Source organism: Chenopodium quinoa, unplaced genomic scaffold (assembly GCF_001683475.1).
Source record: "Chenopodium quinoa cultivar QQ74 unplaced genomic scaffold, ASM168347v1, whole genome shotgun sequence".
Taxonomy (NCBI): Eukaryota; Viridiplantae; Streptophyta; class Magnoliopsida; order Caryophyllales; family Amaranthaceae; genus Chenopodium; species Chenopodium quinoa.
The window spans coordinates 2571077-2643165 of NW_018745650.1; the positions used below are offsets into that span (position 1 = coordinate 2571077).

The window sequence follows — 72089 nt, forward strand, 5'->3', positions numbered from 1 at the left end:
CCTCAAAATTCAAAACTAATTCTCAAGATTCTCAAAATAATTCTAATACTCAATAATAATTTAAATAATAATTCAATTGATAAAATCAATTTATCTTTTCAAAAACTCAATTCTTCTTTTCAAAAACTCAATTCCTCTCCTAAGTGTGCACACCCCCCAAGCTAATATTTTTATATTGAAAGGCTATCCTTGAGGAAACACTAGGTCATACAAAGTCCATTCTTAAATGAATCCGCATAGTGGGATTAATATAATCATGCTTGTAAAGCTTTAATAATAATTCAATAATTCAATCCTTTATAATAAATCAACTCAAAACTCCTTTTTATTCAATTCAATCATGCTTTCAAAATCAACCCTTTTAAATGATAAATAATTCCATCATTCAAAATATGATATTAAAATCAATCCTTCAAATTATTTATTAAAACATACATCTCTTCCAAACATACTTTATTTCATAATTCAAATCAATTAATTTAATCATCATAAAAATCATACAAAAATTCTATTCAAACCAATCACTTTCAAAGGTATCTAGCCACCTAATACCTTGATCCTCGCTTAGCAAATACACAAAGAACCTCAAGAACTCTTGTCAAAAACACCCTACAATTAAATATAACATTAATCAATATAAGGTCATCAAATAATCACAACAATTAAAATAAAACCCCCAATTATATGTACATGAACCTTTTAAAATTCCTTTTCATAAACTTGAATAGTAAACTGACTTTATTTAATTAAAAACTCTCATAATAATTTTTAAAAAACCCCATAATAATAATAATAATAATAATAATAATAATAATAATAATAAAAATAAAAATAATAAAATTAATTAGGAGAAGAGTTGAAGAAATAAAAAACCGAAGAATAGGAAGAAGGAGAGGAACGACAAGGGGCAGCAGCACGCCGGTAGGTGGCTGCTGCTGGTGGTCGGCGTCAGGGCTGGCCGGAGAAAGGTGGTAGTCGGCGGTGGAGGTGGTGGCTGACGGTGAAGGTGGTGATTTGTGGTGTTGGTTGGCGCAAGAAAGAAAGAAAATGAGAAGAGAATTAGAGAAAAATTAGAGAGAAAGAAGAGAGCTTTGGTGTGAGTTTTTAGTTATGATTCAAGGGGTATATATAGGCTAGCTCATGTAAGAATTAAGGTAATAAAATGTAGGAATAATTATGGCAAATTTGGTTTAAGGAATTACTTGGAAAAGTGAGCTAAAGAATTTAGGAAATTTTAATTTTATGGTGATTAAGCAATCAAGAAGTATGGTAAGTATGTGGATCATGAAACATAATATGGTAAATGGCTTTGCTTGGGGAATAATCAAGAATGGTTTAAGTTAAATAAATAATATGATCAAATATTTGGGATATGGAAAATAAGAATTAAGGAAACAATAGAATTTAAGGAAGATAATTAAAATACAAGAATTACCAAAATAAATTGCTCAAAAATCTTCCAAGGTGGCCGAAAATTTTGAGCTTTCCTAAGCTCTTATTTTCGGCCCTCTTCATTAGATTTTAGGAATTATTTTGCTAGATTTTAAGGATTAAAAATGACTGTGTAAATAATATATTTTATATAAAATAATTAAATAGAAAAATACCAATTATTCACTAATTAATTTAACTAAGAAAATCAGATTTTCTTTACTAAGAAAATCTGAAAATTTCCAGCAAATTAATTAGTTAATTGGGCCCTTTTAATTAAATAAGAAAATATAATTTTTGCTTAATTAAAATATCCTAAATAATATATATATATATATATATATATAATCCGATTTTTAAATAAAATAAATGGATAATAAATCTTATCCAAAATCCAAAAATAATTATTAAGTGTTTAATTGTTTTAGGCGCCAAAATTCAAATATCATTTTGGCTCCAAAATTTAAATAGTAAAGTAAATTACTAGAATACCCTTTTTAGAAAATACAAGTTAATTAATTAATTAGAAAATACGTCTTAAAAATATAGGGTATTAAAAAATAAATTGTGAATGTTAAGAGATGAGGTGGGTGAACCCGATTGGTTGGAGATTCCATACCTAGTTAAAATGTTTAACCAAATAATAAAATAGATGGAATGAAATCTAACTCCATTCCAAAAGCTCCAACCAAACGACCTCTACTGCAATCAGTCAAAGGTTGTCAAATCGGATAACCGATTCGAAAAATTTATACTAAGGAAAACCTGATTAAAAATCATCAAATATTCAATTTGAAATATTTACTATTAAATCTTGAATCAACTATCCTAATTTTCGTATTGGATCAACCAAAACATGGATTGAACTTACTTAGTATGAAGGTAATGGGCCTGGAAAAAAAAGGGTTATTATCATAGGCTGATAGGCATAAGTGCATAACCTGTATGCTTGCTTGGAATGTGGATATATTTTGGGCCCGTGCTTTTTACCCCCTATTTGAAGGTAATATCCGTGCCCCCTCTACGATAACTATTACCCGTTTATATTTCACCTCATTCTATCTCCACTCTCTAGGCCACCACCATCTAAGTACTTCTCTACCACCGTATTTTCTCACCACCATAATCTTTTGCCGCCACCCTAACTCGCATCGTCGTCAATTTTTTTACCGTTGATCTCTTACCATCAGTGTTACAGCCACTTTGGTCGACCAAGGCAAGAGCGTCGACCATCCAGCATAGGTGCGTAAGGCCTTCAGAATCCCGCTTGCCCGCACAAGCAAGTGGATGCTCGGTCCTAGGGAACGAGCCAAGTGAGGCTAAAGCAACTCACACTGATGTCTAAGGCTTGTGAGATTATGTGGAATGACCCCATGTGCTTAAACCTTGGGGCTAGCAAGTGCTTAGTGATAAGTGGTTTATTTGACCACTTATTGTGTAAATTTAAACCCGATTTTGCGATCATTTCCCCCCTTTCTAACCCAATTTTGAATGAAAATGTTTTTTTTCTCGGCTTTCCCCCCCCCCCTCTTGGTTTGTGTTTGTCCATGTTTTGCAGGTCTATGAGCTCAATTAGGCAGGCTTTCGGTGCATGAATCGTGTTTAAGACAAGAGGATTGAAGATTGGAGAGGGCGCTCCAGGGGAGCGGGCGTGCCCCTCTCATGGAGCGGGCGCTCCTCGACTCTAGCTACATTCTGCCCAAGTTCAGGTGCTGTTAGGAGCGGGCGTGCACCTCTCATGGAGCGGGCGCTCCTCCCTTTGAAGATTGAATCTGCCCATGCTGCTGGAACAGGGGAGCGGGCGTGCATCATGTGAGGAGCGGGCGCTCCTCCCTGACACTTTCAAATCTGATCCTTCATTGAAGCATTCTGGAGAGGGCGTGCAGCCGAAAGGAGCGGGCGCTCCCAGCTTAGGAGCGGGCGCTCCTCATTGTGGAGCGGGCGCTCCTCGCTGGGAATCCGTTTTCTTTTGACGGATTTCCCTATGTGTTTCGGGGAGTATAAATACTTCCCCTTTAGCTCATTTAAAAAAGGGGGACAGTAGCCTAGTTTTCAGAAACCTCTCTTAGTTTGAAACATTCCTTAGGATTAATTTAGCTTAATTTCATCAAATCAAATCATTGTATTAGTGAAATTCAAGAATTATTCTCAAAGTTTGGCAATTTGTATTCAACATTTGAAGCTTCAATTAGTAATTTCTCCAACCTTCTTCCTTTTAATTTCAGATTTTATTTGGTATTTGCATGTTATTTAATTCTTCCTAGTTCTTGGTAATTTGTTATTGGATGATAGTTATTTCAATTGTTAACCACTTTTCCCCAAATATTGAAGTATTTAGAACCCTAATTCTTGATTGCATGTTGATAAACATGAGTTGTGAGTAGTCTTCTTGCTAGGGGTTGGGTGAAGCTCGACCTTTTGGGTTAACTATGCAAATGTGGGAGAAGCATTGATGTTTGAATTGCAATTAAATTGATTATATGAGATTGCTTGTTAGTTCCTCATGATAGGTTTAGCTACCCTTGACTAAGGAGCTTGATAGTATGATATGCCTAATTTGACATGGAAGTGTAAATTGAGTACGTCATTACTTATTGTAATTTGATTATGTATCATCTATTGCTAAACTAATGAGGAATCTAAGTTTAGTAGTGTGAGTTGTTTTCTAATTGCATGAGGTTGATTTTACATATAGTCCTTGCTATATCTTGTCTATTTTACTCCCCGTTTGCCTATTTGCCTTGGTTGAGTGGATCTCATTCCCTAGTATCTTTAATTCATTGATTTAGAACCATAGTTTGTTTGTCTTCTTGACGAGCCCCAATTCACCAATTGACTTCGAGTTAGCTTAAGTGTAAAGATCTTTGGCAATCATATCCCGTTCCTTGTGGACCGAACTCTTACTTGTCATTATGCTTGGTTTGTAAGGTGTTTGTTAATAAATGTGTTTGATTGAGTGTGGAATGTACGACCGTTCCTACGCCCATCACTTAGCCAACTAGGTCTTGGGCTTATGACTAGCACGCGCACGCGCACCAAGAGGACCTCGGAGTGTTTGGATGAACAAAACTCTATAACAACCTTTAGATTGATTAAGAGGATTTATTAGGACCCCAATAGATTATACATGACCTAGGGGTCAAGGTTGGGTTCAAGAGTTGGGTCCAGGATCCCATTATGTTACTGTCAGTTGGGTGTTCACTGGTGATTTTTAGCCAGAACGAACTAAAGCTCTATAGGGGGCGACTAGTGCTCACCTAAGGATCGGTGGCCGACCAATGGGTGACCCTATGACTATGGGCGTAATCTTAACATGGAAAGGCCTATGGGGACTATAGCACATGATGATGGCCAAAACGAACATTTAATAGGACAAACTGACTCGATGGTCCTGGCTAAGGAGGATGTTGGTAGGACCGGTCTATCCAATGGCTTAGTATGAAGCATGCCAACCCTACGGAGCGTGGAATGATGAGGGGCGTGTTTGGGCTCATGTAAGGAGGACTCCTTGGTCACTTATGGTGGAGATCACGGGAAACCGACCCATGAATAAACAAGCATGGTTTAGTCAACGCTGATCATGGATCCCACAGTGGTAGGAACCATGGACACACAGGGCCATGGAATGGGGGCTTTGGAACGACCTTGGCAAAATAGGTGGTCTAGCCATGACTACCCTTAGAGGACCATAGTAGTAGGGATTCCTTGTCGGTTAACTTAGTCATTGTGGGAAGCATGCGGTTGCCTTGATTTTAGGATGGTGTAGGGAATTTTTCAAACACAACCTTTTGAGCCCCACTGTATTCATGCTTTTAGGCATGGTGGCGTCCAAAGGGAAGGAAGCTAGAGATAAAAGAGTCGCCAATAAGTAATAGCAACTTGTAAACCGTTCACGGGTAAGAAGGTTACACCCCATTCACAATCACAGAGATTGCTAACTCCATAGTGGTCCTGAACCATGACTGGATATTTAGGGATGATGGTACGAATCCAACCTAAAAGAGATTGAACCCGCCCTATATAGGCCTCTACTTAATTCTTATGATATTCATGTGCGCTTTCCAATCAACATACATACATCAAGTTAGCCTAAACCTATTTAATCTACATTGATTGATTATTAATGCACAATTAAATCTATTATTGGTGATCACTTGGTTAAAATCATATTAGCCTAAATCCAAATTATTAATTATCTTATTAGGCGTGATTTCAAGTAAAATTCCCTTTAAACCTGCAAAAAGGGGCATGATCAAGCAATAACAATCAGTCATGAATAATTAAGCAACATATAATTAATTGACACAACAATCATCATCATAATCAAAATCATCAAAACATCATTAGTAATATCCTAGGCATGATACTAAACAGATTAATAACAAATCCTAGGATGTCACTAATAAAAAAAGCACAATCAAAGCATTATCCTAAACATGATACTAGAAATTAAAATCAACATCCTAACATGATACCAGGAATTATAATAACATCCTAACATGATTTCTACTCCAAAATCAAAGAATAATTAAATGGGTAATTGAATTACTCACTTTGATGCCTCAACCTTCTTGCTATTAAAACAATACACACGTTGTCATTTCAAGAAAGATTAAATCTACAAAATAAATAAATCAAATAATAATTGAAATAGAGATTTGGCACCAAACCCTAAAAACTATCAACCTTTCACGCCGAGGTCGAAGGCAACGTCGAGGATGGTTAGAAGTATTCGAATCTCGTGAAGGAAGTATGGTGTTTGATCGAATAGAGTATCAAGGATGTGTGTGTTGGATGTGTTTAGGATAGGCTAAGAACATGAAGAATTAATAGAGAGAGAGAGAATATTAGAGAGGGTTGATGATGCTTGTTGGTGATTGAAAATGGGTGATACGACCTCTATTTACAGGGGAAAAAGAGAGTCGAAGGTTCAGAAAAGAGTCAGAATTCAAATCAAAATAAAACAAGTCTCATCACGGCGCGACAGGTCCATCGCGGCACGATGAGCCCATCGCGACGCAATGGTGCTGTCGCTAAGCGATGGTTTTGTAAAAGATAGAATCCATACGGAGTTTGATTCCCAATCGGATTAGCTCTTCATATCGTGCCCTTGTCCATTCAACTTTGTCAAGCTTACTCTCCAATGCTTTGCGCAAGGAAGGTATTTCTAGCTCTATAGGTTGTACGGCGTCTTTCCATAGACTAGGGAGAACGGCGTAGTTCTTGTTGATGATCAGATTGATGTGCGATAACCCCAAAGAGCAAAGTGGAGTTTGTCAGGCCAATTCTTGTAGTTTTCCGTCATCTTTTCGATGATTGTTTTTAAATTCTTATTGGCTGCTTCCACTGCACCATTTGTTTGAGGCCTATATGGAGAGGAGTGGTGATGTTGAATTCCATACTTCTTAAGTAGGTCTTCACACTCCGCTTGAAAGCGAGTTCTATTGTCACTTATCATTTCAAGTGGGACTCCGTATCTACATATGATGTTCCTTTCAATAAAGAGTGCCACATGTTTTGCGGTGAGTTTTGCGTAGGATGCTGCTTCAACCCATTTGGTGAAATAATCAATAGCGACGAGAATGTATTCATGACCTCCCGTTCTAGGGGGAGTGATCTTTCCAATGATATCTATTCCCCAAGTTGAGAATGGCCATGGAGATATGTAAGTGTAAAGGAGTGATGGTGGAACATGTTGCAAATTGGAATATATTTGAAATTTTGCACATCTTCTTACATATTGATGGCAATCTTTTTGCATGATAGTCCAGTAATAGCCTTGACGCATGATTTTCTGAACTAGCATTTTACCATTCATGTATGTTCCACATGCTCCTTCGTGGATGATCCTCATCGCTCTTTGAGATTCCTTTTTTCCTACACATAGGAGAGCTCTACCTCTAGATACTCTTTTATGGAGTTCATCGTTTATGAGCACATAATGTGATGCTAAGAGTCTTAAGGCACGCTTTGCTCTTTTGTCATCATTAGGTGGATATTCCCCTTTGGTGACATAATTGAGGATGTCTGTATATCAAGGTTCATCTTCTTCTTCTTCCTGGGTTTCATCTCATCCTCAATAGCTTGAATATAGGCAGGCTTATGCCTTTTCTCTATGGTTAAAGGCATTTGCTCAATTTCCTTAGGAATCCTAACTATTGAAGCTAGTCTTGCCAAGGCATCAACAAATTGATTTTCTTCTCTTGGTAGATATGTGTATTCTACCTTTTTGAGTTGATCAGTGAGAGTTTCCAAATAGGATTGGTATGGAGCTAAACTTTCACTCCTCACCAGCCTTCCATCTTTTAGAAATTTGGTTGATGATAAGGGACAAATCCCCGAATATCCGAAGTTTAATTTCCTGGCTCCCAATGCCAAGGCTGTTTCGAGGCCTACAACACATGCTTCATATTCTGCAGCACTGTTGGTAACGTCGAAGTCAAGCTTGACTGAGATTAGGACATGTTCTTCCTTAAGTGATACTAATAAAACTCCTATGCCACACCCTTTCTGGTTGGACGCACCGTCAAAGTATAATGTCCGGGTATCATCTTCAGTGACCATCAACTCTTCGTCTGGAAAGTCGTTCTCTTGCACTAGGGTTGAATCCTCAATTGGAAAGTCTGCTACAAAATTAGAGACCGCGGATCCATTGATAGCCTTTTGGGGCATGAATCTTAGGTTGAATTGAGCTAAGTTCACTATCCATCTAGATATTCTTCCATTAAGTGTGGATTTCTCAAAGAGATACTTAAGGGGATCCATTCGAGATACCACATAGACTGTATAGACGAGCATGTAATGTCTTAACTCGGTTGTGGCCTACACAAATGCGAGGCACAACTTTTCAAGTGGTGTGTAGCGAACTTCGTACTCAAGCATCTTCTTACTTAAGTAGTAGATGGCATTTTCCTTTCCTTCCACTTCTTTTGTGAGCATAGCCCCCATTGTTTCCTTGGTGACTGTCAAGTATAGGCGAAGAGGAATTCCTGGTAGTGTTGGCGCTAATACAGGAGGGTTTGCAAGGTAGGCTTTGATCTTATTAAAGGCTTCTTGACATTCATCATCCCATATTACTAGTACATTTTTCTTGAGTTACATGAAAATTGGTTCACATATCATGGTGAGTTTTGATATGAACCTATTTATGTACTGCAACCGGTCGATAAATCCTCGAATTTGCTTCTCGGTTTTAGGCGGTGGCATAGACATGATAGCTTTGATCTTAGTGGGATCTATTTCAATTCCTCTAGAGCTAATGACATAGCCTAAAAGCTTTCCTAAAGTAACCCCAAATGCACACTTGGCAGGATTTAGCCTCATGTTGTATTTTCAAAGCCTTTCAAAGAATTTTCTTAAGGCTACTTGGTGTCCAGGGTGATCCTTTGATTTCACAAACATATCGTCCACATACATCTCGGCTTCTTTATGCATCATATCATGGATTAAGGCAATTGTTGCTCTTTGGTACGTGGCACTCATGTTCTTTAATCTGAATGGCATTACCGTGAAGCAATAAGTGCCCCATGGTGTTATGAAAGTTGTTTCCTCCATGTCTTCTTCTGCCATGAGAATCTGGTTATAACCTGCTTACCCATCAATAAATGAGAAAAGTGTGTGATTGGCTATGTTATCTACTAAGATGTCAATGTGTGGTAATGGGAAGTCGTCCTTTGGACTTGCCTTATTGAGATCCATATAGTTGACACACATTCTTACTCTACCATCTTTCTTGGGAACTGGTACCATGTTGGTGACCCATTCTGGATATTTGGATACATTGATAAAACCTGCAGTTATTTGTTGTTGAACTTCTTCTTTTATTTTAAGTGCTACGTCAGGTTTCATTCGACGTAACTTTTGTTTTACAGGTTTCATTCCCAGAATTAGTGGTATAGTGTGTTGAGCAATTTCTCTGTTTATTCCTGGCCTATCTTCATATGACCAAGCAAAGACATCGATAAATTCTTTAAGTAGATTTATTAATTGAGTTCTTTCCTCTTGATTTAGAGTTAAGCCAATTTTAACTTCTCTTTTAATGGTGGGATCCTTTGAGATGTTAACTGTTTCAGTTTCCTCAATTATTGCTGTTTTATTCTTAAGTGTTTCCATTGCTTTAATTATTTCTTTGTCATTTTCATTATTAGCAAAGCAATACTCGTCATCTTGGTTAAGGGAATAACACGAGGAGTATGAGGAAGAAGACATATTATTAAATTCTTGAATCATTACATCAAAAAGAGAAAGGTCTGATGGGACCTGACTACTAACTATTCTAGGGGTAGGTGCTAAGCTAGGTGAGATAGTGGGAGGTGTAACTACAAGGGACTTAGAAGACTCGAACTCAGAATCAGACTCTGACTCAGACGACTCGGACTCATTAAACATAGGGCCTTCTCCCGTGATTTTGAATATCTTCCTTCCATTTGGTGTAGTCACTTTCACGGTCTTGCGCCATCCCCTAAGTAGTCCTTCGGCTGGAGTGATGAGCTTGGAGGGGTCAAAGTTTTCGCTTTGTAGCACAGTTTGTTTAAGCGCAGAGTTGTCGTCAATAAAAAGAATGGTGTCCTTCCAACAAGTGTATTATTCCGATAGAGGGTTTGGAATTATTAGAAAGCTAATTATTTAGTGAGGTCAAGTGATCGGAATGCCTAGGTGGAGGCCGCTTCCGATCAGTAATATTAATGTATAATTAATATTACAGCTTAATCTTGACTCAACCCTTTGGGTTGCACCCCAATCGAATAACCGATCCGAGACGACAAATCAATCCGAAGGTTTAGATGAGTCATAAGAGTATTACGAACAAAGACGTCGGATATCGAGCTTATAGCGTCGAAACCGAGCATCGTAAATCAAGTCGAATTCGGAATTCGACGACGCGTGAAATCAAGCAAGCGACAAGTGCAAGCTAAGCCATAGCATCGCATTGGAATACCCATGCGAGTGCTAGGCTAGCATGGGCCACCAACCGCAACGCATGGCTATGCCGCAAGCCAAGCATGCATGTGCGTGCTAGGCTCACTGGCCGAGCATGCATGCGAGGTTGGTGTGCCTAATCGCACGCATGCTAGCGTGCCAATGTGCTTGTCCTCGCATAGCCGCAGCTAGGCAGCGTATAGCACGAGCATCGCAAGCAGCGTGTTATGCGTGCGTGTGTTGTGGCTGTGCCTGGTTGCTAGCATAGTAGCACCAGCCACGCGCAGCATCGCAGCAGCTAGGCCTCGCTAGCACACACAACGCAGCAGCAGCAGTAGCCAGCATTGCGTGGCTTGCTTGCTGCGCTCTTGCGTATGCGAGCTGGCCTGCTAGCGCAGCCAAGGTGTTAGGCGCCAACTAGGAAACCTTGGCAGCCAAGGCGAGCTGGAAGCCAGCTGTGTGTGGGCAGCTCATGGGCTTTGGAGGGGACCGGTTTATGGGGGATGGCTTGGGGAGCAAGGGGATTTTGGTCCCCCCTTTAAGTGGTCCTCACCTACCCTTGCTCACCATATGCCACTTGGAGCTTGTTGATTCATTTGCATTTTAATTTGTTTTTAGATTAAAATAAATTGAGCAAAATGCAATTCTCCCACATTGAAGGGAGATAGGAAATCAAGACTCCCTTCCCTATAAATACCCATGTTTTGGGTTTGGGAAAAAACACTTGAGTAGATCTCAATAAGGCATCTCCTTATATGTGGGAAAACCTTTAAGTTCGTAATACTCTAGTATTTTGTTGGTCTAGCCTCGACTTACCTTCGAGGTAAAGAACACACGGGTCGGGTCGAGGGTGCGAGCCGTCGGAGGCTTACACACTTGCGTAGCTAGAGCTTTCGAGTAAGAGCTTATAAGCGAGCGAAGCACGCGTCGAGGGTAAGATCGTCTTTTCTCTTTCTCTCTCTTTTGTTGTTTAATTATGTGATTGCATGTTTAGTTACATTAATTAGTGTGCAGGTCTTGGGCGGGTTTAATTCCGCGTAGTGTCGGACACTACGAAACCCAACAGTCGACACGCTTAGGCTCATTCTTTTCGTACCCAAAGAGGAGACCTATGACATTAAAGTGAAAGCATGGAGGTGCTCGTTCCTTGTAAATAGGAGCTAGGATCTCGTCTAGAAAATTGCAATCCAAGAAGATTTCGAACCTAGGCTGGCGTATCCTATTCCTAACAAGTGGTTTTGGGAATTCATAGCATGGATAATATTCTCCCTCTTTTATGAATTGTCCATTTAAAGTGAGAGGATAGATTCCATTGGCATTGCATCTTTTTGGGTGTGAGCTCTTCTTTGTGCATTATACTTTTCCTGGGCTTGCTTAAGGTCCTCTGGAGTTGGTTCGAAACCAAGTCAGAAAGTTGAAAGGAATGGTGTCCTTCCAACAAGTGTATTATTCTGATAAAGGGTTCGAAATTATTAGAAAGCTAATTCTTCAGTGAGGTCAAGTGATCGAAATGCCTAGGTGGAAGCTACTTCCGAACAGTAATATTAATAGGTAATTAATATTACGGCTTAATCTTGACTGAACCCTTCGGGTCGCACCCCAATCGAATAACCGATCCGAGACGACAAATCAATCTGAAGGAGTAGATGAGTCATTAGAGTATTACGAACAAAGACGTCGGATATCGAGCTTAGAGTGTCGAAATCGAGCGTCACAAGTCAAGTCGAATTTAGAATTCGACGAGACGTAGAATCAAGCAAGCGATAAGTACGAGCCAAGCCGTAGCATCGTATTGGCCTAGCCATGCGAGTGCTAGGCTAGGAGAGGTCCCAAACCGCATGCGTGCTAGCATGCCAAGCGTTGCCCAGCACTCGCACATCGCATAGCACGAGCATCGCAAGCTGCGTGCCATGCGTGTGTGTGCTGTGGCTATGCGTGCATGGCTGTCCGAATCAGATAAGGCTACTTTTTCTCCTAAAAGGGAAGGCAACGACGCTGTGCGTGCTTGCTAGCATAGCAACACCAAGTAGCAGCAGCTGGGCCTCGCACATCGCTAGCACACCCGCAACGCATCGTAGCAGCAGCAGCCCGCAATGCATGCGTAGCTTGCTTGATGCGCGCATGCGAAGGCAGGTTGACCAGCAAGGCCAAGCTTGGTGCTAGGCGCTAGCTTGGCAGCCTTGGCAGCCAAGGCAAGATGCTAGCCAGCCAAGCATGGGGGACAACTGTATGGCTTGTAGAGGGGGCCGGTTTTAGGGATTTCTTGGGGAGCAAGGGGATTTTGGTCCTCCCCCTAAATAGTCCTCACCTACTCTTGCTCACCATTTATCACTTGGCGCTTGTTGATTCATTTGGCATTTTAATTTGTTTTTAAATTAAAATAAATTGGGAAAAACGCAATTCTCCCACATTGATGGGGAATGGGAAATCAAGGCTCCCTTCCCTCATTTTTTGGGTTTGGGAAAAAGCACTTGAGTTGAACTCAATAAGGCATTTCCTTGAAAGTGAGAAAACCTTTAAGTTCGTAATACTCTAGGTTTTCTTTGGTCTAGCCCCGACTAACCTTCGGGTAGAGACCGCTCGGGACGGGTCGAGGGTGCGAGCCATCGGAGGCCTATGCACTTGCGAGGCTAGAGCTTTCAAGTAAGAGCTCGTAAGCGAGAGAAGCACGCATCGAGGGTAAGAATGTCTTTTCTCTTTCTCTCTCATTGTTGTTTAAATTATGTGATTGCATGTTTAGTTACCTTTTGTAATTAATAATTAATTGAGGTGACTTAAAATGGATTTAAATTTCTGATTTTGCTTTCTAATTGGATTAGAAGCTCGTTTTTCAATTAGTTTTAATCTCGTATTTATACTAATTTTGGCCAACGAACCCATATTTTGACCCAAAAATAGTGAATTTTGGGTGGAAACGATGTTCTAAATCGTTGTTGACCCCCTAAGAGGACTGTCCAGAAGCCAAAATCCAACCAGAAACATGTTTCGAGGGGTTTCGTTTTTGACATAATTTTTTAAATCTTTAAACCTTGATTAATTATGGCATGTTGAAGGTAGATTAAATATATGGTTACATCACTAATCTACTGCAATAATAAACCTTATTAAGCATGTTTATGAAATAGTAATTGGTGCTTGATTTGGTAAGCTCATTTTTCACATAAACTTGAAATTTCACAATTTTGCAAATTAATTGCTTCAAGTGTGAATGTTTATGGTGAATGTGTAATTTTAAAGTCCCTAATATGTTAAAGATCCAATCTTTAATTGTTTATTTGGTTGGAACTTTCATTTCTAAATTCCATGTTGAACTAATTTTTGGATTTAATCATTTTTGAGTTGATTAAAGTCCTAAAAGTTCAAAACTTGTAAGTGAAATTTAATTAATCTTTATATTGGAAGATGTAATTTTTCAATTATACACAAGTTAGTGTTGGAAATTTTTCATTAGATGAATGGGATTATTTTTCCGACCTCTTTAATTTTGTCAAATCTCATTATTAATTTATGTATGGTTAAATTAATTGTGAGTATAGCCCTTCATTTTTGTAGCATCATGATGAACCGAAAATTGATTTAAAGAATGGTTCTTGAATAATTTTGGTTTTTACACTATAAAACTGAATTTATTTAAGTTAGACTTGTTATATTTTCATTCTTGCTCAATGTTGGTTCTAAAATAAATTTAGAATCAATTTTATGTCACACACATATCGGGATTAAAATCCCAAGACAAGTGCACCCAAATCGAGGCAAGGATTGCTAAAAAACATACCCTTGGGCTAGCCGCGCTGCTCACACAACCCACATGTGGCTGCCAAGGTGCGTGTGTGGGCTGCCTTGCCCCCTTGATGCGCTAATGTGTGGTGTGTGCAAGTAAGTGCACACTTGTTGCTGTGGTATGTGTGCATTTGCTGCGGTTTTGGTGCGGCACAAGGGGCAGCAAGCCAGCAATGCTAGCAGGCCACCCACAAGCTGCCAGCGTCAGCAGGCGTGGGGTGTGTTGCTGGCTAGGCAGGCCAGCACCCTAGGCACGCATAGCCAAAGGCCTTGGTTCCTAGCAAGCCTAGCCCCATGGCTTGGATGCTAGGCACTCGGCCATTTGGTGGGCTATAACTTTGCGTTATTTGGGTCGTTTTAATTATTTATTTAATTATTTTAACGAGGCTAGGCCTCGGTTCCTCCGGCACTTGTAAAATAATTTGGCAAAATATGGGTTAACCGGCTTAATTAATTGGATTAATTAAGTTGGATGCGTAATCCAGTGGGAGCTTCGTTAATTACTTGAGCTAATTTTATTGGATTTTAATCACATAATCGGTTAACAACTTTGACTAGTTTTAATTAGGCGCGTTAATCGGATGAACCACCTAAGTTAGTTACTAGTTTGCGCGTGTTATGCATTGTTACTTGTTTTCGTTGTAAAATGCATGGGCCATTCACACATAGTGAATGGATGAATGGAATGTGATTAGGGGATTTTGCTCCCACCAATCGGAATGCGCCACGTGGGCCAATCAGGTCCTGCCAAGTGTCCCCAAGTTGGACCTCTCAGGGCTTGCCACGTGGCACACGCTTATTCGTCCACCCTGGACTTATTATGTCATGACATGTGGCAAACTCCATGCCTAATGGAGAAGCCGGTCGCCTAGGCCAACTTCCGAGGGAAGCCCAATCAGCCCAAGGTTAACCTAAACCGAGATTGGCACGTTTCCCGAGGTTATAAATACCTCCCTTAATCCTCATTAAGGGAGATTACGCAGAGAACGCAGATTACACAAATTAAACACTCTCACCTAGAGAGACCCAATCACTTTAATTTCCGCATTAATTACTCCTTAATCAAGTACTAACTTGACCGTTGGAGGCGGAGCTCCCACCACAAGGAGTCTCCGTTGTTTTGCAGGTACAGGTGTCCGGTTCCAGTCTCGGAATTGTAACTCTCCCGCAGGACATCAGAAAAACCCCGAAACATTTTGGCGCCGTCTGTGGGGAGAGTAATTCTGAGATGGCATCCACGTCTGTACCGACTCCTGAAGAGAGGCGTCCCCTAGACGACCCTCAAGTTCAGTCGGACCACGATACTGAGAATGAATTTGAAGTTGAAGCTCACACAGCTTCAGACGGGACCCTAAGTGCCCGACGTACCCGTCATACCGAAAGGAGGGAACGGGAACATCTTCAAACTGGAAGCGAGCCAGCAGGCGCACCGCCTGTTCGGCAGCAGCCGACTGATGGGTCTGCTCCCATCACAAGGAACGAACTCATGACCTTCATGAGGGACTTCAAGGGAGAAATTCAAGAGTTGATCAACAAGAAGCTGCCTGCTCTGGACAAGGAGCAGTCGGCTAAGAAACCCTCCACTTCACGGAAGAGGAAGCCAGTTCAAGGGCGAGAGGCGACCCCTCATCCTAAATCTAGGAAGTGGGAGCCACCTGCCCTTGATTTCACAAAATATCGTTTTCCTACTCCAGGAAATAGGAAACCTGTTCGTCATATTCAGGCGGACGGGTCGAGGAAAACATACACAGACGCTCGGCTACTGCTAGAGCAGAAGAAGAGTGACCGATTGTCAGAGTCGGCCTCTACTTCAAACTTCCAAGACAGTCTGCGAAATACCTCGATGAGGCATACTCAGTCGTATCATGAGGGTCAGTCAGGCGACACCTCCCGTCAGTCCGGCTTTCATAGCGACCAGGCGGTACCAAACTTACCGTTTGTACCACAACAACAGTATTTTTTACAGCCACCTCCGTTTGGTGGACATGCAGCAAAAAATGTCCAACCTATGGACTGGCAGCTACGGTTGCTTAGACTTGGCGAACAGTCGTCGGCCTTCTCCAAGGAAATTGCTGAAGCCGCTCAGCCGACCAAAGTGAAAAATGTATTAGTAGGCGCCTATGACGGCACTACTAACCCAGAAGACCATCTGATGGCATTCACCAACCTGATGTACCTTCAAGGGTTGGATGATCCCACTTGGTGCAAGTGTTTCCCAGCGACTCTCAAAGGAATCGCACAACAATGGTTCGGCAACCTGCCGACTGGTTGTGTAAATAACTTCAAGACGCTTGCTTACTTATTCACCTCCAACTTCGCCATGAACATCCCTGCGAAGAAGACGACCCTTGATTTAGGAACAATTCAGCAGGGCGAGAAGGAGGGGCTTCGTTCTTACATCAGGCGGTTTAACCTGATGAGAATACAGATTCAAGGGTTACCGGATGAAGTAGCCTATACTGACTTTTTCAGAGGTCTCAAAGACGGGTCGACCTTCAAATTTGATTTGGTCCGAAAGAGGGTGGCGACTCTTCAAGAGGCCTTGATTGAAGCGGAAGCCTATATACAGGCGACTGATCTTTGTAGTACGGTAAAACAGTCAGATGGGAGAAGGTCCGACAAAAGAGAAGGACGACAGAAACAGTCGTCAAACAAAGACGAGAAGAGAAAAGAGGTCTGGGCGGCTGATTCCTCTAAACAGCCGGCCCAGAAGAAGAAAAAAGAATTCAAACCATACTCCCCAAAGTATGCGTTTAACAAGGATAGCCAATTTATCCTAAAGGAAATCAAGGGACGGATCTCAATTGAGAAGCCGGTCCCCATGAAGGGTTCTGCAAACAACCGGAACCAAGAAAAATTCTGTGATTATCATGAAGATGTTGGTCATCACACCAATGAATGCATCAGTCTCATGCGGTATCTGGACCGCCTGGCTGAGCAAGGTGATCTTGACACTTATGTCAAGAAATCTACGGGGAACACTTCCTCGAAAAAGCAGTCGGCCAAAAAGAATCAACAGACCGACAACTCCAATACAGATGATGCAGTCGTTTACACCATTGCAGGCGGCTTCTCAGGAGGCGGCCCCACTATTAGGGGCAACAAAGACAATATCAGACGGCTAGATGTAAATTCCGTTCACCAAGAACGGCCCTCCAAATATTCATTTCCTGAGATTGTCATCACTGAAGAAGATCTAGGAGGGGTAAGAGGGCCGCATGACGACCCTATCGTTATTGAATGTAAAGTGGCCAACCAGAGAGTTGGCCGAATCCTCATAGATACCGGAAGCTCCTCAGATCTCATCAGTAGCAAATGTCTGTCGAAACTAAAATATCAGACTAATTGCATACATCCGGCATCCCACCCTTTAGTAGGTTTTGGAGGAGGAGTCGTCCACCCAGTGGGACGAGTGGATTTACCCATCCGCCTGGGCGAAAAAGGGGAAGGACGACACATGGTAGTCCGGTTCCTGGTAGTAGAAGAACTCTCGGCCTACAACATGATTCTGGGACGACCAACCCTGAATAATTCCAAGGCTGTTATAATCCCATCTCTTATGTTGCTCAAGTTTGAGAGGGATAATGGAACAGTTGGGTCCCTAAGGGGAGATCAGAGGATGGCCCGAGAGTGCTATCTCTCGGATGTCAAGCCCACTGTTATGGCCACTATGTCGAGCGGTGGAAAAATAGACCTTGACAATGTCAAGGAGAGTGCGCCTGTTCAAGAAGCAGGCAGCAAGAAGAGAAAGAAAATAGCAATCATTGGCAGAGGAGCGGTCGGATGAATTCCGCCCTCAGCCAGCTGGTGAGCATACGGACCTGATCTTAGATGACTCGCGTCCTGACAGAACAATCAAGGTTGGGACGACTGCTCTAAGGGACCTGGGTGACGACTTTCACAAACTATTGAAAGAATACAAGGACATCTTTGCATTCGAAGTCCATGAAATGCCAGGCATTAGTCCTGATCTGGCGGTACATAAACTGGCCGTGGATCCGAAAAAGAAGTCGGTACGGCAGAAGAAGCGAAACCATGGCGAAGAAAGAAGTCAGGCGGCAGCCGCCGAAGTTAAAAAATTACTTGATGCAGGGTTCATTCGGCAATGTTACTTCCCAGACTGGGTTGCAAATGTGGTGCTTGTTAAAAATCCGAATGGCACCTGGCGAATGTGTGTAGACTACACAGACTTAAACAAGGCGTGCCCCAAAGACAGTTACCCTCTGCCTAAAATTGATAACCTGGTCGACTCAACAGCCGGCCATGCTTTGATGAGCTTTATGGACGCCTACTCTGGTTTCCATCAAATTCCTTTATGGAAGAAAGATCAGGAGAAGACGACCTTCGTCACTGATAAGGGGTTATATTGTTACACGGTCATGCCGTTTGGTCTTAAGAATGCCCCGGCCACTTTCCAGCGAATGATAAACACTGTGTTCTTTGATCAGATTGGGAGAAATGTCGAGGCATATATTGATGATATGATTGTCAAGTCTAAACTTCAGAGAGATCATATGTCGGACCTCCGAGAAACTTTCGCCACACTCAGGCGGCACCATGTCATGCTCAATCCCAGGAAATGTTTCTTTGGATTTGAGTCTGGGAAATTTCTAGGATTCCTTATCAATCAGAGAGGAATAAAGGCAAACCCTGAGAAGGTGCAGGCGGTCATCGACATGCAGTCGCCTCGTACCATCCGAGAGGTTCAGAAGTTAACAGGTTGTCTGGCGGCCTTGGGAAGATTTCTAAGCCGATCAGGCGAAAAATTCTTATACTTTTTCCAGGCAATTAAGAAAAAGGCAAGGTTTGAATGGGGGCCGGATGCTGAGGCGGCCTTCCAGAAATTGAAAGTTCACTTGCATTCCTTGCCGAGGCTGGTCATCCCTTTGCCCAAAGAAGTACTCTACATGTACTTGGTCGTCTCTGATCATCCGTTAAGCGCTGTTCTCCTTGCTGAAAGAGACGGCTGTCAGCTCCCGGTCTACTTTGTCAGTCACGTACTGAAAAATGCCGAGTTGAGGTATCCCTTAGTGGAGAAATTTGGTCTTGCACTCTTCATGGCTGTTAAAAAATTGAAGCCCTACTTTTTGGCACATGCAGTCGTCGTGTATACAGACCAACCTATCAAGCGGCCACTGACCATCATGGAGTCGTCAGGCCGAATGATCAAATGGGCCATAGAAATACAGAGCCTCGAAGTTACCTTCGAGCCTAGAAAAGCAGTGAAGGGGCAAGCCTTTGCTGACTTTATTGTTGAGATGACTCGTCCTCCTGACTCTCAAGTTCCAGACCAAGTCTGGAAGGTATATGTGGATGGAAGCTCTACTTCAAATGGTTGTGGAGCAGGCGTCATATGTCAGTCGCCAGAGGGCGACAGGTACGAGTATGCTCTACGCTTCAGTTTTCAGGCCTCAAACAATGAGGCAGAATATGAAGCTTTACTAGCCGGAATCCGCATGTGCAAGGCGGCAGGGGCAAGAAAAATAGGCGCCTGTTCCGATTCACAATTGATAGTGAGTCAGTACAATGGCGAATACGAAGCAACCCATCCGGCCATGATCAAGTATTTACAGGCGGTCCGACAAGCAGTCGGCTCCCTTGAGGATTTCCATCTGACCCAAGTACCGAGATCAGAAAACAACCAGGCGGATGCACTTTCAAAATTAGCATCATCCGCCTCCTGTGATACTCCCTGAACTGTTTTTTGGGAAGTAATGGAGAAGAGAAGCATTGAGGAAGACCCTATTGGAATCTTAGACAGAAGCTGAACCTGGATGGATCCAATCAGGGCATATCTGACAAATGGTACCCTGCCGGATGATCATCAACAGGCGGCAGCACTGAAAAAACGAGCAACCAGTTTTGAAATAATAAAGGGAGAACTTCACAAAAGGGGGTACCTTCAACCCTTCTTAAAGTGTGTTACTCCAGAAAAGGGGCGAGAGATACTAGATGATCTTCACTCTGGTTACTGTGCTTCCCATATAGGCGGTAGGACGCTTGCTCAACGGGCAAGGCGGCATGGCTACTTTTGGCCTACTTTAGAAGCAGATGCGATGGAGATGGTGAAAAAATGTGACAGGTGCCAAAGGTTTGGCAAACTAATTCACCGTCCGGCTACTGACCTCACTACCATTCATAGCCCACTACCATTTGCTAAGTGGGGCATGGATATTCTGGGTCCATATACGTTTGCTACAGGCGGAAGGAGGTACATACTTGTTGCCGTCGACTACTTCACTAAATGGGTAGAGGCGGAGGCTGTAAAGGGAATCAAGACGAAGGATGTAATTTCATTCATTTGGAAAAATGTCATCATTCGGTTCGGGGTTCCCATGTCTATGGTTTTTGATAATGGTCCCCAATTTGAGACGCCTGTTCTCAAAAGCTGGTTGGGTGACCAAGGAATTGCACACTACTTTGCATCTGTCGGTCGTCCACAAGCAAACAGCTAGGTAGAAGCCTTTAATAAAATCATCTCAGACGGTCTCAAGAAAAAGATTGAACGAGCAGGCGGCCTATGGGCGGATGAATTATCACATGTTCTCTGGGCCATTAGGACGACTGAAAAAGGGGCGACTGGAGAAACTCCATTCCTCCTAACTTATGGTGCGGAAGTTGTTCTTCCAATAGAACACTACGAGCCGACTCTTCGAGTAATGCTATATGACGAAGAGGCAAACTGGGAAGCCATGCGCCTGGCATTAGACTCACTTCCTGAAAGGAGGGGCAAGGCTGTCTTGTGCCATGAAATTTACCGCCTGAGAATGACTAGATCATACAACAAAAAAGTACACAGGCGTCCACTCAAAGTGGGGGACTTTGTACTTAGAAAAATGGAAGCAGTTGGAAGGGCTAATGAGTCTGGCAAACTAACTCCCAACTGGGAAGGACCCTACCGAATCTGTGAAGAGGTCAGGGACGGTACCTACCGTCTGGAAACACCAGACGGCCAACCGTTGCCTCGAACTTGGAATGTAGATAATCTTAAGAAATATTTCTTTTGAATGATATAAATAGTCAAGGGCTACTTAATAAAAGTTTGCATACTTAATATTCAATTTTGTACTAAGAGGGGCACGCCTACTAACAAACAGTCGGCTACTCTCCATACTCAGTTTTCATTTTTACTTAAGAGGGGCATGCCTACTGACAAACAGTCGGCTACTCTCCATGTTTAATTTTTATTCTTACTTAAGAGGGGCAGGCCGCCTATACATTTACAGTATCACTAACCAAACCAGTGGTAGCAGTTGACATCTGAGTCAGATGACCGCCTGTATTACTTGGGATAAATGCAGGGGGTACCTCTTGAGTTAATAGCCAACAAACATTGGCGAATCAAAAAGGTTCAGCCGGCCTCTACCGCCTGGTACCTTTACTACTCAAGCAGGAGTGACGGCGACTGAGTAACGCCAAAGTTAACTCATAGTCACTCTCTCAAACTTAGTATGGAGCCTAAAAGGTATGAGTCGTACGCCTGTTTTTAGCAAACAGGGGCTCTCAACCACTACTCCTGCTAGGTTAACAACCTATGAGTTAAAAGCCAACAAACATTGGCGAATAAAGGGGAACAACCGGTACCCACCGCTTGATACCTCTACTACTCAGTTACTTGGCGACTAGGTAACAATCATGTTTACTTGGTCACTCCTTAAAAAAATTAGTATGAAACTAAAAAGGTGTTCATACAGCACCTGTTCACACTAGATTAAATATGGCGGGGAACAGTCGGCCTAGACGGCCTAAAGTCTCTAGCCTAAAAACATGACAAGTAGGAAACCACTTTCCTACTTGGTTAATTTTACAAATGACAGGACCACCTGCCTAAAGGGGGTCCAGTCTTTAAAATGGTTCGAATACCGATTGGATAAATGGCCGACTGATCGTCTTGCCTGGAAACAGACAACCAGTCGTCCAGGGGCATAGGCGGCGTGACTAACTATCCGTACCTGTCTGCAACTATCGGCCATGTAAAACAGTCGGTATAGTGTACAATTGGATATCAGAATATTCAATACTTAAACAAATTTGAAGCAAAACAAAAATATTCATTAAAAGGAAGCCGGTCATTAAAGACCGGCAAAATATTCAGAGCCCCGGCCCCCTGGCCGGGTAAATACAAACAAACGGCACGCAGGCCGGGGAAAGAAGACATAAAGCTTATGAAGGGGGCAGATCTTGAATATTAGCAGCTGCCGCCTGGTCAGCACTCTTTTTGCTGGACTCGGCTTCAGCTGCATCCTTCTTCGATGCATTACCCCCAAGCGGCACAAGCGCCACTACTGGCTGCTCCTCCTCCTCCAACGCCTCTTCCTCAGCAGCCGCCAGGATCTCTTGATTATATCTATCAGAACACTGGCGGTACGTTTTTTCCCAGGAGGCAAAGTCGGCATTGGGGAAGAGGCGGCCCCAAGTCATGCGCTGGATTTGAGTAGAGTCTTCCATCATCTCCCGGACCAGCTCTTTCTTTTCTTGCTCGGCCTTTTCCGAGAGCTCCTGAGTAAGACTCTTCTCCTGGGTCACCAGGCGTTCCTTTACGCTCGCCAAGGATTTCTCCAAGGTTTCGTATGAGGACATCTTTTGGCGAAGAGGTTCAGCTCGGTCTTGAGGGTGTTGATGGTCGCCTCCAGCTCGCTATTCCTCTTCTGGGCCGCCTCTAACTGAGCCTGGATAGCGGCGGTAGCCTGCGCCTGATAATAAATAATATCAACTGTCAGAACTTCATTTTGGGCAATTTGAAACATTGCCTTATCACAGTCAGAGGCGGCCATAGCTTTTTCAGCCTTTACCTCTTTGTTCTTCCGGTCAAGCGGCTTGCGAAGGCCGTTCACTCGGAGCAGGGCCTAAGTAAAAAGGGGAACAGGCGTCAGTTTCCAAACAAAAAAGAAAACAGGCGTCCTGGAATTCAAATACTCAAAAATATGCTAAGTATACCTCAGCAAGGACTCCTGCAATCCCGTCTAGGTCAAGGGTGCCGACACCCCTGACCGCCTCCCTTTCAGCTGGAGGTACGGCCTTGATCATAGACTTGGCCACTTCGACCAAGTCAGGCTCCTGAGGGCCGGCTGCATCAAGCATAAACAAACGGATTAGACCTAGTAAAGAAGGGAGCAAGTCTAAAATTTACAAGGACAATTTCATACTTCTAGGTGGCCCAGCTGGAGTTTTAGAAGAAGTGGCCGGCTGTTTCTCAGCCGCCACATGTTTCCTGGCAGAACCAGGAGAGCTCGCAACAGTCGTCCTCCGGGCCTTGGAGTCCGGCTGTTGAGAAGAAGAAGCTCTTGGAGCGCCCGTCTAAAAAAGAAGAAAAGAGTCAGTATATGCATAAACACAACTCCAAAAAGAGGGTGAAAGGTTCGAAGCCCACCAAGGGTGCCCCCTTGTTGGGGGAGTCGGTTGAAGACTGTTGCATGATGGAGGCCCGCAACATGGCCGCCGCAGTCTTGGAGGCGGTAATTTTGCTCATGGCGTCCGCTGCAATAACAAATAGCAAAGTTAATAAAAGTCATAACAAGAAATGCACGGAACAACCGAGTATTCAACAGGCTGACTACCTCTTGAGCACCGACGGCTGAGGCCACAGGCGGCCAAAAAGTACTCGTCGTAGAGCCATTTGAAGCTCGGGACGCAGTGCAGGGGTACTTGCTCTCGTACCCCTGAAGTAGAGTTCACCTTCGACTCTACTTTGAAGAGTCCTTTATCTAGGATCTCTTTCTTAGCCTTGGGGGGAACAGGCGGCATGCTGCGGCCGCCTGCAAGAAGGGGCGGAATCCTGTTCCATCTGTTGAAGCGCTTGTTCAGCTCTGTGTCTGAACTCTCAATGATAAGGAAGGTGCTCCGCCAGTCCTTCCATTTGTTTGCTTTACCTCTCGTCATGAGGTAGCCTCTGTGGCTCGTCAATTGATACCAGCCGGTACCGCCTGCCTTAGGGGTCCGGCTGAGGTAGTTCATGTGGGCGAAAGCCTCGAAGTTCGGCTCGTGCAGTTCGCACCCGGCCACATAGCCGAGTACGTTGACCCAGGAGTTCGGGGCTAACTGCCATAACCCCAACTCATACCCATCCAAGATCCGCTGAACAGCCGGATGTAGTGGGAAGCGCAGCCCAGCCTTAATGGCCGCCTCGTAGCATCCAAAGCAGGCGCCATCATAACTGGTACCAGCCGGCCAGACGACCGTGTCCTCTAGATCCGGCACGAACACTAAAAAGCCGGGGCCCATTGTGTGGTTTGCGATAAAGCTCTCCACTTTCTCTTGCATGGCCGTGATCCGGCCCCGAGGTACCGTGCAGTAGTAGGGGGTATTTTGCTCTCGGTGAGAGGCGGATGGCTCCGCCCAATCGTCCCCCTTCTCAACTGCGTGAGAAAGCCTCGCCTCTTGTAGGCGACTGTTTTTCTCTTCTGTGTCCAGGGAAGCATGGCCAGAAGAGCTAGACTCGGAATCGTCCTCTGACGAGTCCGAAGAGGACGACTCCTCCCCTCTCCCGGAGGGGCCCGCCTCCTCTCCTTTAAAAGGAGCAGGAGAGAATGAAGAATTGTCAACTGTAAAATGGGAAGGGGTCACTTTGACTCCTCCCTCAGAACTGCCGGCTTTCAAGCCGCTTTGTTTCACTTCCACATCTGGCGCTTGGTCATATGTTTCACTAATCGGCACCCTGTGGGAGGAGCCGTCTGAGTTTGAGATCCTGGCAGTCTTTTTTGTTCTGGCCATCATGCTCTGCATAGACACAGATACAGTCGGACTTTGTATAAAGGGCAAAGATGGGTCCAGAAAAGGGCAGGCGACACTCCTAGTCCTAGATTCAGCCGTCCCCGGTGACCGGCTGATCACTACCCTAGGTCGTGTCGTGTGCTTCCGTGGTGCCATTTCAAAAAAGAATAAAGTAAAGAGAAAATTAAGAGTAAGAGAACCGACGGTTACCTGAACGAGTGACGATTGATGAAGTTCTGAAAATCCTTTGCAGTCGGCTTGTCAGAGCAGGCGGTAGGCAGAAAGGGTCCAAAATGTCAGAGCAAGTTCAGGGGTCCGAATGTTCTCTCACAAAGTTTTCAAGTGTGAAAATGACCGAAGTCAACACTCCTTTATATAGGCGAAGTGAGAAGGCGAAGGGTCACTTACAGAATTCAAAATTTTGGCGGGAGAATCTCTCGGCCTCTCGCCGAGTGACACCTGTAGCAGGCCGCCGCCTGTTACAGGGCGATACCTGTCACAGGTAACACGTGACCAGTCACGTGCCACCTGTGAGGGGGAAATGATTAGGGGATTTTGCTCCCACCAATGGGAATGCGCCACGTGGGCCAATCAGGTCCTGCCAAGTGTCCCCCAGTTGGACCTCTCAGGGCTTGCCACGTGGCACACGCTTATTCGTCCACCCTGGACTTATTATGTCATGACATGTGGCATACTCCATGCCTAATGGAGAAGCCGGTCGCCTAGGCCCAACTTCCGAGGGAAGCCCAATCAGCCCAAGGTTAACCTAAACCTAGATTGGCACGTTTCCCGAGGTTATAAATACCTCCCTTAATCCTCATTAAGGGAGATTACGCAGAGAACGCAGATTACACACATTAAACACTCTCACCTAGAGAGACCTAATCACTTTAATTTCCGCATTAATTACTCCTTAATCAAGTACTAACTTCACCGTTGGAGGCGGAGCTCCCACCACAAGGAGTCTCCGTTGTTTTGCAGGTACAGGCGTCCGGTTCCAGTCTCGGAATTGTAACTCTCCCGCAGGACATCAGAAAAACCCCGAAACAAAATGTATATTGTATAATAGGTTTGTGAAAATGGCAACTAGTGGGGCCCGACAAGGATAGTAAATACGGACTACGATCCGTTATATATTTTTGTAAATCTAAATACGGTCTGCGTAATGTTGCGTATTTTTGTACCTTAATATTTAGTTTTGTACCTTAATATTTAGATTAATCCTAGTCATAGTAACTAGTAGTTGCATATTTGGTGGAGATGTCTCGAAGACGACGTTTTTAAGAAGACAAGCCAAGAAGTTGCATCAAAGACCCATGGAGATTTGAAGACTCAAGGGGTCATGCTAGTTGCCAAATGCATCTTTATCTCATGTTTTATATATGTAATTGTGTTTATATATGAATGAATGGTATGATAGATGCATGTTTAAGATTTCAAATGTTGTGATGATTAATTAAGTTCACTTAAATCAACCAACATAGAAACCCTAGGTCCCTATAAAATTGAGCTAAAATTTTCCATCCCAAGAACAACACTTACCGAACTAATGCGCGTTGTGATGGGCTACGCCAAAGCGAGGCATCACTACATCCCTAAGAACATAAGGTATACTAGGTATACAAGTTGGTCTTGGTTAAGCTCAACGATATCAGTAAGGAGTCCTTAGATGTCATGGCAATGGAGATAAAATTTCAAGAAAGCATTGGATGCGACGTTTTATCGAACCAAGAGTAGCTTAGAGCTATTAGCAATTAGATTGCTTACTCTAAAATATTAAGTGTTAAAACAAGCCTAAGCATGCTTAATCACTTTTCACTAGTAGGAAAAGGAAATCGGCACCGCACTTTTGGCACCGGTTTTTGAAAACCGGTGGGAAAGAAATGGGCGGGATTGGGAATACAGACTTTTGGCACCGGTTCCTATTAAACCGGTGGGGATTTATACTTTTCGCAACGGTTCAAACCGATGCCAATTATAAAAGAGGAAAAAAAAGGGATAAAGGGATTTGGCACCGGTTCAGTTCGAACTGGTGCGAAATTTATTGTAAAATAAAAAAAAACCCGGATATACTCTTTCTTTCTCTGGCTTTCATTTCCTCGATCTTTCCTCCTCTCTCATTTGATGTGCCTCTCTCTCTCCTCCATTGAAGCGTACTCAAATTTCTCCATTGAAGGGGCTTCAGAGCTTTCTCTCAGCACTTTCCTCAAACTCCTCTCTCCTTTGATCTCTATAACCGCCACTTTCCCTTTCCTTTCATCTCTCATTCGATCTCCTTCTCCTTCTCTCTTTCTACAATATTGGAGGTTAGGGTTTCTGGGTGCGTCTATTTTGAATCGATTCGATGTGCGTGCGTCTTTAACAACAACAAATTCGAATCAATTTCGAACCAAAAACCAGAATTTCGAGGTTAGGGTTTTTGGGTTATTTAGCTTTGCGTTATATTGCAGCTGTTCTAAGCTTTCTCCTCCATTGAAACAACTTCTGAGGTAATGTTTTTTATTCAATGAAGTTTTTTAATCAATGAATTCGCTAATTATTTGTGTTACTATAGTTAATCTAGGGTTTTACCATTGCTAAAATTGTGCTATTGGCTTGTTTATTTAGAGTTTGATACGAATTGCTGGATTCTCTCTTCTGCTCGATTATCGGTTGAGTAATCACCCAAATCGAAAGTTTCAGGTATCAATTTTATAATTATATGTTGAGTTTTTGTTAAAACTGGAGAAATTATGTGTTAATTTGTTGATTTCTTGCGATTTGTAGGTCACTTTCAGTTTAGCATGCTACATATTGCGAAATTCTTTGCATGTTAAATTCTTAGTTGTATTCTTTGATTGAACTAGGATTAGTATTATGAATTGATTGATTGATTTAAGGTTTGGAGGAATGTAGTTTTTTAGACGAACGACTATGATGTTGATGAACAGATAATTATGAATGCTCGTTATTGTTGACGGTTACTGTGTATAAGTTCTGTATTTTATTGTGATTCAGGATCATATCTTTTACATTTAAAATGTGTAGCTTTTCTAAATTTTGAGCAAGGAAATATTGCCCTTTATTTTTTGTAACCAAAGAGAAGTGACTTTTTATCCTTTGTTTGTCCTCCTTGTAACACTCCTAAAAAGAACTATCCTGGCATATCCGATTTAGTTTTTTGGTATTTGTCTGATCTTATGTCTTGGACTTGTTGCTTTTTGCATATACTCAGCTTATTATGGAGTTCAACTATACCATTATGCCCCACTGCTAAATTTAGGAAAATCAAATCTGTCTATGCAATTTTCAACTTTTCTTAGCCACTCTGCTGTACTGCTGTAGTACTGTTTGGTACTTTAGTTTTATGCTGGCAGATCTTGGCAAACCTGGCCACCTGGGTCTCCAATTCACAAGGTTTCACTAAAATGTAACGAATTAGGGTAACTAAACAACTAGATTTCTCAAGAAAGCAAGAAAATAAACTAATTGAGGGAAGCAGGCAGCTATTTCATTGAAAAAGACCAGAACTTTCTTACAAGGAGGCTTGAGGCTACCACTCTCTGTGACTTGAGGTCACAACTCTCTACACTCAAATGACTACAATATTCCAGCTACCTAAGCAAGTTCCTACCTCCCCTTTTTTATATGTACATAAACAGCCAAAAGAAGATAATGACAAAAGGCAAAAAGTTGCAGCTGTCACAATGTGATATGTTGCTAGTCCTTCATAGCAGCCTTGCTTTGGCTGCTCACTGAATTTGATACTGCTCCACTACTCCTTCCCTTAACGGTTCCTCCTGCCCTGTCCTTCTCCTTCTTGTGTATATGATCGAGTCCTTCTGTTTGCTCAAGGCATTCGTTACATAAAATACCAATCAATATGTATTGCAAATCTATCAGAATGTATGCTATGCATCTTCGTTAGCCTCTCTGCTCTTTGTATTTAAGTTCATGTCTCTTGATAAATGTAGTTCTCAAACACACAAGATTTCACTTAAATACCAAACAGCTTGTGTTATTGATCTCTTAGAATGTATGCCTAATTTTTTCAATTGTAAGAAGGGTAGAATACTATTTGTTCTAGCGATTCAGCTTTGCAATCTGTCACTAAAAATAATAATGTCTTATATAGAAATTTAAATTTTTTTGAATTAAGGTGTAAATTTGACAGGTTATCATTAAATCCAGATTTTCGCTTGCAAAAAGTAGTATTGGAAAGTTTATTGAACATCACCAGGGTGGACCCATTTTTTAATATTAGAACACTGAACATTAAGCTAGAATCAGGCCACATAATGGGGTATGGATTGAAATGCTATGTTTTCCTAAGTATTTCAATGCAAATACTAGTAATTAGTTTAGCTGTACTCACATAAATTTTTTATCATCTAACTATTTGTGAACAAACAGGCTATAGAAATGTTTGTAAAGCTAATTGTGTTCCAGATGGCTTCTTTTTCGCAGCATGAAGACAATACAAGGTATCTAGCTTTAAAATTGTGATCTGTGATAATATTCTCCTTTGCAGACACTGTAACTCCTGCTGATGTTGGTCTGGAAGAGGAGAATGTAGATGATGACCGAGGATATGGTCATTCTTTGCTGAACCCATTCAACCGAGCACCTAGATGGGCCCAACCTATAACATATTTGGATATCCATGAGTCTGACACCTTTACAGTAAGGCCATATGCCCATATCTCCTTTTCTGTATTACTTATTCATGCATCTTTAACCTGGAACTCCATTCAAGTTGCAGTTCATAGTTCAAATGCATAAAACTTCAATTGTATATATATTTATTTTTATTTGTTCAAATACGTAAAATTTCAATCATAGTTATTTTTGTTCATCTGTTCAAAGTGTAAAACTTCACATGTAATTATTGTACCTGCCTAGTTGACTCATTCTTTCCTGTGATTCATTACATCTGTTCAAATTGTAGAACTTATTACTATAGATTATTTGAGGTGGTGCTTCATTTGTGTAAAGATTTAGTCATGAATTCATGTTACCAGTTACCAATCATTGCGGACTAGTTTTGTGCTATCATTATGTTGTAGTGCTTCAAATTAATTATGCAGGATTCATTGCATTAGCATGAATGTGTTAGTACTGATAGTCCAGTCTCCACTAAGCGCTGACATCCTAATATAAATATGCTAGATGTGCATATTCTGCTTTCCGACATCTGCAGTCATTCCTCCGCATGATCATCCTGGAATGACATTCTTCAGCAAACTTTTGTTTGGATCCTTGCATGTGAAGGCTTATGACTGGGTTGAACCTCCACAAGTTATTTAGAGCAATGGCTCTGAGTGCTCTCAAGGTACAGTAAAAAATTGTTTAATATATTTATCTATTTTTTTTTTTTTAGTTTTTTGGGGTTGAAGTTAGATGAATTACCCAGTTGGACCTAACACTGCACCGTCTGCATTGGCCAACAATGGAGCTGGTAAAACTACTGCTATCAATTGCTTGACTGGAATTTCACCAGTGACCAGTGGAGATGGTAACAGTTTGTTTGAGAATCTGTCCTTTCTGGTTTAAATTTCTGTTTTTCATGATGTACTAGTCAGCATTCAACTGAAATCTCAAGAGTTTTTTTTTTTTTTTTTTTTAGTTTTTTAAAGTGTAATATTACAAGTTATTGAAGAAAATATATGTGTTTTATGTACATTATGATTATATATAAATATTTGGTACAATTTAAGTGAAAAAAATGCAAATTTTTTTTTTTTTTTTTATTTTTTCTGGGCATTTTTGGCACCGGTTTTGGAAAAGAACCGGTGCTAAAAGTTTTTTTTAAAATTTTTTTGGGGACTTTTGGCACCGGTTCTAAGTCAAAACCGGTGCCCATTGTATTGAAATAAGAAAAAAAAGCGCGCTATGGGTAATTAGCACCAGTTAACCGGTGCCAAAGAGGGTATTTCGCACCGGTTAACCGGTGCCAAATCTTTAAATAGCCACCGGTTTTGAACCGGTGCTAAATCTTCAGAGATTTGGCATCCCTCAAATACTCAACGGTTCAAAACCGGTGCCCAAAGGGGGGTTTGAACCGGTCCCTATTTATGTTTTTCGCCTAGTGTTTTGATTTTTGGGATCTTGAAATTGTTTTATTCTCGCCTAAAAAGGGACTAATATTAATGTGTGGATAAAACGCTCAATAAGATTGAAAACTTGCATGTATTCTTTCAATTTCAAACTTATTGGTTTTTCATTTCAAATTCTTTCAATTATATAGAAACATGTCTGTAAATAACTCAAACAACAACTCTATGTGCCCGGAACTCCCCGACAAGTTGGCTTTTAGCCTTAACTTGGTCAACTTCAAGGAATGGGAAGAGGAACTCAGGAAAACTCTTCGGAATTGTTCCTTGGAGTACACTCTTGATACTCCCATTCCAAGATTCTTCTCTAAGGGAATCATGAGTGAAGAAGCTCATGATACATGGTCTTCCGATTGCAAGAAAGTCTCACGACTAATGGCTAATTCCATCTCGGAAGAATGGAAAGAAAAACTCTCTTTCTATTTTCCGGACATGTTCCTCAAAGTACTTGAGGATGTTGTCAATGTGAGAGTCACCAAGAGTCTCAATGGAAACTATGATGGACTCGTGTTTGATGTGACTAGGTCACTCTCGAACATGAAGATAAAGCCACCGGAAGAAGGTTGTCTTGCTAAGGAGAGGCGCCGACTTTGGTCAAGGGTCTACAATATCAAATTGAGACATGGTATGCCCCTCCGACCTCATGTGCTTAGAATGGCTAGGTTCTTCAAGCACATGGAGCTTCTCGGAATCTCATTGGAGGATGAGATGGCGGGTCATATCTTGCTTGTTTCACTCCACTCGGGCTATGATGCACTTAGAGCGCATATAGCTGTGGGAAAGGAGACACACTCTTTAAGAGAGGCGGTGCAGCTGCTTCACCAAGCCACCTCCTATGGAGCAACCAAAAAGCCCCTAAGAACAAAGCGAAGATGTGATGCTTCTATTGTGGTGGGCAAGGCCACTACAAGAGGGAATGTAAGATCTTCCAAAAGGATGAGGAGGAGAGGAATGTTTTATCTACCTCAGGTAACTTCATTAACACTTGTGCATAAAGCTATTCATAGGTATTGGATACCATGTATAACTCACTTTATGCTTCCATTTCAGGGACCAAGTGAAAGGGCTTTACAAGTAGATGTGCAACTACAAGCGGACGATTAAGATGGTCTTTCGGTCGTGCTTGTAGGCACATTTTTGTCTATGGCTTGTAATTAACTAATCTTTGTTTATCATGCTTTTGAACATACTTTGATCTATGGTGTTGGACACCAGGTTACATTGATCACAAGACTATAACAATGGTTGTTTTGAAATGTCTTGCTTATATGTTCTATAAAATTGCATATGATTACATAAATGTTAATGATACCACCAAAAGAGCTAAGACCATTAGGTCGAATCAAACCTACTTGTGGCATTGTCTTCTTGGCCACACTAACATCGAACGCATCAAGAAACTTCTTCATGAAGGTATTCTTGACTTATTTGACTTAGAGTCGTTTGAAAATTACGAAGGATGTCTATCAGGCAAGATGATAAAGCAACCATTCTCCAAGTTGGGAGAAAGGGCTAGTGACTTATTGGGTCTAATACATACGGATGTATGTGGACCAATCAGTACACCCGCAAGGAATGGTTATCAATATTTCATTACATTCACCGACGACTATAGTAGATATGGTTATGTCTACCTTATGTCGAACAAATCTGAATTTTTTGAGAAACTCAAAGAGTTTCAGAGTGAAGTGGAAAATCAACTTGGCAAGAAAATCAAAGCACTTCGATTGGATCAAGGTGGCGAGTATTTGAGCCACGAATTCGACGACCATCTGAAAGAACATGATATTCTCTCAGAATTAACACCTCCCGGAACTCTACAACGGAACGGAGTCCGAAAGGAGGAATCGAACCTTGTTAGACATGGTCCGATCTATGATGGGTCTTAGTGAACTTCCGATCTCTTTCTGGGGACACGGACTTCTAACCGCGACACTAACACTGAACCGAGCTCCGTCAAAAGCTGTCGAAAAGACTCCATATGAATTATGGACGAAGAAACCTGCACGGTTGTCTTTTCTTAAGATCTGGGGTTGCGAAGCATATGTCAAGAGATTAATTTCTGACAAATTTCACCCAAAATCAGACAAGTGTTTCTTTATGGGATACCCAAAAGAAACTAAGGCGTATTACTTTTACAACAAATCCTAGAACAAAGTGTTTGTTGCTCGTGATGGTGTCTTTTTGGAGAAGGAACACCTTTCTAAAATGACAAGTGGGAGGAAAATTGAACTCGATGAAGTTCGAGAGGACGAGCAAAAAAAGTCAACCTGACAAAACTGACAGTTAAAGTGCTTTAGAAGCAGCTGTTGACATTGGTCAGAGTGCTTTAAAAGCAGCTACTGACATTGGTCAAAGTCAAATCGACAATGCAAATGCTTAACCTATTACCCTACGTAGGTCGCAACGACCAAGATCTCAACCAAACAGATACCTCGGTGTTGTCTTAACCAAAGATCAAGACATCCTAATAATGGATGGAGGTGAGCCAGCGACGTACAAACAAGTTATGAAAAGCCCCGACTCTGCAAAATGGCAAGAGGCCATGAAATCCGAGATGGACTCCATGTTTGAAAATCAAGTCAGGGACTTGGTTCATTTGCTCAAAGGTTACACACCTATCGGTTACAAATGGATTTTCAAGTTGAAAACCGACAAAGATGGAAATGTATTTATATACAAAGTTAGACTGGTGGCAAAAGGATACAGGCAAATTCACAGCGTTGATTATGATGAAACCTTTTCACCAATCGCTATGCTTAAGTCCGTCCGGATTATCCTAGCAATTGCCGCATATTATGATTATGAAATATGGCAAATGGATGTCAAAACCGCCTTCTTTAATGTGAATTTGGAAGAAACTGTGTATATGATACAGCCGGAAGGTTTTGTTGATCCAAGCAATGCTGGGAAGATATGAAAGCTTATGAAGTCCATTTATGGACTTAAGCAAGCAAGCAGAAGTTGGAATCTGCGATTCGATGAAGCCATTAGTGAGTTTGGTTTTATCAAGAATCCAGATGAATCTTGTGTTTACAAGAAGGTCAGTGGGAGTGACATCGCATTCCTCGTCTTATATGTCGATGACATATTATTCATTGGAAATAACACTAAACTGTTAGAGTCCGTGAAGGGCTGGCTTGGAAGTGCTTTTCAATGAAAGAATTAAGAGAGGCATTGTACATATTGGACATCAAGATCTATCGGGATAGATCTAAAAGGATGATTGGATTGAGCCAAATTACTTATATTGATAAGGTACTGGCACGATTCAACATGGAAGGGGCTAAAAGAGGGCACCTTCCCATGTCCCATGGCATAACTCTCAGCAAGAAGCAGTGTCCACAGACACCTGATGAGCGAGAGAGGATGAATCAGATTCCATATGCTTCGCTTATTGGATCGATCATGTGATCATGTATGCCATGATATGTACTAAGCCGGATGTATCGTATGTCTTGAGTGCTACGAGCCAATACCAATCAGACCCAGAAGAGGCGCATTGGACTGCGGCCAAGAATATGCTAAAGTATCTGAAAAGGAACAAGGATAAGTTTTTGGTGTATGGTGGTAACAATGATTTAGTTGTTGAAGGTAATACCGACGCGAACTTCCAAACTGACAGAGACGACTCCAAGTCGCAGTCAGGGTACATATTCTGCCTAACTGAAGGAGCGTTTAGTTGGAAGAGTGTTAAGCAAAGCACCACTGCAGATTCTACCACTGAAGCCGAGTACTTGGCAGCTTCGGAAGCAGCTAAGGAGGCAGTTTGGATTCGTAAGTTCATTAGTGAACTTGATGTTGTACCCTCTATCAAGGGTCCGATAGACCTCTATTGTGCTAACAATGGAGCTATTGCTTAGGCTAGGGAGCCAAGGGAACATCAGAAGGTTAAACATGTCAAGAGGCGATTTCACATGATAAGGGAATGGAAGTCCGAGGGTGAAATCAGAATTTGTAAGATTGGAACGGACGACAATGTAGCTGATCCACTCACTAAACCTTTGCCTCTAATGAAGCACAATAAGCACTTTGAGGCAATGGGAATCAGGCACGTTGGAGATTGGCTTTGATTTCCCTGTTATAAGTTTTAATTAAATTTGAGATTTGATTGTAAAATACTATGTTGAACCATTCGATTTTGGAGCAATTAAATTTTCTACAAATTTATTATTACTCCATTCCTATTTAATTGTGGTTTAGAATTAAATAATGAGTCCATTTGATTTATGAGAATATTCAAAGCAGGGTATCAAGACCTTGTCTTGGATAAAGAAACACCTGTTAAGTGAACATTGAATATTACAATCGAAAATTATCCCTAATCAAGGTCATTTAAATGATGGACGATTAATGACCACTTAAGATTAGTGTGTAGTATGATTTATAGCACCGTTTCTTGTACTACGAGGACATGGTTGTCATAAATCATTTGCACAGGTATTGGTTTAGAACTATACTGGATCGACCTGAGAATACTTTAAGAGATTAAAATCGTCATAAGTATATTTCCCATTATAGCTATCGGAACCTTTTTCCTCGACCATGAGTATTGTAAGTTCTCTTGTTTGAGTACTAGTCCGTTTTGATGTTGTCAATTGTCTGCCGTAAAAGGGGATTATAACTGCAACTCGGGCGACTAGGTACTCTTAGTAAGGGAAACTAAAAATAAAAGACTGGGAATGTCCCCTTACTAACAATAGGGAACATGTCTTTGTTGTTTATAAGGCCTCTCGAAGAGCAAGACTGTGAAAATGCATGGCCGTGCTTAGATGGATTTTAGAAATCATCTGCTTATTGACAGTCAAACATGGAAATCGAGAAACACTTCTGGACGTAATAAATATGACGAAGAATCTTACCTTATAATTCATGAAGAGACATTAAGTGACATAGGAAATGGGCTATACACTCACTACACACTTGTCCGGAAGGACAAGTGGGAGATTGAAAAGAATGGTGTCTTTCCAACAAGTGTATTATTCTGATAGAGGGTTTGGAATTATTAGAAAGTTAATTCTTCAGTGAGGTCAAGTGATCGGAATGCCTAGGCGGAGGCCGCTTTCGATCAGTAATATTAATGGGTAATTAATATTACGGCTTAATCTTGACTGAACCTTTCGGGTCGCACCCGATCCGAGACGACGAATCAATCCAAAGGATTAGATGAGTCATTAGAGTATTACGAACAAAGACGTCAGATATCGAGCTTAGAGCGTCGAAACCGAGCGTCACAAGTCAAGTCGAATTTAGAATTCGACGAGACGTAGAATCAAGCAAGCGACAAGTACGAGCCAAGCCGTAGCATTGCATTGGCCTAGCCATGCGAGTGCTAGGCTAGGCAAGGTTACAAACCGCATGCGTGCTAGCGTGCCAAGCATTGCCCAGCACTCGCACATCGCACACCACGAGCATCGCAAGCTGCGTGCCATGCGTGCGTGTGTATGCTGTGGCTACACGTGCACGGTTGTGCGTGTTTGCTAGCATAACAGCACCAAGCAGCAGCATTTAGGCCTCGCACATCACTAGCACACCCTTAACGCATCGCAGCAGCAGTAGCCCGCAATGCATGAGTAGCTTGCTTGCTGCGCGCATGCGAAGACAGGCTTGCTAGCAAGCCTAGCCTTGGTGCTAGGCGCCAGCTGGGCAGCCTTGGTAGCCAAGACAGGCTGCTAGCTAGCCAAGAATGGGGTACAACTCTACCGTTTGTAGAGGGGATCGATTTTGAGGATTGCTTGGGGAGCAAGGGGATTTTTGTCCCCGCCCTAAATGGTCCTCACCTACTCCCTCTCACCATTTGCCACTTGGCGCTTGTGGATTCTTTTTGCATTTTAATTTGTTTTTAGATTAAAATAAATTAGGAAAAATGTAATTCTCCTATATTGATGGGGAATGGGAAATCAAGGCTCCCTTACCTATAAATACCCAAGTTTTGGGTTTGGGAAAAAGCACTTGAGTTGAACTCAATAAGGCATCTCCTTGAAAGTGAGAAAACCTTTAAGTTCGTAATACTCTAGTTTTTCTTTGGTCTAGCCCCGAATAACCTTCGGGGTAGAGACCGCTCGGGTCGGGTCGAGGGTGCGAGATGTCGGAGGCCTATGCACTTGCGAGGCTATAGCTTTCAACTAAGAGCTCGTAAGCGAGCGAAGCACGCGTCGAGGGTAAGAATGTCTTTTCTCTTTCTTTCTCTTTGTTCTTTAAATTATGTGATTGCATGTTTAGTTTCCTTAATTAGTGTGCAGGTCTTGGGCGAGTTTCATTCTGCGTAGTCTTGGACGCTACGAAACCCAACAAAAGTATCCATTTTAGGGAGGCCAGGTAGTCCCATTTGCTTAGCTATTCCTTTCTTCTTTCCTAAAGTCATTCCAGGAAATTGTCTCTTAAGGATAGCATTAACCACGAAATTTGAGTGGGGGTTGTAATCAAGAGGGGTCTTTTCATCTTCATCAACGAAAGAGACCGCTTTGGCGTTAAAGCCCCACAGATCTTCATCATTTTCATTGTGCTCCACATTAATGATTGGTTTATCAACCGCTTTAATTCTCATGGGGAAGCATCGATTGTGACAGGAATTCCTCTAACTATAGCCTTTACTTGTTGATGGAGGGATGAAGGGAAGGCCTTAAGGTCATGGAGCCAAGGGTGTCCCAACAATAAGTTGAATGAAGCCTTGATATCTACTACTTGAAAAGTAGTACTATGTTCGATGACTCCTGCAGTGATATTCAGAGTAATGGTTCCAAGGGCTTGACGACGAGTATTGTCATAGGCCCTTATGCCTTGTGTGGATAGTGATAAATCTTCATCTCTTATTCCCAACATTCTTTCAGTACGAAGTGGGCACACATTGATTGCCGAACCATTGTCTACAAGGGTCATGGGCACATTCGTTCTTTTACACACCACCGTGAGGTTTAAAGCTTTATTGTGTTTATCACCTTCCGCGGGGGTAGATCCTTGTCAGAATAGGTGATCAAGTTTATAGGACTAGGGAGGTCACTTGTAAGGAAATTGGCCAATCCCTTTGGAGTAGTCTCGAAATCTATTCCTACTTTTGCAAAAGCATCCATCACCGCAACTCTATTTTCGTGAGATGAAGCTAGAAGTTTCCAAACATTCATCTTAACCTTAGTCTTTTTGAGCTGTTTAACAATATCATTGTCTTCTATAATGGGTGTTGGAACTTGTTGAGTTGTAGGTATAGGTACAGTTGTGACCGGTTGTTGTAATCTCTCGGACCTTGTAAGCATAGTGATTGGAGAGTCTTCATCCTCATCTCAAATGTCATTATAGTCTTTAACAGGGTAAAGTGCGGCAAGAGGTGGTTTTTACATATCTTTGAGGTATACATCCTCATCGTCACTGTCCCAATTCCATTGATGTTGGCATCATCGTCCCAAATTTTACTACTATCTAATTTTGGGATGTTGATGAAAAGTTTCCCATCATCTATCAGTCCTTGGATATATTCCTCGCACCTGACACATCTTTCAATTGTGTGACCTCTAGATCGATGGTACTTGCAGTAGAACTTGTCCATTCTTTTAAGGGATTCGAATGGCTTTGGCTCAAGAGGCTTGACTATACCCCTTTCAAGGAGCATGTCAAAGGCTCTTTCATAAGTGGTGCCTATAGGCGTGTAAGCCTTGTTATTTCTTCTTAATTGTGGCTTAGCAACATTGAAAATAACTGGTTTCCTTCCAACGGTGTCTGATTTATGAGAAGAAGTAGAGGGGTTACACTTCTTTTTGGGGACATACTCAGTTTCTATTTTATTTACCCTCCTGTAAAGAACTTGAAGTTCAAGACTTATTTCTTGAAGAACATCAATAAGGCTATTTATTTCTGCCTTAGTAGGATTTGGGGAAGGACTAACAATGTCTCCATTGGTAGTTTCTTCTTGAAAATCAATCATTGCATCGAAGAAAATCTTCTCTTCTTCTTCAATGGCATGAACTTCTTCCATGGGTATGATAAGGAGCGATCTATGGGATCCTGTTCATCAGAAATTGCCAATGAATCTAAAAGTGGAGAGTTGTTGATTCTTGGTTTCTTGCTAGTAGGAGGCACTGGAAGTTTGTTGTTATCAATCAAGTATTGGACAACTTCCTTTAATATCCAACAACTTTCAGTAGAGTGGCCCCTACCTTGGTGATACATGCAAATTGTATTTGGAATCCAATTGGACGTTCTCCTTTCGAGCGAGGGATCTTGTATAGGTCCAATGGGAATGATGAGTCCTTTGGCATGAAGCCGATCAAAAGCAGTGTCATAGCTTATCCCAATGGGGGTGGGTTCTCTTCTAAATTGATTCTGTTATCCTTGATTATTCATGGCTAGGACATCACTTAGGTTAAAGGTACTAACACTGTTACTAGAGTGGGCGTTTTTAGAAGAAGAAGGATTGTCGTTCTTCTTTCCTTTCTAGCCACTATTGTGACTATTGTTAGCAGCTTTTTGTTTTGCAAGGTCATATTCAATTTCAATGCCTATGTTGTAAACAACTTTGAAAGTATTTAAATTGCATTGATATTTCAAATGCTTTTGATATTTTTCTTGGAGGTTCTTGATGAACATCCTTACAGATTCTTTTTCACTAGGAATTTCAATCATTTTAGCGGAAGTTTCCTTCCACTTGTTGTAAAAGGCAGTGAAACCTTCACTATCTTTTTGTTTATGCATTTCAAGTTCCCTATGATCAGTTTCTACTTGAATATTACATTTGTATCTATCAATAAAAGCATGTGTAATAGATTCCCAAGTAGCGATCTTCTCGGCGCTCATGGAGAAGAACCATTGTTGGCATACTGTTTCAAGAGAAAGTGGGAAGAGTGAGGGGAAAACCTTCTTGTCAATTCCCTTGATTTCCATGATTGTTTCAAATGCCCTCAAATGGAAGTAAGGATTATCAACGACTTTGAATTTAGGAATGTCATTGGCAGAGAACTTATGTGGAAGAAGCTTTTTATCCACTGAGACTCCCTTAGAACTTATTCCAAAGTACTTGTAGTCATTGGAAATTTGACTCAAGCTATTCTCCATGCGCTTGATGGTTTCTACTGGTACTTGTTTGTTAGGATCGTCGACTCGAGTAGTGTGCCCCTTGAGCATCTCGGTAAGTCCATTCACGGTTTCTTGAAGCATCTCAAATTCTTCTTGACTGGCCATTATTACGAACTTTTTTCTGCGTCGAATAGGTTTGTCAAAGAGTAGTACTTGAACAAAAGTGTTGTCCTTGATTAAACGCCCTTCACTCCTTGACCAAGCGCTGTAAAATTAAACCATTGACTCTTTCAATGACTTGACTCAAATTGACTCTTATTTTTTTATTGGGTTGAAAAAGCAAAAAATGGGTGCTTATTTTGGGAATCAAGTGGGGATCAAACCAAGTTTTCAGCAACATGGTTTATGTTGGGAGAATAAAATCCGACTTACCCACCCAAAAAAAAAGGACGGAAAGAACGCACACAAGACTCTAGACATGGTCATGGTGAAAGACATATACAAGGTGTGTGCATTGACTCGTGAGTGAAAGTGACATGCTCAAGACTCGTGTAATGACCATTGACTAAATATGTGATTAGACTCAAACAAGGACTAGGTTAGGACCTCAGTTAAATATTAAATTAATTAATCATGAAATTTAGACTCGACGTGAAGAATCGGAAAGAACAGACCGAACCATCGCGTGGCGATGGAACCGTCGCGGCGCGCAGGCTCCATCGCGGCGCGATATGACTATCATGTCGCGATAAAGCTGGTGTTCTGCGGCACAAATCAAACTTCCGCGCCAAATTGGAGAGTCAATTAAATTTGTTTTCGGTAATTCTTTCGAAGGTATAAGCCTATAGTCTCACTAAGTCAAGTATATTTAGACTTTATTAATTCAAATTAATTAAGCAAGGTCCTTTTAGTCAATGATTAGTTAATTAAAACTTTATTTGCAAAAACAAGTTAACACCAGAGGTTAATTCATCACAAGTAAGGTATGCACAAGCAAGGAATGCACAAGTAGTCAAATAGTCACAACATGATGCAATGAGTTTGCAACCTAACCATGGCTCTAGTTCTCTAAAGTTCAAGGATTATGGTAGTCAAAAGAGGTCCATGGTTATGAGTTCGAATGCATCGCGCGGAAGCCTTACCTTTGGAAGGGTTGGCGCGTATGGATGGGACCCCGCAAGTTAGACTTGCTTCCATGGTTTGGTGAATTCACAAACTCGGATGTACCTGTCGTTGCACGGAGCGTTCGATTAGGTAGATGGAGCGTGAATTCCCAAGGGCTAAAGCCATATGTAGAACACATATAGGTCAAAAAGAAAAACTCAATTAGGAAGTAGAATTGGCGAGACAGTACTAGAATCGGTCAAAACAAGAAGGCAGATTCCTGGCACGATGTCGAAAGAACTCGGTGCGAGGAAACAGGGTCTATCGCGCAGCGACAACCCTATCGCGTCGCGATAGAGCTGTTGCATGGCGATGGACACTGTCGTCTCGCGACAGTTCCTACGCTTTGCGGCAGTTCTCTATGTTCTTCGGATTTTCCGATTTTCGCAATATCTTTTCGTTTCTACTCGTGAAAGATATTTCCGACTTTTCCTACGTGAAAAAATCCTATGTTTTAGACGCATTACGGATGGTCTTACTAATGCATACCTTTTTTGTTTATGCCACAATGTTAATCAAAATTACGCACATGAATATTTAGAATCTTTCAAGTCTCACCCACTCATTCTAATGTTAATTGCCAAAATAAATTTTAGAAATCAAAATTAGAAATCCTCCCCAGTAGAGTCACCAAAAAAATTGTGGGGAATATTTCAAACATCAACTTTGAGCACCACTGTGATCATGCATGTAAGCATGGTGGCATCCAAAGGGAAAGAAGCTAGAGATAAAAGAGCCGCCAACAAGTTTTAGGAACTTGTAAACCGTTCATGGGTGTGAAGGTTACACCCCATTCACGATCACGAAGATCGCTAACTCCATAGTGGTTCAGAACTATGACTGGATATTCGAGGATGATGGTACAAATCCAACTTAAAAGAGATTTAACCTGCCCTAAATCGGCCTCTACTTAATTTTTATGATATTCATGTGCGCTTTCCGATCAACATACATGCAACAAGTTAGCCCTAAACCTGCTTAATCTACGTTGGTTGATTATTAATGAAACAAATAAATCTATTATTGGTGATCACTTGAATTAAAATCATGTTAAGCCTAAATTCAAATTATTAATTATCTTATTAGGCGTGATTTCAAGTACAAATTCCCTTTAAGCCTGCAAAAGAGGGCGTGATCAAGCAATAACAACAAATCATGAATAAGCAAGGAATGTATAATTAATTGACACAACAAATCATCATCATAATCAAAGCATGATTGAAACATGATTGCAAGATCCTAGGCATGATACTAATAAAAATCACAATCAAAGCTTTAGCCTAAACATGATACTAGAAACATGATATTAAGAATATTAATTAACACCCTATCATGATACTTGGAATCAAAATAAACATCCTAACATGATACTAGAAATTAAAATAATATTCTAAGCATGATTTCTATATCAAAATCGAGGAATAAGGATCGTAGATCTACTCACTTTGATGCCTCGTATCTCTTTCTATCAAAACAATACACACTTTAGTAACTTCAAGAAAGATTAAATCAAATAAATAAATCAAATAAAAATTAAAATATAGATTTGGGACCAAACCCTCAGAACTATCAACCTTATCACGTCGAGGTCGAAGACAACTACGAGATTGGCTTGGAGTATCCGAAGCTCGTGAAGGAAGTATGGTGTATGATACCAAGAAGGTGTTGGGATGTGTTTAGGCTAGGCTAAGGCTAGAAAGAAAGAGAGAGAAAAGCTCTTAAAGAGGGGATTAGATGATGATTGTTGGTGAATCAAAACGGGGTAAAATGACCTCTATTTATAGGGAAAAATGAGGGTCAAAGATCAGAAAAGAGTCAGAATCCGACTTGGAGTAAAACAGGTTTCCATCGGGACGCGGTAGATTTATCGCCGCGCGATAGGCTTATCGCAGCGCGATATTTCTATCGCTCAACGATGCTTTTAGAAGATAGAAGCCGTACGAAATCCGACTTCCAACCAAATTGGGTTAATCGAATTTCCGTACGTATTCTAGTTTTATCAAAATTAAAATAATTGAAAAACAAGTGTTTTATCCGATATAAAATTCTTAAATCTTTATCTTTTCAACAACAGGATAAATTAGAACTTTCTAGAGGATTCCAGAAGCTAATAATAAATACTAAGGGATTTAGGATTGAAAACAACCATCTAGAGGATTCTAACAATTCTCAAATTAACAACATACAAACACCTTCAACATCATTCATAGCATAGCATTAAGGGGGCGCGCACGCACACCAATAATTAGTAAAATTAAAAATATACAAGTGTTAGAGACAAAAACATTATAAAAATATACTTATTTACTATGGGCGTACTTCGTTTTTAATTAATAATTTTTGAATCTAAAATGTCTATTTCTATTTAAAGAAGATGATAAGTTGAAGGTTGCAACTCATTGTTTTTACAATACAACGTTCTCTGATCATCAACGTATAAACTCAAGCAACTTTCATTTGGCAGTTTTTAATTTTTTATTGGTATGTCATCCTCTTGTTGATGCATGATATATTAAGCTTAAGCCAAGTTACTTTATTTTTTTTTTTTTTTTTTTTTTTGATGTTTATAAGCTTCTAAGTTCTAATTATTATTATTATTATTGTTTCCTCAAAAAAAAAAAAAATTATTATTGGATTTATACTTTGAGCTACTCGTATATGCAAGTTGACTAATGACTACGACAGAATTGACCGTTGTAACTATTTATTGCGACGGTTCTTGGTATTTTTTGTGTCGTAAATTGGCTATTTTCTTGTGGTGATTATAGCTATCAATTCGGGTAAACGAGTTGGGTAAGTGAGGGTCGAGTCAACTCGGGTCGGATTAATTCGGGTTAATGTCGTAACCTATGCGGGCCGGGTTTGGGTTAGGTCATGCTTGAGTCGGGTCATGTCGGGTCATACATCTTATCGGGTTTGGGTCGGGTTTAGGTCGGGTCAATAACAGTTCGGGTTACATTCGGGTTGGGTGAATAATAGGTCATGTTTAATTCAGGTTTTCACGGGTTAAAACGAGTTAGGGTCATTCTCGGGTTCCAGTCGGGTTCGGTTTAAGTCAATAATTTGCGGGTTATAATCAGGTCGGGTCATTCTCGGGTTCGGTTCAAGTCAATAATTTGCGGGTTGCAATCAGAGGTCATTTTCAAGTCGGGTCATGTTTTCCGGTTCGGTCTCAAATATTTGGTTAATTTGGGTTTCAGGTTGATTTCAGGTCAGGTCATATTGGGTTCGGGTACATTTTTGGGTCAGTTTGTTAACAATTCATGTAATGATGTTTACGTTTAATCATTATCAATTTCTTCATCTATTGTAAGAGAAATAATTTCAGATAAGTTAAAATTCGAGCTAATTAGTTCAAATAAGTTTAGATAAGATATACATAATAAGTTCATATTAATTCCAGTAAGATAGGTTTATTTTAGAGTTTTAGAAGATAAAGTTCAAACCCTATTCTAATCTATGTACATAGTTTTCACTCATTTTAGGGATAACAATTTCAGATAAGTTCATATTCGAGATGACAACGTAACTATATAACTATACTTTGATCAATATTAATAAGGTGGTCTAAATTGATTTTAAGGTTATTTGAAATCTGAATAGGTCAATAACAGGTTAGGTTGAGTTCGAATTGGGTCTGGAACAATTCGGGTGGAATTAGGGTCAGGTCAATAACATGTCGTGTTGATTTCGGATCGAGTTAGTAACAGATCAGGTTGAATTTCGAGTCGGGTTAGTAATAGGTCGGGTAAAATTCGGGTCGAGTTAAGTTTTGGTCGATTTAGTAATAGGTCAGGTCAAATTCGGGTCGGGTTCATAACAGGTCGGGTTAAATTCGGGTTTTGACTGGTTAAAACTGGTTTGGGTCAATCTCGATTCAGGTCGGGTTTGGTTCAGGTCAATAATTTACGAGTTATATTCAAGTCGGGTCATCTCCAAGTCAGTTCATGTTCGGGTTCGGGTCTTAAATACTCGGGTTAACTCGAGTCTAGGGTTGGTTTTAGGTCGGGTCATATCGGGTTCGCGTCACCATTTTTTTGGGTTAAAACGGGTTGGTTAATAATTGGGTTCGGGTCGATTTTTCGATCGGATCAGCTTTTGACAGCTCTAATGGTGATGATATGTGGACATGTGGTAATTATTATGTTTAATTCTTTGTCACTGTCTCATATAATTATATTCACTTTTTAAATAATTGCTATTTTTACCATATATATTACCCGCAATATATACTTTGTTATAAGGATCCATGTTAATACTTCTTCTGTATGAGATTAATTGACACAGTTAAACTTTACACACATTTTGATACACTAGTTTAACCTTATTAATATATAGTTAAACATTTGTAAAATATTATACAAAAATATATTATGAAACTTTATGTTAATATCTATTTAACAATATATTTCATGACAAAGTATGTTTTTATTTAATTTGTAAAAAACTACGGAGTATAGTCAAAGTGAACATATGAATAATGAAAAAAAGTCCAACATATCAATTATTTTGATACAGAAAGAATATATCATTATGTCTATTTTATAATAAATTATACAAGTACGATTTTGTTATTGTGTGTCTATTGGAAAATTGCGTATTCATACACATTAGAAGATCATGACCTTAAAGGGCTTAAACTACAACATTTCATGGTAACTTTAAATTGATTTTTTAAACTACCTTTATACGAGTATTTAATTATGGAACATTCTCGTTGGTGCCTTTATATTTTGATTCTCAAATTACCATTGCAAAAAAAAAAAAACAATTGCTCCAAATAATTTTATCAAGCTTCCAAGGCCATAAGTTACGAATTATTGATAAAAGTAAGGGATCAAAATTTAGGGAAGTTTTTCATCACCTACCCTTATATATGACTGTCTAAACACACACACACACCAAAAAAAAAAAAAAAAAAAGTAATAATGATACTAGAATTAGTACACATTCTTGGCCTAAACTACCTTTTGTTAACACACATTTTTGGCCTATCCTACCTTTTGTTCAAGGCAGATGTTTAATCCAATCTTACTAAATCGTGTTGTTGTATACTTGAAGTCTTTTAACAGGTAAAATGAAGGGAATACAAACAATAACGAGGGCTTTTGTTGTAGCAGCCATATCAATATGGGTGATCATCCTTGAACCAACATTTGCAGCATCAGATCTAAGTTTCGATGCATCAAGCCCTACGACGACTACGTACTCGAAGCTATTGAGCGACTAATACGGCGCACCAATGTACCAGTAATGGCAGCAACTTTCAAAAACAAACAAAAGTATTTTTTGGTTGACATAAAGGGATCAGAGGGAGGAACGATCACAGTTGCTTTGGATTTATATAATGATATATATGTGGTTAGCTATCTTGACACAATTGATAAAAAGTTTAGGTATCATATTTTTAAGGATTTTGAACACAAAACAAAAGATCTCTTTCCTGAGGCAAAAGGTACTAGTAATCGTCTAAGAATTAACTGGGAGCTGAACCACTTAACAAGTTCATCAACAAAGTCTACGGAAAGGCGCTTGATGTTAAGACCGAAGCTCGGTTTCTTCTTGTTATAATCCAAATGATTTCAGAGGCAACACGATTCAAGTATATTGAAAATATGATTGTGGAAAATTTTGCAACTTACTATAACCCCGATCCAAAAGCAACCCGATTGGAAATTCGTTGGAGTAAAATTGGTGAAGGTATTAAGGAATCTAAGAAGGGTGTAATCTCACCCGAGCTGGATTTAAAGGATGTGAACGATAAAGATTGGAAAGTGTCTAAAGTTGAAGACATAGTTAATGACATGGCACTCCTAAAAATTTTGGAAAAAGCCAAGTATCTGTATTTAATAAGCTAAAGTTGTTCATGAACAAGTTTTTTATAACCAAGACCGGTGACGATGAGGCTGAATTGTGAATTTCAATTTAAGTCGAATACAAATTATGTAATGATGTTAAGTAATGACACGTATGGTAAGTGGTCTTAATATATGTCGTGTATGAAACATGTTTATGAAAGGAATGGTGTCCTTCGAACAAGTGTATTATTCCGATAGAGGATTCAGAATTAATTAGGAAAGCTAATTATTCAGTGAGGTCAAGTGATCGGAATGCATAGCTGAAGGCCGCTTCAGATCAGTAATATTAATGTATAATTAATATTACAGCTTAATCTTGACTAAACCCTTCGGTTCACACCATTACTAGAAATAGGACTTTTTCCGACGGACCTAAATTCCGTCGGAAAATTCGAATTTTCCGACGGAATTTTACTCTGTCAGAAATATCCGTTGGAAAAGATAAGTTCCGTGGGAAATTCCCTCGGAAATATTCCGACGGAATAATCCCTCGGTAAATATCTACCGACGGAAAGTTCCGTAGGTAGCTGTAAATTCCGAGGGAAAATAAATCCCTCGGAACGTATTTATTTTCGACGGATTTTACCCCTTTCCGACGGATTTTTAATTAAAAAAAAAAGAAACAAAAAAACCGGAAGTCCATTAACCCCCCTATTCTCTTTCTTCTCCTTTTCTCCCTCCTGACCTCCTCCTTTTCTTTTTCCCTTTCTCCTCTCCTTTTCCCCTTTCTCTGTCTCCTCCTCCCTCCTTCCCCTTTGTTTCTCTCTCCTCCTCCCTCCTTCCCCTTCATTTCTCTGTCCTCCATCGCAACCACCACTGCGCAACGAAGCCGCCTTCGTTTCTCTGTCCTCCATCGCAACAACACACCACCACCCGGTTTTTCATGTTAAATTCGACCATGAAAACCCTAGATCTAGAGTTTTCATGGTCGAATTTAACCTTTAAAACCCAAATTCAAGCTAATTTAGGGGTTTTGAAGGAATTCAAGGTAAGTGGTCGAATTATTATTTTGTTTAATTTACGTTTTTTGTGATTTTCGATGTTTAATTTTTATAGATCTAATTTTCGATGTTTATTTTTCGTCTGATTTTCTGTTTTTTTGTTTTTCGATGTTTAATTTTCGTTTTTTTTTTCTTTTTCGATATTTAATTTTCGTTTTTTTTTTCTTTTTCGATGTTTAATTTTTTTTGCGATTTTTTGGGGTTAATTGTGTATGTTGTTTGCATGGTGGTGTGGTGGGGTGGTATGGTGGTGTCGGTGGTGGTGGGGGCTGGTGTATTGTGGTGGTGTTTGGTGTGGGTGGGATTGTAGTGGTGTTTGGTGGACTGTTGTTGGGGTAGTTTCAGTGGGGTTTGGTGTGGGTCGTGGTGTTGTGGGGTGGCTGTGGGGCGGATTGGGGTGTTAAGCAGGGGAGGGGGGTGGTGGTGGATCTGGGTGGGTGGTCTGAATTTTTTTTTATTTTTTTTACCCAGATTTTCGACGGAAATTCCGTCGTAAGAGAAGCTCCTTCCTACGGAATATTCCGTCGGAAGATTCTAATCTTCCTACGAAATATTCCGTCGGAAGCCATGTTTCTTCCTACGGAATTACGTCCGTTGGAACCTTGCAACGGACTTCCATTTTAGGTCAAACGTAGACTCCGACAATTTAAAATCCGTCGGAAATTCCGTCGGTAGGGCCTTTTCCGATGGAAAATCCCTCGGTATAAGCTAAAATTCCGACTAAGTGATCTCCGACAACGTGTTCCGACAGAATTCCGTCGGAAAGGGCTGTTTCCGACGGAATTAGAAGGTATACCGATCGATTTTTTCCGTCGTAAATAAGGTGTTTTCTTGTAGTGCACCCAATCGTGTAACCGAACCAAGGCGACGAATTAATCCGAAGGATTAAATGAGTCGATAAAGATTTTACGAACTAGGACGTCGGATTCCAAGCTAAGAGCGTCGAAGACGAACGTCAAATGTCAAGTCAATTCTAGGAATCAACGAGACAGACAAATAAAATAAGTTAAATCAACACATATCGTATTAGATACGAGGCCTTGCCACAACATAATCATATGGCAAGGCCGAGCACATGGTTTGCATGGGCTGCCAAGCCATGCCGCAAGCATTAGCTAGCAGCACTGCACGGTAGCAGCACAAGCAAGGCGCAACATGCTGCTGACCTGCGCTTGCGGGCTGCTCGCATGCCATGCCTAGCTAGCATTGCTGGCTGGGCCTCGCATATGCTGGTAGGCGCCGAGCGATGGGCTCCAAAGATGGCGCTGTAGTGAGGTCAGCAAGCAGGGCTTGCTTGCTGGGCCTTAGGCGCATGGCTGGCAGCATGCAAAGCCTTACTGCCCAAAGGCCAGCTACCAGAACCTTGCCGTCAAAGGTCATAAGGGGATTATTATTGATGGAGGTTTATGCTTGGGGAACAAGGGAGGCCTTGTGGTCCTCCCTTGTGGTCTTCACCTAACCTCCCTAACATATTGACAAGTGTTGATTGATTATTTGGTTTGACATTTAATTTAATTTAGAATTAAATTAAATCATGCTTTTGGCATTTTACCATCTATCCCACATTGAAAGATGATGGGAAATCATGGGAACAATTCCCTATAAATACCAATCATTGGGTATTGGGAATTTCACTTGAGTTGGTGAACTCTAAGAGATCTCCAAAAGCGAGAAAACCTTAGTTTGTAAACTCTAAGTTAATTTTGGTCTAGCCCCGTCTAAGCAACGGGGTAGGGGCCTATTCCAGTTAGGTGAGCGAGGGTGTGAGCCGTCGGAGGTTTCGCACTTGCGGAGCTTGAAGCTTTCAAGTTCAAGCACATTGAGTGAGCGAAGCACGCCTCTAGGGTGAGTTTCTTTCTATATCTTCTCTTTATGTGTTCGTGTTTTGTTTATTTGTATGCTTTTGTTTATATTGTAATTATTATGGATGTGATTCGGTTTTCAGGTTTCCACGTGGTGTCGAACACTCCGAAACCCAACAGCGGTATAAGAGCCTCTTGCATTTAATTTTTACAACTAAAAACTAATTATAGTGATTTAAATGGATTTAAATTTCTGGTTTAGCATCCTAATTAGATTACGAGCTCGTTTTTAATTAGATTAAAATTGTATTTATGCTAATTTTGGCCTTCGAACCCCGATTTCAACTCAAAAATAGTGAATTTTGGGTGGAATCAACGTTTGAATCATTCTTTATCCACATAGTAATTAAAAATGACCTTCCAGAAGCCAAAATCCACCCAGAAAGTGGTTTTTTGAGGGGTTTTTCGTTTGGAACGAAATTTTTTAAATTTTACACCTTGATTAATTATGGCATGCATTTGTTGGATTATGTGTTTGATTATACCATTAATCTTCTACAATTTTAACCCTTATTAAGCATTTTTATGAAGTCATATTGGTGCTTAATTTGGCAAGCTCTTAATTTCACATAAAATTGAAATTTCACATTTTTGCAAATTAATTGCTTGGAGTGTGAAAGCTTATGGTGAACATTATTTTGAAGCCTCTAAAATGTTAAAAATTTAATCTTTAATTGTGTATTTGGTTGGATCTTATCTTGCTAAAATCCAAAATGATCTAATTTTGGATTTAATCATTTTGGAAGTTGATTAAAATCTTAAATGTTCATACTTGTGCATGAAATATTATTGTTCTTCATATTGGAAGATTACAATATCAAATGTTCATAAGTAAGTGTTGGATAAATTATTTCATTGGATTATTGGTTATTTATTCAACTATTTTGTCAAATCTCATTATTAATTTATATTGGTTAAATTAATTGTGAGAATAACCCTCATATTTGTAGCATCAAGTTGAGCCAAAAATAATTTAAAGAATGGTTCTTGAATTAATTTTGGTTTGTGCACTAAAATTGAATTTAATTGAGTTGAACTAGTTTTATTTTCAATATTGCTCAATATTTGTTCTAAAATCAATTTAGAATTAATTTTTATGTCACACAAAAATTCGGAATAAAATTCGGAAGCACAACAAGCGCAAAACTGAAGCGGCCTCCATCCAATAGAGTAACCGATCCAAGGCGACGAATCAATCCGAAGGATTAGATGAGTCGTTAGAGTAATACGAACAAAGACGTCAGATGTCGAGCATGGAACGTCGAAACCGAGCGTCATAAGTCGAGTTGAAATTAGAAATCGACGAGACGAGAAAAATCAACAGGCAACAAGTTCGAGCTAAGCTGTAGCCTTGCATTAGCCTAGCCATGCGAGTGCTAGGCTAGCCTAGACCACGCACCATGCCGAGCTTGCTAGCATCGCATGCTAGCAGCGCTGGCTAGCCAGCTGGTGTGGCATGGCCAGCATCGCTGGCGCGCTAGACGTGCTAGCATGCTAGTGCCTCGCACATAGCAGCACTGCCGGAAGCATCGCGAGGCCAGCAGCACGCAAGTGCTTGCTGGGCCTTGTTACCGCAAGCATGCAATCCATAGCACTCGCACAGCAGCACGCTATGCGTGCTTGTGCTATGGGCTGTGCATGCGTGCTTGCTAGCGAGCATCACCAAGCAGCAACATCGCAGCATCGCAACAGCATGCTATGCGTGCTGGGCTCTACATGCGTTCTTGCTAGCGTAGCAGCACCAAGCAGCAGCACGCACCAAGCAGCAGCATCGCATGCGCTGGCTGGCTGTGTGGTGGCTGGCTGCGCATGTGCTGCGTGCTGGCTGGCTGGGCTGCCCAACCTTGGTGCTAGGCGCCAGCTGGCAGGCTTGGCAACAAAGGCAGGCTGCAAGAAAGCCAAGTGGCGTTGTCAAACCCGGTCAAGGGAGGGGACCATTTCTTGGTGTTTGGCTTGGGGAGCAAGGTGTTTTGGTCCTCCCCTTTGGTGGTCCCCACCAACCTTTTCCCTCCACGTGACACTTGGAGCTTGTTGATTGCTTTGCATTTCAATTTGTTTTTTATTAAAATAAATTGGTGGAAAAATGCAATTCTCCCACATTGATGGGCGAAGGGAGATCAAGTCTCCTTTCCTATAAATAACCAAGTTTTGGGTTTAGGAAAAAATCACTTGAGTTGAACTCAATAAGGCATCTCTCTATAGGTGAGAAAACCTTTAAATTTGTAATACTCTAGTTTTTTCTTGGTCTAGCCCCAACTAACCTTCGGGGTAGAGGCTGTTCGGGTTGGGTCTCAAGGGTGGACTCCGTCGGAGGCTCTCGCACTTGCGGAGCTAAGGCTTTGAAGTCCGAGCTCTATAGGAGAGAAGCACGCGTCAAGGGTAAGAATGTCATTTCCCTTTCTCTTTCTTTTATTGTTTAATTATGTGATTACATGCTTAGTTGCTTTAATTAGTGGGAGGGTCTTGGGCGGGTTACTCTTCTGCGTAGTGTTGGACGCTACGAAACCCAACAGCGGTATCAGAGCCGCGCTCATTTTAATTATTTTAACTAATAATTAATTGAGGTGATTTAAATTGGATTTAAATTCTTGTTTTGCTTTCTAATTAGATTAGAAGCTCGTTTTAATTAGTTTTAATCTCGTATTATTTCTTATTTTGGCTAACGAACCCATATTTCGACTCAAAAATAGTGATTTTTGGGTGAAATTGATGTTCTAAATCGTTTTTGACCCTATTTAAGGACTGTCCAGAAGCCAAAATCCACCCAAAAACATGTTTTTCGAGGGGTTTTTCGTTTTTGACGAAAACTTTTAAATCTTTAAACCTTGACTAATTATGGCATGTTAAATGTAGATTAAATGTATGGTTGCATCCCTAATCTAGTGAAATTATAAACCTTATTAAGCATGTTTATGAAGTCATAATTGGTGCTTTATCTGGTGAGTTCATTTTTCACATAAACTTGAAATTTTCACATTTTTCAAATAAATTGCTTCAAGTGTGAATGTTTATGGTGAATTTGTAATTTTGAAGTCCCTAATATGTTAAGATCTAATCTTTAATTGTTTATTTGGTTGGAAATTTGATTGCTAAATTCCATGTTGAACTAATTTTTGGATTTAATCATTTTTGGGTTAATTAAAGTCCTAAAAGTTTAAAACTTGTGATTGAAATTTAATTAATCTTCATATTGGAAGATGTAATTTTTCAATTATACACAAGTTAGTGTTGGAAATTCTTCATTAGATGAATGGGTTTATTTTTTCAACCTCTTTAATTTTGTCAAATCTCATTATTAATTTATGTATGGTTAAATTAATTATAAGTATAGCCCTTCAATTTTGTAGCATCAAGATGGACCTATATTGATTTAAAGAATGGTTTTTGAATAATTTAGGCTTGTGCACTACTAAAGTTGAATTTAAATAAGTTGGACTTGATTTATTTTCATTTTTTCTCTAAATTGATTCTAAAATAAATTTAGAATTAATTTTTATCACACATAAATCGGGAATTAAAATCTCGAGACTAGTGCACGCAATTCAAGGCAAGGACCATTCAAAAACGCACCCTTGGGCTAGCCGGGCTGCTCACGCAACCCACATGTGGCTGCCAAGGTGTGTGTGTGTGAGGTGCCTTGCCCTATTGATGCACAAGTGTGTGGTGCGTGCAAGTTAGTGCACACTTGGTGCTGCGGGTTTCATGCCATTTGCTGCGTTTTTCTGCAATTGCTTTGGTTTGATGTGGCACTAGGAGCAGCGAGTAGCCATGCTGGCATGCCACCCACAAGCTGCCAGCGCCAGCAGCATGCGGGAATGCGAAGCATGCTGCGAGGCTGCTGGTGCCAGCAGGCAGTAGGGGCGCTGCTGGGTGGGCAGGCCAGCTCTTTAGGCATGCGAACTTCGAGCCTTGGTGCTTATCAAGCCTAGGCCTGTGGCTTTGATGTTAGGCACTTGGGCTTGCGATAGGCTATCATTTTGCGTAATTGGGCCGTTTCATTTATTAATTTAATTATTTTAACGAGGCTAGGCCTCGATTCCTCCGGCACTTGCAAAATAATTTGGCAAAATATGGGTTTACCAGCTTAATTAATTGAATTAATTAAGTTGGATGTGGAATTTAGTGGGAGCTTCGTTAATTACTTAAACTAATTGCGTTTTAATCAAATAATCGGTTAACAACTTTGACTAGTTTTAATTAGGCGTGTTAATTGTATTAACCACCTAAGTTAGTTACTAGTTTGCGTGTGTTATGCATTATTACTTGTTTTTCGTTGTAAAATGCATGGGTCATTCACATATAGTGAATGGATGAATGGAATGTATATTCTATCACAGGTTTTGTGAAAATAGAAACTAGTGGGGCCCGACTAGGATAGTAAATACGGATTGCGATCCGTTATGTATTTTTGTAAATCTAAATACGGTCTGCACACCGTTGCGTATTTTTGTACCTTAATACTTAGATTAATCCTAGTCGTAGTAACTAGTAATTGCATATTTGGCGGAGATGTCTCGAAGACGGCGTTTCTAAGAAGAAGAGCCAAGAAGTTGCATCAAAGACCCATGGAGATTTGAAGACTCAAGGGGTCATGCTAGTTGCCAAATGCATCTTTTAGTTTAGTTCTATATATATAATTGTGTTTATATATGATTGAATGGTATGATAGATGCATGTTTAGGATTTCAAATGTTGCGATGATTAATTAAGTTCACTTAAATCAACCAATGTAGAAACCTTAGGTCCCTATAATATTGAGCCAAATTTGTCATTCCAAGAACAACACTTACCGAACTAATGCGCGTGGTGATCGACTATGCTAAAGCGAGGCATTACCGCTTTCCTAGGAACGTAAGGTATACTAGGTATACAAGTCGTCTTGGTTAAGCTCAAAGATATTAGTAAGGAGTCCTTAGGTGTCGTGGCAATGGAGATAAAATGTCAACAAAGTATTAGATGCAACGCTTTATCGAACCAAGAGTAGCTTAGAGCTATTAGCAATTGGATTGCTTACCTTAAAAATATTAAGTGTTAAGACAAGCTAAAGCATGCTTAATCAATTTTTGATATTTGGGATCTTGGAATCGTTTTATTCTCGCCTAAAAGGGTCAAATTTTAATGCGTGGATAAGAAGCGTAATAAGATTGAAAGTTTGCATGTATGCTTTGAATGTCGAACTTATTATGTTATGAACTTGATAAATAATTATACTTTGCACTTATATTTGTAGAATTCTAAATCAAATTATATTGTTTTCAATGATTGGTAAAGGAAATCTTTTGAGAATGGTTCTCAAGGAAAGAAAAGGCATTTTTAAAATACAACTTCTCATAATTGACTTTTATGACTTAAGTCCGAAAGAACGGTTGGATATCATGTATTCAAAATATTGGGTTGTTTTGATGAACATCAAATATTGAGTTGAAAAACTCAAATTGTCAATAGTTGACAACCAACATATCTTTTCGCTTCATACACAAATGAGTAGGACTCATTGATGTAGTAATTCAAGTACAAATTGAAGGAAAAGATGGAACTTTGTTTCACGGCGCGTTAGATGCTTAATTATGCCTAAAAAAGTGTAAAAGTCAAGGCACTTAAAGAAATGGTTCTTAAAGTTATGAGATGGTGTATGATAAGAAATATAGGAAACAAGAAACAAAGGAAAGGAATAAGATTCCTTTTCTACCCATGAGTTCATGTTATTATGGTTAACTTAGCAATTCGTTATCTTCACAAGTATTGGATATTGCTTGAGTGTTCCACTTTGAAAGTGACCTTAAACCGTTGAAGTCAAGCTAAGTTATTGACTTACAAGTTTAGAATGAAGCAAGTAGTGCTACATCAGTTGTAAGGTCATTTGGTTTGTTTAAAGTCCTTTTAAGCCAAGGCTGGAACGAATAATGGTTATTGTGTTTCATAATCAGCAAACGATCCGTTTACACACGGAAAGACTCACATTCAATAAAAGAGCAATAGTTACGGGTTTTATTTGAATGGTATGGTTGTCTAAGCCATGAGTCAAGAATGCTAGATTATAAACAAAAATTTCCCTAACATGAAAACTCACAAGGTTTAAATCATGGACATGGTTTGTGTTCCAAATATCTTTAGCAATGTCACATTGACAAGAACGTACTCAAGGTTCTATTAGATAAACTCTTGATAGTTGATCGATTTGGAATCGTTCTAAGACAAGCAAGTCTTACTAGTTAAAATCGAGAAAGAAAGGAGTTATTGTGCTTGGCATAGACAATTGGCTCCAAAAGCTAAAGAAGACTCCATTACTTCAACGTCTTACAAGAATTTGAAAGAATGTGGCTACATTCATCAAATGTGAACAAACTGGACCTTGAATAGCTCAAATGTTCAGTGAAGAATAGAATCAACTTGGCAAGAAATCAAAACGTCTAGATTAGATCGAGCGATGCTTGCTTGAGCCAAGAGTGACCATATCAAACTTATGAAATTGAAATTTCATAGTATTTCTTGACGGAGCCTTCGATGCCATTTAGAAATGACTCGAATGATGATGGATCACATCCCTTCCTATAAAGTTCTTAAAGATTTGCACAAATGACTAGTGTTACATTAAACAAAAATTGTCGAAGCTAAGAAAGGACACCATATTTAGTTATGGATAGAAATAGTTTCTAGCGTCTTTTCAAGTATATGTTTAGGGCTCTTAGCTCAGTGGGAGTTCATTGGCTTAGTGGGAGCTAAGTGGCTCAATAAGGGCTAAGGTAGCTCGAGAAGGAGCTAACTGTTTGTTTCACAACGAACTTTTACCCAAAGACAATATACATGTCTCTTTGTAAGTATTCAAGTGAAAATACGGACATTTCTTCCACAACCTAATTGAGTACATAGTATTTGTTGCTCTAAGTGCTGTCTTTCTAGAAACTAACACATTTCCAAAATGACAAGTGGGAGGAAAATGAACTCGATGACCATCGAGATTAGCAACAAACTTAAACTGAGAATCTTCAAAGACTTTAGAAGGGTTTCATGAGAATGATTGATCAAGAATACTCAAAGGACTTCACAAGTGCCTTAAATGAGAATTCAATGTTTGTAAATCATGTTTGGAACTTGATTCATTTTCATGAAGGGTGAAAGACCCATCAATCGCAAATATGTTTTCAAGGAGAAAACTGACAAATGTGGAAATGCATAAGCATTCAAAGCTAGATTGGTTGAAAAGGATACAATTAATTCACGACGTTGATTTTAATAAAAACCTATTCACCAATCAGAACGCTTAAGTCTTTTCGTGATTGTTCTAGCAAAATTGCGCATATGAAATATGGCAAAATAAATAACAAAACCACATTATTAGATTTTGGAAGAGACTATGGAAATAGTCTAAGGGTTTTGTAATTCTAAATAATGCTAGATTTAAAAGAAAGCTCAAGAAATCCATTGTGGGATTAAGTGAAGCATTGTATGTAGGAATTGAAACATGTATTCTCATAACGTTAATAAAAGGTTTGGCTTATGGAGAATCATATAAATTTTTATGAACAAGAAGATTAGTGGGAGCAAGAGTCAATCTTGTATGGTCCAACAAGAAGTTTACGAACTCTATTGTGAAATGACTGTCAAATGCTAAATGCTTAGATTTGAAAGGATTTTCAACAATGGACCAAGCAAAAGGTGGTACTTAGTATATAGTGGGAATTAAGATCTATTAGATAGACTTAATGAAATGTTTAAACGAGTAGAGGAATTTACCGTGTTAAACATGAATTAAGTGGAAAGGCTTTCGACCCATATGTATAAAACTAAGTAAACGTTTGAGCTAAGTATAAGCTGGGAAAATACTAAGTCAAACAAGAAAGACTCTAGTAGAGACTTTCAGCCGTATCACATAGCAAACAGTTTAGCAAGACTCGGTGAAACTGGATGAGCTAAAAGGTCACATGAATGGAACATATTGGGAATAATTCTGCAATTAAAACCATCATGTATGCTATGATATGGAGTTGTCACTCAATTTACATGCTTAGAGCATGAGAAGTATAAAATACCAATCAATTTAAATCTAAGTGATCAATCGTTAGATTATGATCAAGAAAAATCCGAAGTACTTTGATAAGTAAAAGAGGATAAGTTCTTGACGCATGTAAACAAATGTAATTTGAGAATTGATGTTACAAGCACATCCTTAGCAAGGATTAGATCCTTATTAAGGAAACCGTTTATAAGCACGAGCTAGAATGCGTCGTGGCTTGAGAATGGTATCATGGATGCACATCCATGTATAATATGCGGAAATTTAAGGTACATTTCCATAATCACAAGCGATTAGGGTCTCTCAAATCATTATGAGCCGTTTGGAATGAAATCCGAGCAAAGCACCATCAGAAAGTCTACTGAAATAAATGTTGAGAATATTTTTGCTTGGAAGGCAATAATAAGAAAGTGTTCAATGGAAAGTTCGTTGTCGAACGTTGATGATTGTAGGTTGTCAAGTTGAAAGATCTCAAGTCATGAAAATGAGTGAGAGCCATCACTTGGACAATAAATCCTAAATCACATATGATTCATAACACTCTCAAAATTTTATCATCTTATTATGAAATTGTTCGATAATGAAGATGCTAAGATTTGCAAAGTAACAATAACTAAACCTATGCAATAAGTGAACGACAACATTCATCAGAATTGCATGAAAAAAATCAAGCATATTAAATATTGGTGTGATTTCTATAAATGTTTTGTGAAGAGTGTTACTCTTGAAACATTTGGGGAAAACCATTTATCATTAGATGAAAAGTTGAAAAGGTTTCATAGTGGAATAATAATTTTTACAAATAAATTCCACAAACTATGTAATTGTGGTTTAGAATTAAATAATGAGTCCATTTGATTTATGAGAATATTCAAAACAGGGTATCAAGACAATGTCTTGGATAAAGAAACACCTGTTAAGTGAACATTGAATATTTCAATCGAAAATTATCCCTAATCAAGGTCATTTAAATGATGGAGAATTAATGATCACTTGAGATTAGTGTGTAGTATGATTTATAACACCGTTTCTTGTGCTACGAGGACATGATTTTCATAAATCATTTGCATAGGTATTGGTTTAGAACTATACCAGTTGACTTATGAGAATACTTTAAGAGATTTAAAATCGTCATAAGTATATTTCTCATATAGCTATCGAAACCTTTTTCCTCGACCATGAGTATTGTAAGTTCTCTTGTTTGAGTACTAGTACGTTTTGATAGTGGGAATTAAGATCTATTGGATAGACTTAATAAATTGTTTTGAACGAGTGAAGGAATTTACCGTGTTAAACATGAAGGACTTGAAAAGTTTTCGACCCATATGTATAAAACTAAGTAAATATTTGAACAAAGTATAAGCTAGATAAATACCAAGTCAAACAAGAAAGACTCTTGTAGAGACTTTCAACCATATCATAAAGCAAACAGTTTAGCAAGACTCAGTGAAATTGGATGAGCTAAAAGTCACATGAGTGGGATCAATTTGGGAATAGTCCTACAATTGAAACCATCATGTATGCTACGATATGGACACGTCACACGACTTACTACTTAGAGCTTGAGAAGTATAAAATACCAATCGACTTGAATCTAAGTAATGAATATTAGATTATGATCAAGAACGTCCAAAGTACGTGGATAAGTAAAAGGATGAGTTCTTGATGCATGGATACAAATATAATTTGAGTATTGATGTTGCAAGCACAACCTTAACGAGGATTAGATCCTTAATGGGGAAGCCATTTATAAGCACGAGCTTAGATGCGTTGTGGCTTGAGAATGGCAACATGGACTTATTGTGTGGAAATTTAAGGCAAAATTCCGTAATCACAAATGATCGCAAAATCATTGTGAATTGGTTGGTGTGAAATCCAAGCAAAGCATCATTAGGAAGTCTACTAAAATATATGTTGAGAATATTGTTGCCTTAAAGGCAATAATAAGGAAGTTGTTCAATGGGTAGTTCGTAGTTGAACTTTGGTGATTGTAGTTTGTCAAGTTGAAAATCTCAAATCATGAAAATGAGTGGGAGCCATCAATTAGAAAATAAATCCTAAATCACATATAATCCATAACACTTTCGAATCTTATCATCTTATTATGAAAGTTTTTGCAAAGTAATGATAACTAAACCTATGCAATAAGTAAACCACAACTTTCACAATTTCATAAAAAAAAACAAGCATATTAGATATAGGTGTGATTTCTATAAATGTTTTGTACTCTTAAAACATTTGGGGAAAACCATTTATTCATAAGATGAAACGTTGAAAAAGTTTCATAGTGGAATAAATTTATTTATTTTTCTAATAATTCCACAAACTATATAATTGTGGTTTAGAATTAAATAATGAGTCCATTCGATTTGACGATATTTAAAATAAGGTATCAAGACAATGTCTTGAATAAAGAAACACCTATTAAGTGAACATTGAATATCATATCGAAACTATCCCTAATCGAGGTCATTTGAAAGTTGGACGACTAATGACCGTGTGAGATTAGTGTGTAGTATGATTTATAGCACCGTTTCTTGTGTTACAAGGACAAAATTATCATAAATCATTTGCATAGGTATAAGTTTGGAACTATACCGGATCGACCTATGAGAATACTTTAAGAGATTTAACAATCATCATAAGTACGTTACTCATTATGGCTATCGGAACCTCTTTCCTCAGCCATGAATATTGTTAGTTCTCTTATTTGAGTACTAGTTCACTTTGATGTTGTCAAACGTCTGCCATACAAGGGGTATACAGGCAACATTCGGGGGGCTAGGGCCTCTTAGTAAGGAAAGCTAACAATGCAAGACTGGGAATGTCCCCATATTGACAATTGGGAATATGTCTTTGTTGTTTACAAGGCCTCTCTAAGAGCGAGACTGTAAAAATGCATGGTCGTGCTCAGATGGATTTTAGAATTCATCTGCTTATTGACAGTCGAACTTGGAAATCAAGAAACACTTCAGAAAGTAATAAGGATGACGAAGAATCTTACCTTATAGTTCATGAAGAGACATTTAGTGACATAGGAAACAGGCTATACACAAACAGCGCACTTGTCCGGAAAGACAAGTGGGAGATTGAAAGGAATGGTGTCCATCGAACAAGTGTATTATTCAATAGAGGGTTCAAAATTAATTAGGAAAGCTAATTATTCAGTGAGGTCAAGTGATGAGAATGCCTAGCTGGAGGCCGCTTCCGATCACTAATATTAATGTATAATTAATATTACAGCTTAATCTTAACTATACCCTTCGGGTCACACCCTATCGTGTAACCGAACCAAGGCGACGAATTAATCCAAGGGATTAATTGGATCGATAAAGATTTTACGAACTAAGACGTCGAATTCCAGGCTTAGAGCATCGAAGCCGAACGTCAAACGTCAAACGTCAAGTCGATTCTTGGAATCAACTAGACAAACAAAATAATTTAAATCAACACATATCATATTAGATACGAGGCCTTGCCACAACATGATCATAGGGAAAGGCCAAGCCAACATGCTTTGCATAGGCTGCCAAGCCATGCCGCAAACATTGGCTAGCAACACTGCATGGCAGCATCACAAGCAAGGCCCAGCATACTGCTGGTTTGCGCTCACGGGCTGCTCGCATGTTATGCCTAGCTAGCATTGCTGGTTAGGCCTCGCTTATGCTGGTAAGCGCCCAGCTATGGGCTGCAAAGTTGGCGCAGCAGCGAGGCCAGCTAGCTGGGCTTGCTGGCTGGGCCTTGGGCGCGTAGCTGGCAGCATGCAAAGCCTTGCTACCCAAAGGCCAGCTTCCCGAACCTTGTTGCCCAAGGTCATAAGGGGATTGTAGTTTGTTGAAGGTTTATGCTTGGGGAACAAGGGAGGCCTTGTGGTCCTCACCTAACCTCCCTAACATGTTGACAGGTGTTGATTAATTATTTGGTTTGACATTTAATTTAATTTAGAATTAAATTAAATCATTCTTTTGGCATTTTACCAACTATCCCACATTGAAAGATGATGGAAAATCATGGGATTAATTCCCTATAAATATCAATCATTGGGTATTGGGAATTTCACTTGAGTTGGTAAACTCTAAGGGATCTCAAAAAGCGAGAAAACCTTAGTTCGTAAACTCTAAGTTAATTTTGGTCTAGCTCCGTCTAAGCTATGGGATAGGGGCCGGTTTCGGTTCGGTGAGCGAAGGTGTGAGCCGTCGAAGGTTTCGCACTTGCGAAGCTTGAAGCTTTCAAGTCTGAGCTCATTGAGTGAGCAAAGCACGCATCTAGGGTGAGTTTCTTTCTCTCTCTTCTCTTTATGTGTTCGTGTTTTTTTTATTTGCATGCTTTTGTTTATGTTGTAATTATTATGCATGCGATCCTGTTTTCGAATATTTTTTATACGCGATGTGGGACACCGCAAAACCCAACAGTTTATGTCTAGAAGAAGTTTTTGAGGTGCTAATTCAGTCTAATCAGCAACAAATTGTTGTGTTGTGTCCATAAATGCTTAGTTCATTACTTTGAGCCCTTATTTCTACAAATATCGCTATCTTTATTTCTACAAAAAAAATTTATTTTTATTTTATCATTTCCTTAGAGCCCTTGTTTCTACAAATATCGTTGTCCTTGATTAATAAAATATACGTAAGAGTGAGTGACATTTATTTCAAGTCAAATAAATCCCTTCAATTATTGACCTTTCATCTGTTTAGTTGAGTATCAATTTATTGTTTTTTTTAAAAAATAATTATCTTGGTTAGATGATATAATTCATTGTTTGGATGATATGATTAACTAATAGGATGATATGATTAATTGGTAGGATGACATTGATATAAAAAAAAAGGAATATATCAGCCAATAGAAAGAACATATCAGCCAACAGAAGGAACATATCAACCAACAAATGAAACATATTAGCAGAAAAAAAACAACACATAAGCTAACAAAATAAATATATCAGCTAACAAAATGAAACATATAAGCCAACAAAATATACATATCAGCCAACCAAATAAAGATATCAGCCAACTAAAGAAACATATCATGATATCTGATAGCAGCCAACAAAAGGAACATATCAAACATTATAAGAAAACATATCAGCCAACAAAAGGAATATATCAGCCATCACAAAAAACATATCAGCTAACAAATAAAACATATCAGCCAAGCCTACCGCACGTAATTATGGGTACGGCAGTCCGCAGTCCGCACACAATACCTTTTCTACTAAAATTAAGGAATATAATATGAGTAGCATCGTAGTTTATGTCATTCACATTTCTTTCATTTTCTCCCTTTTACTCCCTCCGTTTTGAAGTATTGCTCAGTTGCTATAGCTAGGCATACCAAGGAAAAATGAAAATGGGGACCATGCATCTATGTACTTTTACTTTAAAGAGGAGAGAGATGCGGAGTAAAGGATTTGTTAAATAAGATTAGGTCAACAAAGTGGGGTTGTAGGTTATAAAAAATGAATAAAGGGTTTCCATAAAGGAATAAAGTAAAAATTATAATAGAACTAAAAAAATAACACTTAGGAAAACAGAGGAAGTATATTATTATGGAAGAATACACTTTAATAATCCCAACTATTGCCGATTTACTTCTAATAATCTCAACTAAGATTTTTTTTTTCTTTTTTAATCCTAACTATGCCCCGACTTTGCCTCTAATAGTCCCAAAAACCGGTAACCTGCTAGAAGGATAATTTTTTTCTTTTGCTTTTTAAACATCACATGCCAGCACATGATTGGCCTAATATTAAAAAAAAAAAAAAAAACCGATCCAACAGCCCTCCCCCACTATGAAACTTTTTCAATAAATAGAGGAGGGTCGTTTTCGATGGTGGGGGAGGTTGTTTTCGAGGGCGGATGGATAGGTGGTTTGGGGAGGTCATTTTGCGGTGGCGTAAGGGGAGGGAGGGGGTTGTGGCTGTTAGGGTTTTTAGTTTTTTTTCTTTTGTTTTTAATTTTAGATCAATCGTGTGCTAACGCGTGTATTGGTTATATGTTACTACAAGTTGTTAACTAGTTGGGATCATTGAATGCAAAGTCAGGGCATAGTTAGGATTAATAAAAAAATAAACCTTAGTTGGGATTATTAGAAGTAAATCAACAATAGTTGGGATTAATAAAGTGTATTTTTCCTATTATTATTTAACAAATTAATATAAACATTCTGATTCATTTTTTTTTTCTCAAAATGATTTGTAAGTTCTGAAACAAAAGTTTCAATTTTGAAACATTTAAAACTAATTGTGGTTGTATTATTTGAAAATATTTTTCAAAGAATTGAACATTGAATATCATACATATAAATTTTTATAGAAATATATTGGTTACACTTCCATTCTAACCAATCATGTAATGAATTCTTAATATTAAGAATGACATAACATTATATATATATAATTATATAGGGTATACATATTATATATAACTTATTTTATCTTTTAAAAAAAAAACTTATTTTGAAACTATGAGCATTAACTTTCGTAAGGAAATGGCTATAGAATCGAAAATATTCTTCATATAAGTTTAATCAATCATCAAAGCCATTTTTTTATTTTAAAATTTTATAGCATCTTAGATAATTATAATGCGTAAGATTTTGGAAGTTGTATAATGTAATTTAGAGTAAATCACAACTAAAAATTATGGTTTTTGCGACCGTCGCTAACGGCCGCTGAAAATAGCAAAAACGGTCATTGAAAATAATTGTGACCGTCGACGGTCATAACCTGGTAGTCATTATACACTTGGTCGTAAAATTAAATTTTTACGACTTATTTTTTCAACGACCATTTATACACCGCTCACAAACATAAAAAATTGCAACTGTTGAGGCAGCGGTCGCAAATCTCCCCACCCCACTGTCTGCATACTTCACCCTTCCCCCACCGAAAATTCCCACCCAAACCAACTCCACCGCACACCTTAAACAACCTTTACCTACCACCAGCCACCCTAATTTACCCTTAACCCAAAAAAATAAATTTATAAAAAAATAACCCACAAAACTAAAACCACAAAAATATGAAATTAACATAAAACCAAAAATTCATAATAAACAAAAAAAAAATCAAACAAAATAACAAAAACTAAATTTGACGAATTAAAAAAAAATAAAAAAAAATAAAAAAAAAAACGAACAAAATTAAATCAAAAAAATTAAACAAATTTATCATGAACATCAAACCCAAATGAACAAAACTTAAACAACAGAATTCAAACAAAAATTAACGAAAATCAAACTAAAAGCGTACTAAACTCCCGATTCGAACAAAAACGAAATAAAAATCACAAAAACGAATATTAAATAAAATCAAACTAAAATTAACGAAAATCAAACTAAAACCAAAAATGGAAATTCGAAAAAAAAAACCAACAGTTCCAGAAAAATCAACATACCTTTACAAATATTTCATCCTCTTTGGGTTTGTATGGTTAAATTCGACCATGAAAACTCCAAATCTCGAATATTCATGGTCGAATTCGACCTAGAACACCAAAATTTTTCTGTTGCTCAGACCCTTGGACCGAAATCCAAAAAGGAACAAAGAGAGAGTGGAGGAGTGAAGTAGACGCCGGTGAATTGAAAAAGCCGAGCGCCGGTGACAAAGGCGAGCATGGCTAGAGCGGCGTTCAGAGAGCAAAGGGAGGAGGAAAGAGAAGAGAGAGAAAGGAGATAGAAGAGGTGACTGAAGCGGTGTTAAGAGAATAGAGGAAGGAAGAAAGAGAAAGGAAAGAGAATAGGTGGCTGGAGAGGCGTTCAGAGAACAGAGGGAGGAGGAAAGAGAAGAGAGCGAGAGAAAGAAAAGAGAAGAAGGGCGTGAGAAAAGAGAAAGGAAAGAGGAGATGTAGCAGCGTGAGAATGAAATTAGGATTACGGTGAATTAGGCACCCTTGTATACCCTATTTTTTTTTTAAAAAAAATAACCTTATTACGACCATTTATAAAACGGTCTCAATTTGTGCACTTTGCGACCGCTTTTAATGGTCGTAATAAGGTTAATTTTTTTTTTTACAATTATTTTAGACATGTATTTTTTTTAAAAAAAAAAATTGTTCAAATACTCTTGCGATCGTTTTTTGGGACAAAAACGGTCATAATTTTGCGACCGCTTATGAAACAGTCGCAATATTGCGACTGCTTAAAAAACGGTCGCAGAATGCAACTTTTGCGACCGTTTTTATGGAGGTCGTAAATAAACGATCGCAATTTGGCCGAATTTTAGTAGTGAATAAAATTTATATTAAACAAAAAATATGACAAAGTATATTTTTGAAAAATGAGAAATATTATTATCCATTGCCATAGAATAATAGGAATATACTACCTCCATTTCTAAAAGTTCGACTCACTTACTATTCATGTGATCAAAATAATTATTAATTATATCTCCTACTAACAATTAAATTTATTCTCACCAATTATACTGTAAATTATAAAATTCTCATTTAGGTCCTCACCCTCCTAAAACTTTGTGCAACCCTTAATGTTACGATTATTACGAAACGGAGAGTATAAATTTATTAATGAATGACAAAATCACGCGCAAATCAGTGTAATTAATGCTATATTTTTATTTTTTTTCCATTTTTAGCTCCTTATACGTAACTTTAAGGGCTGCATTTTCCTTCATTAAAATGTTTATCCTTATGAGATTAGTTTGTGGACTAGATTCATTAATGAGCACATTAAAGAATGAGAAAGTTATCACCAACTGAACAGTGCGCTGACTATAAAACGAGGTCTCTCTATATCAATCTCACCAACGCGTCAAACCCATCTTCAATTAATAATAAAAGAAAATTGTATTTTGTACCCATAGTTCAGACGTCAAATTCCATCTACATAAAGCATAATGCTCGAAACGGTTAATAATGGACCCGGCTGCCAACAAAGGAATGAAATTTGCAACGCTTACCTTAAGTGTTGTCCAGACCTTGTATGCTACACACGAGGAACTTGCGGGGATCTGGTATAACAACAAAGAGGATTTCCGTGGACATCGAGATACTTAAGTAATTATAAAGAGGCTTGGCTGAGTGGACGAAATGGACTGCCAGGCGTACTAATAGAAGGAAGTTGCATATGGTGAATGACATATTAGGGTAAGTCCGTCATCTAAAAAATCATAAGTATGAGAAGTGATTTAGCAAAGTATAAGGAATTTATCACCTCCACCCTACATGCGAGTCATGTTTTTAAGCATGGCGGCGATCCAAAAAAAAGAATCTAGAGAAAAAGAGTCGCCAACAAATTTTAGGAACTTGTAAACCGTTCATGATTGTGAAGGTTACACCCCATTCACAATCACATAGATTGCTAACTCCATAGTGGTCCGGAACCATGACTGGACGTTCGGGGATGATGGTACGAATCCAACCTAAACAGGTTAAACCCGCCCTAATAGGCCTCTACTTAATTCTTATTGATATTCATGCACGCTTTTCGATCAACATATACATATATCAAATTAACCTTAAACCTGTTTAATCTATGTTGGTTGATCATTAATATCAAATCTAATATTGGTGATCACTTAAATTAAAATCATATTAAACCTAAACCCAATTATTAATTATCTCATTAGGCGTGATTTCAAATACAAATTCCCTTTAAACCTGCAAAAAGGGACGTGATCAAGCAATGAATCATGAATATTCAAGCAACATATGATTATTATAACAATCATCATCATAAAAACATTGTTAGTAGTAAGATCCTTGGCAAGATACTAAACGGATTAATAACAATCCTAGCATGTCACTAATAACAAAATCATCACGGTATCCTAAACATGATATTAATAATCAAAGCGTTATCCTAAGCATGATTCTATTCCAAATCAAAAGAATAATTAAGTAATTAAATTAATTACTTTGATGCCTCGACCTTCTTGCTATTTAAACAATACACTCGTTAGTAAAATTCAAGAAAGTGACAACAAAAAAGTAAATAATAAACTAAATTAATTAAAAATTGAAATATAGATTTGGGACCAAACCTTCTAACCTATCAACCTTTCACGTCGAGGTCGAAGACAACGTCGAGTGGGGTTTGGAGTATTCGAATCACGCAAAGGAAGTATTGTGAATGATTTGGGATGTGTCTAGGATGTGTTTAGACTAAAGCTAAGAACATTGGAAATAAGAATTCCGGGTTAGGTGTATGAATTCCGGGTTGGGTGTATGAAAATTGATGATGATTGTTGATAAGGATTGTTGATGGTTGTGACTGATTGTTTATGATGATTGTCACTGATTTGAAAACGGGGAAAACGACCTCTATTTGTAAGCGAAAAAAGAGAGTCGAAACGACCAGAAAAATATCAGAATTTGGACTAAAATAAAACTACTTTTGACACGACGCGATAATTGTTGCACCATGTTAGACACTGTCACGCCACGTCAGGATTGTCGCAGTGCGATGGTCCTGACGTTGTGCGTTAGGTTCAAAAAGATAAAAACTTCGTACGGAGTTTGATTTCTGATGGTTTATCTCTTCGAATAGTTTCGAATTTGAATAGGATAAGGATTACCACAAGAGAAGTTTTATTCAATTCTGAATTTCTTCGATCTTTATCCTTTCAAAAAGGATAAATTAGAACCTTCTAGAGGATTTTAGAGGATCCTAACTGTTTTAGGATTAAGAATATGATCATATAAGGCCTAAATAAAATATTTAGACTCCATATAATCATTGGGTCGTACTAAAGGTGGACCTAGGCTTGGTTTAGTTATTTTGGCCATAACTCACTCGTTTTAAGTCAGATTTGGGCTTATAATATATCGTTGGAAATCTCTATTCAAGTCAAATTCATCTAAACAATAATTGGACTGAGAACATGGACCAAAATAATCAAGTTTGGGCATTTTTACAATTTGGGCACGAAACGAATGTTTTAAGGACACGAAATGAACGATTTTGGGTTTAAGGAAACGAAATGAATGATTTGGATTAAAATCATTTTAGGTAAGGTTAGTAGTATGGTCAAGGCTTAAGGAAACTTTGTGCAACTTTTCAACTCTTTGCCGAACTCGTCAATCAAAACGTGAAAGGCACTCATCACTGGGTTTGGTGTTTGGGAGACATAATCAGGCATCTACAAAAGCCCCCACTTTCACTGAGTTTGGAGAAACGTAAGTTTCTAAAACAAAACTCAAAATAAGTCGATAGTGATGGAGAATAATCTAGAACGTTCTGCAATCCTAAATCATTCCTTTAACGCCGATACCTGTAGAAAACGTCAGTTCCCCAAATAAAAGAGTTAAGGAAAGAAACGCGTATCTGACATCGCAAGGTACACGTCTCTAGGTGACATCTTGTCAATTCGAACTCGTTTTTGACAACCTCCACACTCTCAGAGAGCGCTACCGAAGACCACTTCGCCTTGAGCCTTCGTCTCAAAATCTTCTCGTCTTCGTGCCTTAGAAGTGATAGTTTCTCGTGCCTTAGAAAACTTATCGTAAAACCTTACTCCTCAAGATTTTACTAAGCTCAAATTGATTTTCGTAGAAATCCTCTTCTATTGGTTATATCTCGCATTGAGAGTCCTATCAAACCATCTTTCGAAATTGTGATTGTAATCGGGCCGATCACCGCTCAATATGATTACAATCGGGCCGATCTCTTACTCAATGTGATTGTAATTGGGCCGATAACTTCTCAATGTGATCGTAATCGAGTCGATCACTAATCAAAGTAATCAATGTGATCGTAATCAGGCCGATCACTAATCAAAGTAATCAATGTGATCATAATCGGGCCGATCACTTACTCAATGTGATTGTAATCGGGCCGATCACCAATCAAAGTAATCAATGTGATCGTAATCGGGCCGATCACTTCTCAACGGTGATCGTAATCGGGCTGATCACTAATCAATGTGGTCGTAATCGGACCGAGCACTACTCAATGTGATTGTAATCGAGCCGATGACCTAATCAATGTGATTGTAATCGAGCCGATCACGTAATTAAATGTGATCGTAATCGGGTCGATCACCAATAAAATCGAGATTTCTGATAAACCTCATCACGAGACTTAAGGAAGAATGGTTTGCTCATCACGAGACTTCGGAAAGGATCGAGGATTCAAGTAGAATATTTATCATCCAACATATTGTTCTGCGGGATCTCAAAACTAACGCGCCATGTCAGCTTTCATCGCGCGGTGGTAGTTTTATTTGTCGCATTGCGTCATGTTCATCGTGTCACGTCGGGTCTGACACGGTGAGTTAATTTCGGGGTTAGAGTTTTTTAAACTCTTATTTCTCATTTTGCCCGTTCGGCTATGCTACTGCTCATTTTTACTCATTCTTGCTCAATTCTTCAAAAAAACGCTTCAAATCTTTTGCATAGGTTTCACGTCCGCCAGGGACTTAGTGAAACTACATCTATATTTTGGACTATAGGACTTTACTCATGTTTCTATATATTTATTGACACTTGTGTATCGATTCCTATGTATATACATTAAATTTTGTGTACTCTTTTAGACTCTCTATACATTTCTATGCATGTACATTTTATGTGTGTATGTTGTGTGCCATGAGTGTGCCTTGTGAAAGTGTGTGATTTTGAGAAAAATTTTGCGTAAAAATTCCGTCATTTTTTATCATAAGTGGAGGTTACCGACTTTCTCCCGAAAAGAAAGACGTGAAAATGAGAAGAGGTAGAGTGTTGGTGAAGAACGAAGTTTTTGAACTTCCCTAAAAGGAAAAAAAGATGAAAATAATGAATCAAGTAATGATGCATGTTGAATGAGCTTCCTCAAGAGTATACATTAGTTGTTATATCTCGTGGTGCAAGGATTATAGTATCCTAGACTATCCGTTAATGAAAGTATTTGGGTAACACAGGCTCGAAGGCTAAGTACTTTATACTTTGTGATGCGATGATTGTGATAATGAGTGATTCTATGATGACAAGGCATGCTTCAAAGTCGTATCAAGATTTCATGACAAAGGGTTCCTAAGGGAAGGTTTATTTGGCTGTGTATTTGTGATGTGTGTGAGAGTGACACTAAGGTTAGGCTGCAAAGCTAGGGGTGTGAAAAAAAAAAATTACGAAGAGTCAAATGACGGTGACTCTTAGGCTAGGTTGGTTAATGAGGCAGGGATCAAGCCCCCAAGTCTAGCTCTAAATGGATAGGGATGAGCATTGGAGATCCTTTGATATGATCATGCATGAATGTGAATGAACGTGATGAATAATTATAACGGGCGCACCCCAATGAGAGGTTGCCTATGTATCCGTTAGGAATAAGGCCGAACGTAGCTCTAGTCGAACCTCACACAAGTGTGTGTACACCTCAAGGAGGTCTTTCAAAGGTTGTAACGGGGTTAGGCTAAAGGTTGAAGAAAAAAGGAGATAAAGGCTCAAGACCTAAAATAAGCCCCCAAGGTGTGAACCTTGTGTTTGAATCTTGGTATTTGTATGCTCGAGTTTTCTCACTTTCAAACTTGTTTTTTATTTTTCTGCATTAGAGATTTGTTTTTGAATCTTCTATGGATAAGTGTGGGCAATCCTGATCATGCGGTCTATCACTCACTTGGCATTCATGTTTCTCAGGCACGGTGCCGAGCACTCGATAAGAGATGAAATTTGAGACGTGTTCATATCAAAGACATTGGAACACTTGCCCTTTTGCACACTTTTATTGCGTTTTGAACTTTCAAAATTTTGGGACTTTGGTAACAATTACTCAAGCTTTTATACTTGGCTTTGATAATTGCATAAATTGCAAACCATCCCATCCCACGGTCAGATAGATGTGGGTTAAAAAAGAAAGACCAATCGTTAGACGAGGGTCAAAGTGGTTTATCAAGAAAGGATTGTATATTCGAAAGGGTAAAAGTGAAATGATGTGGCTACAAGGGGTACCTGAAATCATTGGTATACCTTGTGTTTACCTCGGCGTGATTTTTTTTTTTTTTGGGGACATGCAATGCAATGATCATATGCAAGGAAATAAATGCCCATTTTATTGAATTGGAAAAGGGCAAAAAACAAACTCACAAAGTAAGTCTTAGAAAAAACGATGGAGGTTCCTATACTAGACTTATTGAGGGAAAGGGAAAACAAAAAATAAGGAAAAAATCATAAAAATCCTAAAAATCAAAGTGCCTTGTGCCTCGTTTCATTATTACTTGTTCTTCTAGCCAGCTGGAGGGAATGGAAGTTCATTTGCATCAATGAGATCTTGAATAAGGTTTTGAAACCTAAAACATTCATCCGTGGTATGATTGTTGCCTCGAT

At 39.4% G+C, this 72089-nt stretch overlaps 1 protein-coding gene and 1 long non-coding RNA gene across 2 annotated transcripts; both read left to right on the forward strand.

The window, feature by feature from the left end:
• Positions 1 to 26729: 26729 nt before the first annotated feature.
• On the forward strand, positions 26730 to 29483 carry LOC110716955. Its single transcript, XR_002510636.1, has 3 exons — positions 26730 to 27329; positions 27448 to 27522; positions 29351 to 29483. It is a non-coding gene; the product is annotated as an uncharacterized LOC110716955 (long non-coding RNA).
• Positions 29484 to 46176: 16693 nt separating this feature from the next.
• LOC110716908 (antiviral protein alpha-like) lies at positions 46177 to 46957 on the forward strand. The gene is given in 3 exon segments (XM_021895561.1): positions 46177 to 46333; positions 46336 to 46495; positions 46579 to 46957. Coding segments are annotated over 3 exon segments (696 nt in total).
• Positions 46958 to 72089: the final 25132 nt, after the last annotated feature.